Source organism: Hakea prostrata, chromosome 2 (assembly GCF_041222555.1).
Source record: "Hakea prostrata isolate BN-2017 chromosome 2, UWA_Hpros_2, whole genome shotgun sequence".
Lineage (NCBI taxonomy): Eukaryota > Viridiplantae > Streptophyta > Magnoliopsida > Proteales > Proteaceae > Hakea > Hakea prostrata.
Genome location: NC_142601.1, coordinates 11,164,769 through 11,225,716, shown reverse-complemented (window position 1 = coordinate 11,225,716; position 60,948 = coordinate 11,164,769). Strand labels below are relative to the sequence as shown.

General features: G+C 38.2%; 2 protein-coding genes and 1 non-coding gene across 3 annotated transcripts; 2 read left to right on the top strand and 1 right to left on the bottom strand.

Moving 5' to 3' along the window:
* Positions 1-12,168: 12,168 nt before the first annotated feature.
* On the top strand, positions 12,169-12,240 carry TRNAP-AGG (transfer RNA proline (anticodon AGG)). The gene has a single exon. It is a non-coding gene; the product is annotated as a tRNA-Pro (tRNA).
* Positions 12,241-20,115: 7,875 nt separating this feature from the next.
* Positions 20,116-36,742, top strand: LOC149023720 (ras-related protein RABE1c-like). Its single transcript, XM_089144223.1, has 8 exons — positions 20,116-20,401; positions 27,175-27,247; positions 27,335-27,435; positions 35,012-35,077; positions 35,659-35,756; positions 35,841-35,903; positions 35,976-36,068; positions 36,169-36,742. Exons 1-8 carry the CDS (start codon positions 20,329-20,331, stop codon positions 36,250-36,252), a joined length of 651 nt encoding a protein of 216 aa, XP_089000349.1. The 5' UTR covers positions 20,116-20,328; the 3' UTR covers positions 36,253-36,742.
* Positions 36,743-41,294: 4,552 nt separating this feature from the next.
* On the bottom strand, positions 41,295-55,031 carry LOC149023719 (ras-related protein RABC2a-like). The gene is made up of 6 exons (XM_089144222.1): positions 54,528-55,031; positions 53,094-53,162; positions 50,308-50,373; positions 49,645-49,766; positions 47,107-47,235; positions 41,295-41,736 (listed from the first exon to the last, which is right to left on the bottom strand). The coding sequence occupies exons 1-6, from the start codon at positions 54,664-54,666 to the stop codon at positions 41,626-41,628; spliced, it is 636 nt and encodes a 211-aa protein (XP_089000348.1). The 5' UTR covers positions 54,667-55,031; the 3' UTR covers positions 41,295-41,625.
* Positions 55,032-60,948: the final 5,917 nt, after the last annotated feature.

Sequence of the window (60,948 nt, the reverse complement as noted above, 5' to 3'; positions counted from 1 at the left end):
TGGTGGACCGGATGATGAAAAAAATGACGCAGTGGAAAGCAAAGAATCTGTCCTACGCAGGGAGGGGAGTGATAATTCAAGCATCAATACAATCTATGGCATTATATCAGATGCAATTTCTAAAATTCCCAAAGACAACGTGCAAGAAAATTGACAGCATCTGCAAAAGATTTTGGAATGGACAACCAAACAAAAACAAACAGTTGAACTTAATTGCATGGGAAAGGTTTTGCCAATCAAAAATCCTAGGAGGGTTGGGTTTCAAAAAAATGGAAGACTACAATGACTCTTTGTTACTGAAGCTCGGATGGAGGATTCTTACAAACCCAAGGGCAGTGTAAGTACAGGTTCTTCATGCGAAATACTTCAATAAACGAAGTTTATTTGATCCAAAGGTAAAACAAAAGAAAGGTTCATGGATCTGGAACAGCATTACGAGTATCCTCCCACAACTAAAGACTATGGTGAAAAGACTAGTTGGAAATGGAGGGATACTTCGTATTGGTTTGATCCATGGGAACCAGGCCCGAACATCACAGCGGAGCACGATACCACATGAAGGCAAGAAAAAGCGACATTGGCGGAGATGCTGCATAATAGACATGGTCATGCACAAGCTGGATCAGCACCTGACACAGACACAAATACAAATGCGGTGATATCTCTTCCTTTAATTTTAACTGATCATGAGGACCGTTGGTCCTCCACTATATCTTCAAATGGAGAGTTCTCAGTTAAACTAGCTTATCAACAAATCATGAAACAACGTTTCATGAGCAATGATAATCAATATGCTAGTTGGTGGAAACATTTGTGGAAACTGCCCATACACCCAAAATTTAAAGTTTTTTTTTCTGGCGTGTCTTAAATGCAGGATTACCAATACGTGCAAATCTCGCACAATGGATGGACACTCAAGATGAGTGTGCAATGTGTGGGAAGGAAGCAGAAACCACATGGCACATCTTTATCTCATGTGATTGGGGAAAGCGCATACATGCGGCGGGACCATTGGGACTGCGTACAGAAAATTGGATGGATAACTCTCTAATTAATTGGTGCCAAAACATGGGAAGTCAATTAAACAACATCAACAACTTTCAGGGGTTTATGTCCACCTTCATTATAACTTGCTATTTCATATGGCCGGAAAGGAATGAAACGGTATTCAATCATATAAAGTTCCTAATCCCAACCAAGTTCTAGGGAAACTAACGTCGTGGATAGGGGCTTTAAAACCACAAAGGGAGGAAGAGAATACTAATACTTACAGTCATCATAACTGTGGGAATAATTATAATTTGGAAGAAAATCTATGCAACAATACACTAATAACTGATAAATGTATTTTGTTGTGTGCAGGGGTTCCTAATCAACAACTAGGGATTGTAGGCTGGAGCGTGGGAATACACAAAGACAGACATATACAATATGTCAATTATGGAAAGCAAAAGATGGAAGGTGTGGTGAAGGCGATGCTTGATGGACTTCAGATTGGAATGACAACAACGTCACAACGTGGGTTAAGTATAGATGAGATATGGACAAACAATCCAAAAATCGCTCATCTATTACCTAAACCTACAAAACTAAAGTGGCCTCTGCCAGAATTAACAAGTCTTTTGGATTTAGCCAAAACCACAAAAATGGTTAAATTTGATATTTTCCCAAACAGTTCACTCCAGATGCGGTTTGAATATTTTGCTCATTTAGCTTTTAATCAAGAGGATTACTGTAATAACATTATATGTAGTCCTTGTAAGTGTTTCCAGACTTAATTTTAATATATCTTCCTTTTCTTCGATCAAAAAAAATAAAAATTAGGATGGTCATGCCAAGTCACCTGATAGTGAAATAATTTCTTGCCACTCATTAGAGTTGGGTTAGTATTAAACAGAAGAGGAGAATGATTAGAAGCAATAGAAGGTAGCTTTCGCAGTGCAAGGTTAGGGAAGAGGGCCATTAACGCAGGAGAGAGGAAGAGGCGATCCAATTTTTCCATTGTTAGATTGGCTTGACTTTTATGATTGGACCAAGAGAAGAATGGACCCTCCCCTGAGACTTGAACAAGAGAGAAAGAGTATATTAAATTAAGGAGGTTATTTAGGGTAGGAGAAGGTTTGAAAGTGCCTTAACATTTATCAAAAGCGGATATAACCTCATTAAAGTTACTACATATAAAGAACGGTTCAGTAGAATTGAGGAGATCATTCAGTAAGGCTATCTAGCATAAATTTCTTTCATGGTATTTTGGAGGTGCATAGAGGAAAATAACCACAAAAGAACTGTGAAGAGAAAAAATTGATGCCAACATAATTAGCTAAGGAGAATACAATTTGGAAGGAAGATAGATTCTTAGCAAGAACCCATAAGCCCCCCCTGATACCCTCTTAAACCAAAACTAGGAATTTTGAATAGAGAGGAATACTGAGATAACTTCTTCCCCAATTTAGGCAATACATCCAGATAAGATTTACATTTGGGTTCACATAGGAACAAAACACCAGGGTTAAACTTAGTACATAATTTTCCCAATCTTTGCAGTGTGAATTTTCTATTGATGCCCCGAACATTCCAAGATAAAAAGATCACCTTTCTCTTAATAAAAAAGAAGGTTAAAAGCTAGCAGTACTTGAGCCCAATCTTCCAGGGAGCCAGCTTCCACCTCAAAAAACAGTAGAGTCTAAATGGATTTTTACACAAGCAAAGCAAAGACACTAACATGATTCTAACTAAAGCAGATGTTAGTTCTGAAACTGTTGAACAGATACAGGGAACACTTGATGAAGCACAAACATGACATGAAAAGCAGTAAGCTAATTAGCAAGTAGATCATCAAGAAAAGATAAAATATACCCAGGGATTTTACGAAAATCAGATAAAGCCCAAGCGATAGCAGAAAAAGAAGTCACACAAAGCAAAAAGATAGAAATCAATAAATGGAAGACAGGGTTCACTTGGTTATCCATCAGGGGTTGACGCTGTAGGGATATTGCTTTCTTACTAGCAGGGATATTGCTTAGAATGTTTTGACCCTCCCTGTTAAGAACTCTAGTGTCAATGTAACTTTTGAGTTGGTCAAGTAGGCCATCACGATCAGCAAAAGAAGCTAGTAAAGAGTCAACATAGGATTTTAAAGCCTCGAGAGGATTAAAGATGGGAACAGGTAAGTTTGAAGAGTGAACATATTGGCAGGGTTGAGCAAGGGAGATGGGTTGGTTGATCTTTTGTGCTTGTGCATGGGTTGTAATTGTCCTACGTTTTCACTCTCACTCTCTCGAAAGATATCATCCATTTCTATGTTCAACTGACATCCTTCAGTGTGGTGTGAATTAGCTCTATGGTGGTTATAGTAGACATGGTAAATATTGACTGTTTTAGCCTCGAAGAGCAGTTCTTTTTCATCCGAATTGAGCGAACCAGGACAGCTACTACCACTTCCTTTCATAGATTAATAGTAGTTTCTTTCCTTGTACCAACTTTTTTGTTCCCAAAGTTTTCCTCAAAGAGAGAGGTCAAAAAGAAATCCTCAGGTGCATCATCCTTGTCAACGTTGGCAACCTTACCATCAATTTTTTCATTTTTTTCATTCTCAGTTGCAGGAACTCCATCACACATCATAGGTGTTGGTCCTTGGTTAACATGAGCTCTTAAGAATTTCAGAAATCTTCAATACTTTATTAGCTCTGAATGCCATATATTTTTCCAGCTCCTTCGAGGAGAGAACTTTGGAGGACCCAAAGAGGATTAGGTTGATTTTGATCTTCTTAAAAGATCCTGATAGTGGCAAATCCATATTTGAACTACCATCCGGTAATCTTTAGTAAGGACAGAACCCATCAGAATGGGTTAAACGACCACACCTTGTACAAAGAAATTTTACTTCATAGTGGCATTTCAGCTGTATGATATCACCCCATTGTCAATACCCATGGATACTTAGGATTCCTCCGTATCAGCGAGATCAAACATAATTTTAGCTCTTGCCACCCTTGAGGACAAGCCAAGCTCTTTCAGGTGGAGTTGAACGTCTACCACTCTTCCTAATAAGGAAGTAGCTTTAGAGATTTTTTCCACCAAGTAGCAATCATCCCTAACCTTATGGAACTGGACCTGGACAACCATTGTGTTGGTTAAAAAGCAGCAGAAGACAAAACAGTGAAGGCAATGAAAATAATTAACTGAAAGAAGTTCGTAGTTGCCTTACATTATTCAAATAGAACCAACCTTTTAACAAGCATCATACAACTGAAAGATAGAATCTACCTCCTAATAACTAGGACTAGTACCCAACGTGTTTCACAATAAAAGATAAATATTGAGCATTATTAAATTCAAAATGTAGGTAAAGAAACGAAGTTGGAGTTGTGGTAAACTTCTACTCACGTTTCCTTAAACCCATTCTACTTCTAAAGTTTTGGTGTATTCTCAACACTCCCCCTTGCTCCAAAATTGCAAATCCAAGGAGGCCACGCAGAAATTCAAACTTGTCTTTAGCCAGAGGGTTCATGAATAGGTTTGCAAGTTGATGCTCTGACTCACTGTATTGCACAGAAATTTCTCCTTCGGCCACAAACTCTCTAATAGAATGTGCTTTAATGTCCACATGTTTTGTTCTTCTGTGATGAACCGGATTTTTGGACATTGCAATTGTAGCCTTGTTGTCGCAAAACACTTTTGTTGCCTCCTCTTGCTACTGATCGAGCTCTTCAAGTAATCTTCTTAACCAAATTGCTTGACATGTTGTTGCTAAAGCTGCTATATATTCAGCCTCAGATGAAGATAATGCAATTGTTGCTTGCTTCTTTGAGCTCCATGAAATAACTCCTGAATCAATATTGAAAAGATAACCGGAGGTGCTCTTTTGATCATGCATACATCCCGCCCAGTCACGATTGGTGTAGCCAATCAACTTGCATCTCATCCCATGTTCGTACCACATACCAAGATCAAGAGTCCTTGCTATATATCACAAAATCCTCTTTGTTGCTCCAAAATGATGCCTTGAAGGATTTTACATAAACCTGGAGATTACACCAACAAAGTGAGAAATATCAGGCCTAGTGTGAGTTAGATAGATTAGCCCTCCTAAAAAGCAAACCATTAGCTTGTTGTGTGCCATCCTCCTATTGCAATTTCTCATTCATGTTCATTGGTGTTCTTATTTCTTTGCAACCAAACATATGAAAATGCTTAAGCAACTCAATTGCATATCTCTTTTGTGACATAAAGATACCATCATCAACTTATTTCACCTCCAATCCGAGGAAAAAATGTAGCAGCCCCAAATCAGTCATATCAAATTCATTCTTCATGCTCACTCGAAACTCATCAATCATCGAGGAAGAACTCATATATATCATGTCGTTCACATACAAGCTCACAAACAAAGCATCTTTACCTCGTTTCTTTATGTAGAGTGTAGGCTCAATTTTGCTTCTTTCAAACCCATTCTTCAAGAAATAAGCATTGATTCTCCCATACCATGCTCGAGGTGCCTACCTTAGACCATAAAGTACCTTCTTCAACTTGTAAACTTTTTCTTCTTTTCCTTCAACTATTAAACCTACAAGTTGTGTTACAAACACTTATTCCTCCAACTCGCCATCAAGAATTGCTGATTTTACATCAAATTGATAAACTGACCAACCCAATTGAGTAGCAAGAGCTAGGAGAATTCTTACAGTTTCAAATCTTGCCATAGGTGAGAATGTTTCATCATAATCTATCCTGTGTTTCTGAGCATATCCTTTGGCCACCAACCTTGCTTTGTGCTTTTGAATACTTCCGTCTACATTGAATTTCGTCCGAAAGACCCATTTCACTCCCATTGCTTCCTTGTTTTTGGGCAAGTTTACTAGCTCCCATGTTTGATTCTTCTTGATTGCCGCAAGCTCCTCCTCCATTGCTTGCTTTCATTCAACTTTCTTAACAGCTTCTTCAAATGAATTTGGGTGAGCCACATATAAGGCTTGTGTTGCCTCATATATCTCTCTTAAGGACCTATACCCACGTGGTCCCACATCTTCACTTGAGCTAGATATTGCTGAAATTGTTTCCATGCTTGAAGGAGTGGTTGTACCTGATTGAACAGGTGAAGAACAATTGGAACTTGTGTTTAAATTATTGGAGCTGTTGCTAGAAATTTCTGGACTACTTGGTTCACTTTCGGCAACGAGGTCCACATTCTCAGCTTCATTGTCTTGATTTTCAACAATTAGTTCTTCAATTTGTACAACCCCTTCACTGTTTTCATGCCATGTCCACTTCCCTTCTTAATTAAATAATCTATATGCTTTTGAGTTGTTTCAATAACCAACAAAAACACACTTTAAAGCTTTATTATCTAGTTTGCTTTGAACTAGAGAATTAATCAAAGTGTATGCAACACAGCCAAAAATCCTCATGTGACTTACTTCATATCTTTTATCAGTCCAAACTTCATAGGGAGTTTGCTTTGGGACCACTCTTGTTGGTGAGATATTCATAAGATATACAGCTGTTGTTACAGCCTTCCCCCAAAAATGATTCGGCAACCCCTTCTCTTGCAACATGCTTCTTGCCATCTCTACTACAGTTTGATTATTGCGCTCCGCCACTCCATTTTGCTCGGGAATATAAGGTGATGTGAACTCTCTACAAATCCCATTTTCTTCGCAAAACAACCAAAACTCTTTTTGAGTAAATTCTCTTCCTCTGTCGGTCCTAAGAGCTTTGACAAGTTGTCCATTTTGCTTCTCAACTGAGGCTTTGAATTTTTTAAAATAATTCAATGCTTCATCCTTTTTTTGTAAAAAGAATACCCAACTCATTCTACTAAAGTCATCAGTGAATAGTAGAAAGTACTTACTTTCACCTAACGTTTTGGTTTGCATTCACCCACATAGATCACCATGGACCAATTCTTTTTGTTGCCCTCCATGCTTTTTTCTGTCGGGAATGGCTTCTTACTTTGTGTGCCATAAATGCATGCTTCACAGATGCCTAGAGTTCCAAGCATAGGCATTCCTTTGACCATCTCTTCTTGCTGTAAAATCTTTAAACTATTGATGTTGGCATGACCATATCTTTTGTGCCATAAAATTGTAACTCCCTCCTTTGTGCTATAAATGCACAGGATCTCCACATTTGTGAAGTCCACAGGAATTAGATTGTTTTGCGTCATGCTCGTCTCCACCAAGACTTTTCTAGATGCTTTACTTGTTACCAAGCATGAAAACTTGTCAAAGGTGACAATAAATCCACTTGACAATAGCTTTCCCACACTTAGCAAATTTTGAGACAAATTAGGCACAAAAATAACATTGTAAAGATAGTTGGTTTTACCATGGTTGTTTCGCATGCCCATGGTGCCTTTTCCTTCAACCTGTAATTGCTTGCTATCTCCAAGGCTGACCTTCTTTTTATAGCTCTCGGCCAGGCCTACAAATAAGGTTTTATTGCTTGTCATGTGATGAGAACATCCATTGTCCAAGAACCACACCTATTGATTATGTGCTTCTTGATCAACCCATGCCATAAACAACCTATAATCATCTTCTCCTTCTTCATTAAATTCAGCTTCTTCAGCATAATTTTCCTAATTTTGTTTCCTCTAGCGGACTGCTTGAACATGTCCAGTACGTTTACAATAATGGCATTGAACTCCTTGAGCTCTTCCTCTTCCTTGTCCTCAACCAATAACTCATCCACGACCTCTGCCATAAGTTTGTTCATGTGCACACTTTAAATCTTTTGCTACTAAAGCGTACTCCCCCTTAACATGAAATGCCTTCTATTCTGTTTTTTCTTCTAGCTGATTGATCCTTGCTTCTTGTGCTTGCAAGGATCCTATTAACTCATCGAATGACATCTGAGTTAAATCCTTTGATTCTTCTATAGTTGCAACAACATGATCATATCATGAAGTTAAACTTCTAAAAAATTTACTGATAAGAATGTGATCATTGCATTTTTCACCATAATTCCGCATCTGGTTCACAATTGACTAAACTCTAGAGAGAAAGTCTTGTATTATTTATCCTTCTTCATCATCGATGGTTCAAACTCTCGCCTGAGAGTCTGTAGTCTCACGGTGATGACCTTGGTATCCCCTTGATACTCTCGCTGCAATGTCAATCATGCTTCCCTAGAGGAATAAGCACTCAAGATGTTTGGAAAAATATCTTAATGGACTGCTTGTTGCAGTAAATAAAGAGCCTTTGCATCCCTCTTCTTGTTTTATGACATCTTGGTAGCATCATTTGTCTCGGCAAGGCCCTCCTCAACTAACTCCCACAAGTCCTGAGACTTGAATAAGGTTTGCATCTTCACACTCCAAAACTGATACTTTCCCCCATTAAACAAGGGAATTGGCAGTTGTGATGATGAAGATCCATTCATGTTTCCTTTCTTTATGCCAATTAAGATCGAACCAGGGTCGGATACCACACTATTGGTAAAAAAGCAGCAGAAGACAAACAATGAAGCCAATGAAAATAATTAATTGAAAGAAATTTGTAGTTGCCTTACATTATTCAAATAGAACCAGCTTTCTAACAAGCTTCATACAAGTGAAAGATAGAAACTACCTCCTAATAACTAGGACTAGTGCCCAACGTGTTTCACAATAAAAGATAAATATTAAGCATTATTAAATTCAAAATGCAGCTAAAGAAACAGAGTTGGAGTTGTGTCAGACTTCTACTCACGTTCCCTTTAACCCATTCTACTTCTAAAGTCTTGGTGCATTCTCAACACATTAGAGGTGCAGGGTCACCAAGCTGGTACTAAGGTGGCAATGGTTCCATTTCTAAGTGCAACAACATGGTTTCAATCCACCAAGGCACTTTTGAAAGTATGATATTGCGTTGGTCTACTGTCTCGAACTCTGCTGCTAGAAAACCTTCATCATGGTAGCAAATGAAAGTAGCACCCACGTACTCCCAACACGCGACGCTTTATTGATGCCCTTGCTGGGAAGCAACTTCATTAGAGGCCCTTCAAATGATGCTAGTTCCGAGCCTGTCATTTTCCAGAATGCAACAGCACTAGTACGCACACCATCATCCAGTCACACTGGTTTAAAAGAAGCTGGAGAACTACCCAACAGGCCAGATTGTGAGTTGGATCTAAATGAGTGAGATCTTAAAGATGGAGAGGACCCGGAACGACCCATTACACGTTGCAGTTGCACAATGAAGATCAGCCACAGAAGAAAGGAGGGAAGAGTTTGTCTAACAGGAGAAAGAATGGAAGAGTTAGTTTAGTAGGAGAAGGGAAAACACCCACGCATGGGTAAAGAGAAGAAAGCGAATCAGAGAACCACAAGTGGGAAGAAGCAATTTACTTGAAAAAGAAAAGAGACAGTATTGGAAATGAAAGAGTTGAAAGAACAAACGCGTGGAGATCAGTCCTTTTCAGGCCTTAAAATGGAAAAAAAAAAAGACAGGATAAGTAAGGTTGACATAAATGAAGGTAGTTGGAGCAAGTTAAGATGGCCTTTGGCCAGCATTTAAAAGTGACACAAAAACGGCTATGGAAACAAAGAAGAAATTAAGAGAGAAGTCGAGTAGGATCCACATCCTCTTTAATTCTTTTCCCTACAATTCCCTGTAATTCCCTTATAGGATTGTGCCACGTGGCATTTAAGTAATCCAAATGTTACCTAATTTAAACTAAATTTGAATTTTATTTAAACCCACCCATAAATTTGAATGTTATTTAAATTCGAGTTTGTTGGGTAACCTTTGGATTACTTAAATGCCACATGGCACAATCCTATGAGGAAATTACAGGGAATTGTAGGGAAAGGAATTACAGAGAATGTGGATCCAGTGGGGTAGTAGTTGAGAGAAGACAGGCAGACGTGGAGAACATTCAAAGTAAAGAGGGGTGTAGCCACGTGGAAGATTGGAGAAGCACTTGCATGATTAATTTCTTGAATGAATCCTATCATGCAGATCTAAGGTTGTTCCTTTTTAAAAAATGCACCTCAGCAACATCCCATCCGGTACCTTTGGTCATTGGACTCCCCTGCACGCATCAAGATTATACTACTATTTGCGGCCACCCCCCGAAGGGGCCTGTATATGCACATTGTGTTAGGTTCCAAATTACCCCAGGAGGGGTAAGTTTTAAGTCCCTTGACGACCAAGCTGTAACAAAGTGCATCATTTTCTCACGATTGAGTTGTTCCTGCCTGAAGTTTAGCAAAGGCACGAGACTCCAGTTTAGTAGCGTATAATATTAACATGGCTTTACTCCTTATAAAGATAATATATAATATTATTCTTCCCAGCAGTATACAATTGGAATTTCACCTGTCAGATCAAAGAATGAGACATCCTGTCGGATTCACATCCTCTGTAATTCCTTTCCCTACAATTCCCTGTAATTCCCTCATAGGATCGTGCCACGTGGCATTTAAGTAATTCAAAGGTTATTTAATTTAAACAAAATTTGAATTTTATTTAAATCCACCCATAAATTTGAATGTTATTTAAATTCTAGTTTGTTGGGTAACCTTTGGATTACTTAAATGCCACATGGCACAATCCTATGAGGGAATTACAGGAAATTGTAGGGAAAGGAATTACAGAGGATGTGAATCCCATTCTGTCAGATCACAGAATTAGATGTCTTATTTTTATTTTTTTAATCATTCTTAATTGTACTATAGAGATTAGAGAGTCGAGAATAATGTTCTACAATGCCGTCTAAGGGATTTTTATTTGCGGAGCCGCCTGCTGCCAGTGGCTAAGATCATGCCACGTGTAACACTTTAGATCTAATGGTTGTAAATTAAAATGTAAAGATATACATGTAAATACAAAAAAATTAAATTACAATAAAGACCTTTTAGTTTTCTAAATTTTCACTTTTTAAACCCCGATTCTATTTGTTGAAGGTAGTGAGTTCTTGATTGTTTTTTGAAAAATGAAAACAAGGGATTAAAGGGAGTGATCATCCTCCTTTGTAATACAAAAAGCGAACCTTTATAACCTCTGGTTTTCTTGAAGTTTTAACTTAAAAATTAAACTTTAGATTTAAGGCTTTTTATGTTCTTTCTCCTTTGAGAGATCTTTAAAGCCCGTGATTTTTTCTTTGATTCTGGTCTATCTAGATCCACCCAACTGGCAGCAAGTCACGCTTCTTCAGATTCTTTCTTCCATAGCTTCACTACTAAAAACGGGTAGTTTATTTTGTGAATTTATTTTACAAATCTAGATGGTTTAAGATCGGATAAAAACAATGATTTATTTTATGAATTTATAAGATATCAAGGACTTATATATCATTATCAAATTATTTGGATTAGTTTATAGACGGATGGCATAATTGCCACCATTAGCTGCAGGCAACAGAGCTGCTGCAAATAAAATTCCATTGTCAATATCAATGCAAGGTTGGTAGAGTGGTAAAATCTATACTGCTTCTCAGTGGAGAGGTCATGGGTTCGACTTTTATGGACGACAAAGCTCCATCTAAAAATATAATCGAGGTGCGCGCAAGCTGGCCGAGATAAAAATATCTTCAAGTCAGGATGGGTTATACACTTCTACTTAAAAAAACTATTTTCAAGTCAAAACGTGGCTTTCCAGTTCTCTAACCAATTTGTAGACCGACATGCCTTGAGCCACTAGGATTTTGTCATCTAGTCCCCATGTGCAGGATTCCAAATTGTCCTCAGCACTTTGTGTGTCAAAGCACATGGCTGTTCTATTGCCGGGGGAAGGAGACAACATGTACTTGGTCCTTGGTGACTTCAACTGCATTGAGTTGCGTTGCATTCATGATAACATGTTTATCTCCAATCATGAGTAAATTACATCCCCAGTTGATTCATTTTGTTTTCTGTAACTGGCCAGTTCAGATTCAACGATTTCTGACTGCTCTTATTGTCGGTAGGTCGGTGGATTTAATACCCAATGCCAATGCCTTATCCTAACTATATGAGTTGGCTGGCTTTGTGAATCCTTCCAAAATAAAGATAGGAACTGACATGAGAAAATAAAATTGAAGAAATGTGATTACAGAACTAAAAACTGGAAATTAGAAAAGTGATACAAAGTTAATCCAGTAAATGTGATCTGATCGATAATAAGCAAGAACCATATCTTTTCAGATGGGCAAGGAGATAGCATTAAATAGTTAAATTGTTAAGCTCCAAACATCTGTCATCGTTCAGGGCATTTGGTCTAGTGGTATGATTCTCGCTTAGGGTGCGAGAGGTCCCGAGTTCAATTCTCGGAATGCCCCCTCCCTACTTTATTTCTTTTATTTGGCTGTGAAATTTTAGCAACTCAACTCTGGGCTCAAGATTGAACTGAAAGGAAATCTGAGATGACTTCTTACATTATTTGGAGCAACTGAAGGTTAGGGGTGTCAATTTATAGTCCGAACCGTTAAAACAGAATCGCACCGGCTCGTTATAGCCTGAACCAGCCTGAACCGAACCTTAATGGGTCGTAATTGGGCTGAGGTTGTGGAGCCCGCACCAATCCAAAACCGAACCGCAACCCGTTTATAACCCGTTTTGTAATTTTACATTAAATAGTGTTTGAATCATTATATTACCATTAGGTAGTTGGTATAGACAATTAAAAATATTAAGCATGAATTCAAAGATCAAATATTCATTTTACTACTTAATATCTAGGTTCTTGATTTCTATAGAATGTGTGGGTTTTTCTTAAGAAAATTGACCAATAGCAACTTTGCTTTCCATATAATTTTTGCTTTTGTTATAGGATGCTCAATTGTTTCTTCTTGTTTTTTTTCTTACACACCATAAACCGTTAGTCAACCCGAATCTAAACCGTTAGTTAGCCCGAACCCAAACCGCACCAAACCGAAACCGGCCCGAAACCGTTATTTTGCTAATGGGCCGTGTTCAGGCTAGGTGTTTTTCAGCCTAAAACCGCACCGTTGACACCCCTATTGAAGGTCATGAGTCTAACGGTGGATTTAACCAGATCATCTTTATATCAAGGTTTTCATTCTTAATCATACTTTTTTAGCTTCTTCTTTCTTTTTTTTTAGCTCAAGCTTATATTGCAACGATATAAGCTTTGTCCATAAAGCTGTACATTTAGGTCTTGTTGCCGCAATTGTTTCTGCTCAAAGTTGCATGTTGTGGTTCTAGAAGGGTGTGATTTTTGTGTTTCCTAACTGTTCTAAAATGGAACAATCTGAGCAAAATGTTGTGTATGCCATGATGTCAAGATTGGATGTGGAAGAATGTGATCCATTTACTTATCATTGTTCCAAATTGAGTGAATCTTTATCTTTCTTGGACATTTGATTCAATCCACGAGTCAATGCCCTCTGATATTGCCTTTGTTGTATCCACGTAATCCATGCTTCCCCATTCTAGGAATGTGATCGTGCCTTCTCAAGCAATCCCAACCATCTAATCTTTTTTTCCGCATGCCGTCGTTTCCCTACACAAATTAAAATTGAATCACTGCATTGTTGATGAGTGAAGAGAGACTTATAGATACACAATTGGGGGTAAGTCGGCGTGACTTTTAGACCTTCCCCTCCTATCGTAATTGGGTATATTTGCATATCTGAGGACCATTTATTTATAAACTTAATGGCTTTAAGTGGGTTTGGATTTACATTATTGAAGACAACATCATTATGAAATGACCATATGGTATAACAGGTGATAATAAAAATGTTGAAGAACCACTTAAGCGTAGTTTTATCTAGTCCAGAGTGAAGAAAATAAAGGCAAAGTTGCAAAGATTATTGTGATGGATATGGTCCACTCGAACGCCTAGTGGTCCAAATGCTCAGACGCATCTACTCCATTCGCATTCCATAATCACAAGCCAAAGCGTCTCCTTACATTTGGCACATAGAGTACAATCAAGTTGGATTGTTGTCCATCGACCTTACCAATGATCACCTTAACAGGGATTCCTACATGCAAACATCTCTAGAAGAAAAGTTAAAATTTAGGGTGAACGGGTAATTTCCACAAGAAGATCCACCAAGCTTTATTGGGATAACTACAGATAGCATACTTCTGATTAAAAATTTCTATTGTAAGTAAGTTTAGTGGTGAAGCAACCATTTACAGAAAGTTTTGATACCCAACAATCTGTGTCACACCCCACCCAGCCCGATTCGGTCATACCCGAATACCCGTGGGGGTGATACACTATAGGACCAAGGTTCAGTGACAAACCCATACAAATATATGATATCTAGTCATAAAATTTGAAATATTAAGTTTACAACCATCCATTAACTATAGTCAAAAGTTAACTAATGTTAATCAAAGGAATATCAGAGTTTGGAAGAAGAGAATAGTTGTTTGTAGCAGAATAAATCAAGTATCTTGATAGAAGATGCCCTCGCCTCTCTCAAAAGATATAAGAGTATAAAGGTAAAAATAGTGACATAAATAACGCTAGAGAATTCCTAAGCATGACGATGTCTCTAGTACTAGAATCCGGCTCCATAGGAGCAATCCTGTCACAAGCACAAAGTTTCATGCGCGTCCACTTCCTCTCCAATCGCTTCCTCAAGATAATCTCCTGGCGAAGGATCCTCCATTTGAATGGAGTCCTTATAATCTATAGAATAATTCAAAGAAACATACACATAGAAATGAATGAGTTCCATAGAACTTAGTGATATAACTCAACAATCATGTCATGTATTTGTTCACAATTTCCACATCACACATATAAAATGGTAATATAATCAATGACAATAATATGATAAATAAATGATTATGATATTATGCTCATAACTTTATCATGAAGTCTCTATGGTAGACACGCATTAAGTTAAACATCAATCTACTTTGGGCAGTCTCAGTCACTCTCCTTCACAAGAGATGTCTAATGGGTTCTCCGCAATTGTTGGGTAAAGTCATGTCAAGCCATGGTTGGGGTATAAGTCACCACTCTCTCTCACATCACCGTTTGGCTTGAGATTTGGCGCATGTCAATGACAATTCTAAGCCCGATGCAAAGTCATACGGTTTCGTATTACATATGGTCAAAATATCTCCCCTCATGCCTAGTGCCCTTTGGGTTCGATAACCTTCCCACCTATGAATGATATCCTCAACGGGAGGCATCAGTTGGATCCCACTCCTTGACCCAATGGTCATCCACATATAATGGACATAATGCTTTCCATGTCCTCTCACGGGTTGGTTATCGGTTTTGAGCTCCTAGGATCTCTTATCTATTATATGCATCTCTACTATTCTATGATGACAGTGGACCTACTTGACATCACAGGACCTAGCCACTGACATCATGGGTTAACCGACTTCAATAACCCTACCGGAAGGGTAGTAGTACTCATAGGGTCGTCTAGAACAACACTTTTAGACACTTAACATTCATATACCTAGGTCAAGATGCACATTCTTATAAGGTCACTAGGGTAATGGGTTACCCAAAACTCTAGTTGGTAAATAGAAATAAGAGAAACAAGTCTCAAACCAATCCCATTCATTCTCTTTCATTCTCATATCATCAATATAACATTATAAAAGAAAGAAAAGAATCACCCATACATTCTTACCTTTCATTCACACAAAGTCACACACAATCACATGATAATAGATATCAAAATGAAGTGACATATCAATAATAAACTTGAAATAACAATATTAAGCATACAAGACATGGCTAGTATATTCCTCACATTTCAATTTGGTTTCTCTCTCCAAAGTCCCAAAATCACACTCAAGAGTATATAATTATGCTCAAAATAACCCTAATTACGTAAGAGAAAGAGTAAGTATTAATTGGGGATCAATTGGGGTTCAAAAGATGTCTAAAATTACACTTCCCGGACACAACCAGTTTGGACGACCTCAAACCCCCGTTCTCAACCTAGTTTCGGTAAAAATCCTTATTTCACCTCTGATTTCGAAATCAAATCGACGCGACTTTGGGGACTTCTAATTAACAATAATAGGGTCCTAAAAGTATCAACAATTTGTCTCAATTAGGCCTTAAACGAAAAACCCCAAATTCGGCTCTCGTGAGTGCCCACGGGTGTCCTTAAGACGTTTAATGCGAAATCGTTTGCAACAAATCGTATAAACTCTCAAAACCAAAGGGAAACATAAAGAGAACTAATGGAAGGCTTTCAATGCATTCAATATACCCTAACTACCAAAACCTAGCATTCATTGATGAATAAAACCATTAAAGTAGGTTTAAAGAAGAGAGGTTGAAGAACACTCACCTTTCTCAACGTTTCTGTGATGATTCGAGTCTTGAAGCATCGCCGCATGGATGGAATCCGGAACCCTTCTTGGTGTCTCCTCCTCTCCAAGCCTCAACCCCACTCTAGCATCAGAAAATGCGTTCAAAGGTGAGTGGAGTCATAAAATAGGGTTTTAAACCCAATTTTTCGAAATTGCCCCTAAATTGGGGATGTGTGGTAGACCCAGACATGTCAACCAATCAGATTGATAGGCCCTTGGTTGACCCCTCAACCAAGGTCTGATTCTGGTGTTTTTTTGGCTTGAATAAAATGTCTTTTAAGTATCTACTTTTGGGTATATTTACCTCGTCATTTGGATTCTCCATCATCGATTTCCAAACATGCCAAAATCTCCTTTTAATGCCTTCGTGATTGACCTTTTCTCTCCTCTTAAAATCTAGGAGAGTGGTCGAGTCATCACTAGGGTTATCCAGTATCATTGGGTCTATTTTTGAACCTTCGGGCTCGACTCAAATGGCCCACAGTTGTCGCCGACTCAAGTTCTGGGTTTGCGGTCCTGAAACCATGGGTTAAAAGGTTAGAAATCCGGGGGATTTCCGGGGGATTTCATAGTCTAGGTCCCTACTAAGAGAGTTACGATCAATGGCTAATCAATATAGAGTTGAGAAAGATGACCTAATTTCTTCTATCAATGAAGATTTTGTTGAATCACCTTGGCTGAACTAATATTCTTAGGTTGGAAATGGGAGTTTAACTCACCGATGGTATGGTTCTATGTTTATTCCACTCATGAATGAAACCAAAAGGAAGTGGGTTGTTGATCCCCACTTTCCTAAACACCAATCCTGCAAGATCTAGATTAACTTTTCTCAGCCCATTCCAAACAAGAGAGACATTTTTTGAGAAATTTTAGGATCAAAGATAGAGAGGTCTTTGGAAAGTATTCAGCTTTAAGACATTTAGCCCACATAGATTCAGATTCATTAATTAGTCTTCACCCTTGCTTAAGAAGTAGAGCACAATTAACATCCTCAAGTTTTTTAAACCCTAAACCCCCATTCTCTTTAGGCAACACTTATCCCAAGTTATAAGTGTGAGGTGTTTACTGAATTAGTATGCCAAAGCCAAAACCTATGACACAAAGAATCCATTTTTCTGCAGACTTCTTTGGGAAATAGAGAGTATTGCATGTGATAAATAGGCAGAGCAACTAACACATATTGCACAATAATTTGTCTCCCAACATAAGATAAAGAGCTAGCTTTCTAGCCACTCAATTTTCTCTGCATTTTGGTTAGGAGAGGTTGCAGATGCTTGATTCTAAATCTAAAATGGAAAAGGTCAGTGCCAAGGAAGGAAACTTTTTTGCTAGACTGCTTAGTTCCCAGAATACCAACAAGTTTATCCTTAGTATGCTAATTCATGTTCCTGCTAAAGAAGATTTCAGTCTTCTCCAGATTAATAATCTGTCTTGTAATATTAGAAAATAAATAAAAAATAATTTGAAATACACTTGCATCCTCCACATTGGCTCTACAAAACAAGAATGTATCATCAACAAAAAACAAGTGAGAGATCTTAAGGGCATTCCTGGCAATCCTTAAACCTTGAAAGGCATTGACACTTCTAAAATTGGAGAGCACTATGCATAGAACTTCCATGACAAGGAAGAACAGATATGGGCTTAGTAGACACCCTTGTCGGAGTCCTCTGTTACTGGAGAACCAAGAAAATGAAGAACCATTAATTTTGATTGTAAAAGTAGCAAAAGAGATCAGAGCAGAGATAAGTTCACAACACTTGGAATTAAAGCCTAAGCATTGCATTATTTTAAGAAAAGAGTTCCACTCTATCATAGGCCTTAAACATATCAAGCTTGAGGGCCATATACCCTGCTTTCCCCAAGTGTGTGACATGAAATTTTCATTTTCATTTTCAATCATAATGTTATCATGAATCTGTCTAGTCGGAACAAATGCAACCTGAAAAGGAGAGATGAAATCACCTAGCAAATGTCTCAGTCTATGAGTTAGTATTTTAGCTAAAATCTTATAGGACACATTACACAAGCTAATGGATCTGAAAGTTAGTCACTTCCGAGATATGCAAACAACAAGCCTGTCAAAGCCTTCGCCATTTGGAAGATGGGCTTAGTAAATATTTAGCAAGTGTATTATCATTTGAAAATGTTTTAATGCTTTATTTTGATCCATTTTTACAAGGGTCAATTTTACAAGGGTCAAGAAGGGGGAGGAGAATAAGCAGAGACAACCCATTAAAATTCATCAAGATGCCAACCTTCTTTGTATATTAGTTGTATAATTTTTACTTCTTTGTAAAAAAAAAGTTTTGGTTTTGAACACCCAACACAAGAGACTTGGAGATAACTTAATACTTTTATGTGTTCACATGCTCTTGATAAACTCCACACATCAACAAGGTACTCAACACATATTGCTAGTAAACCTGAACCCAAAATCGTTAGTAAACCCAATTCTAAACCGTTAGCTCAAACCATTAGTTTGCCCGAACCCAAACTGCACCGGCTCGAAACCGTTATTTTCTTAATGGACCGTGTTTGGGTTGAGTGCTTTTCAGCTCGAAACTGGCCCAACCCGAACTGTTGACACCCTTGCCCCTCCCTGAGAAAGGTGCCTTTTGTCTTATTAGAAGATCCTTGTATCTCTACAATTAATGCTTCGTACATATCAGGTGATATGTTGACCTTGAGCATATATGCTTGGAATGCAGCTTTGACCTTGAGCATATGTGCTTAGAATGCAGCTTTTGCCAAATTGTTGGGTGTTCAGGCATGGAGTTGTCATATGAGCCACCCAGCTTTTTTTTTGTCAGGTATAAACATGACAGAATGCAACCTGTGCCTGTGACGTGTTGAATTGAGAGAGAACACATATCCAACCAAGAAGATCCAACGATTTAGGTTTAGCTATAAATACCTATCACCAAGCCACCAACTGTAGTTAATGGTAATACTCATTTACTCCCACTCTACCTACTAAGCTCTTCATCTCTAGTAGCTAAAAATCCATCCTCGGTGGTGATATTGCTGAATCTGATTTAGGCTTCCGAGGCAATTGATTGAGCACTTGAGTTGGCCCGCACTCACTTTCTCTCTTGTGGATAGCTATCAAACCAATCGAAGTCTACATTAGTCCACACGACGGGGTCAGCTATGGGCGCAACAATTTGAATCAAATCATTCTGAGGTCTTTGTTACATATGTCCATGTAACATCAAAAAACTTCTTAGTTACTTAAAATGTATTAGAGGTACTAAATTAAGGACATGTTTAATAACACATCAAGTGTTTCGGCTTCAAAAAACACCAAAACTAGTTTTGATTGTTTCTGGAAGCAGGAACACTTGGGCATTTAATAAAACGTGTTTTCTGAAGCAAAACAGTATCAACAAGCGTTCTATTGCAATAACCAAAGATAGTGAAGATAAAGAGTAGGGACCACCTTCACATGGATAGGGCTAAGTTTTCATTAGAGAGAGAAAAAGATGAAAATTACTTGGAAATAGATTTGTAGAATCAAATGATCCATATGAAATTACTTGGAAAAAATCTCAGGAGTCCAGATGAAAATTACTTGGAAAAAATGAATCAAAATTGAATTGAATCAGGTCAAAAGTCATTCGATGGAAATATTAAACTGAACCGGGTCAGACCCGGATCAGCCTAAATTACTGTGTATTGGGCCATCGGCACATGATTTGGGTTTCTGTGAGCGAAACGGAAGAGACAGATCAGCACTCAAATAAAAGTGACTTTGTTGATTGCATGGCACGGCAGCAGAGAAAAAGGGCAAAGGTACGCATTTGCGCAGATTAATCAACTGTGGTTAGATGTTGAGTTAAAACTTACAACTTGGGTTAGATCGAAGTGGAGTCGAGAGAGGGAGGAGGACTGACTGAGAGTCTTGATCTGTTTTGCATTTCCCTTTTTTCATTTTTCTATTTGTTTTTTTGGGGAGTAAGATTCTGTGGTTGCTTCTCTGATTACTTTTTGCCAGCCTCTCTCTGTCGAAGAGCGAGGCGCCGTTTGCAGTCCGATCAGAAGAGCGAAGAAGATAGAATATCCAGAGATCTCCAAGAAAACTAAAACCGAAAGCAATGGCTGCCCCTCCGGCAAGAGCTCGCGCTGATTACGATTACCTTATAAAGCTTCTGCTAATTGGAGATAGCGGTAAGTTTCTTCACTTAAATTTTTATATCTAAAATCTTCTAATTTTTGTTTTTGATGCCTTAGATTGGTGACTTTAGGGTTCTCTACCCCTAATATCTTATACTGGTGATCTTTTATCGTTTAAATATTTGCTTTAACAGATATTTCTGTTTTTCAAGTTTGTTTGCCTTCTTTCTCGTTTCGAATCTTCTATATTATATGGCTTCTGATCCAAGTGTTTGAACTTACATAGAAATTGAATATGTATTCGGAGCTCTTGAATATAAGTCACTGTTATGATGCTTAATTATATCAACCTTAACCATTTCATAGTCATATTGTTATGGTGCTGGATTCGACATCCATAGTTACCTTTTAGTGAAAGGTTGTTGTTATGCACTTTTGAATCTTTTTGTGCATTTGACATTGTGAATAGTGGATTTGTAGCTGTTTTATTTACCTAGGTCCTAAACTATAGTATCAAACCTGCACAACTGAACTTTTCATGTCCTGCGTTGGAATTTTTGCTTCCATCAGCAACTGTTTTAACTAATTATTTCGAGAAAATCTCCTTGAGCCTATCTTTTCTTTACCTTAGGTGATGCTTGTGTCTTTTTTTTGGTAGAAGTGATGCTTGTGCCACACGGGGGCATTTGAGCTTATGCTACGGCCTAATAATGGTCTATGTTACCCCTTCTTCTTTTTTTTTCTTCCCCCCTTCTCTCTCTTTTTTGAGTTTTGATGTTCTGGTGGTGGGTTGAATTATTTTGTAGCGGTCTAGTGGCACTCGTCCCATAACATTTCCATTGGTAATGGCATATAACTTTAAGATGCATCTTGTAAGTGAAGTGTGTGGGTACTCTAAAGAAAATCTGTTATTCCTGCAAAAATATCATTCAGTTTATGTAGCTTGTTAACATGCTTAATGGGTAGCCACTCAAAGTAGAGTTTTTTTTTTAATCTTCAGATTACATTTCTTTTACTGAAATGTAAATACTTGAGAAAAAGCTAGACAACCTCAGGTTTCTTTGAATATTAGAGATTTCCATGTGTTTTTTGCTTGTGTTTTGTCTCCAATAAGTGGTATGGTATCAAAGCAAGGTTTGGTGGATTGCAAAAGGTATTTAAAGATTTAAGAAGGATAGGAACGGTGCAAGGAGAACGAAGAAGGTTTTGATGGATTAATCAAAGATGCGATTACCTAGTATTAGAGATCATAGAATTGTTTGGATCGTCCAAGGGAGCAATCAGGTTGAGATCGTGGAGAAGAAGAATTGAAAAAAAAAATGTAATGATTACTTGGAAAAGAAATTATCATGTTCGGAATAATTGAGGGAATGTCTTGAAATAGGTGGGAATAAAAAGAAAGAACTCGATGGAGGGAAGAACAAAAGAGAGAGAGAGAAAAAAAGAGAGGAGTATTCATGTTTCATTGGATCCATTTTGTACAAATTATTTACACAGGATTTTGTGTAAAGGCTTTTGCGACGAGGTTAGGAGTTCCTAAGGTTTTAGGTGTTTGGACTCGATGCAAGTGATGGATCGACGAGATTTTGCTCCATTGATGTTGATCTTGTGGGTTTGTACTTAGATCAATGGATAGGTTATATAGGTTGATGACGGGCACCAAAGGCACAAGTCAAGGTGAACAGGATGGCAATGAAGAGTTAAAATTTCTCCATGAAACTTTTCAATTGTCATAATAATTTCACCTTCAAGCAACAACAGGTGAAGAATACACTTATGCGGGAGGGGATTGTTAAAGCTCTCAGGGAAAAGAAAAAAAAAGAAAAAGCAAGAGACAATGAAGGAAGACGAGTGGTAAGAGTTGAGGCATTTAGCAAATAGTATAATCCAGTTATATCTTGCCGATAATATACTTTGTGAAGTTATTGTGGTGGCGAATCCAAAGGAAGTTTGGGCAAAGCTGGAGAGCAGGTACAAATCCGGGTCATTGATAAATCGGTTGTTTTTGAAGAAACATTTATTTAGTTTTCGGTTGTCAGAGGGAGCGGAGTTTGATGGGCATTTGAATGAGTTCAATAGGATTCTCACAAAGTTGTCAAATCTTGACAAGGAGATCAAAGAGGACAAGGCATTATCTTGTTGGGATCACTACCTCAATCATTTGATCCCATTGTCACAACATTAATATTTGGTAAGGATGTTTTAAAATTTGATGATGCTATTATTGGTTTGCTGATGAATGAAACACAATGGAAAAGTAACGGTGATTAGGTGTTAAATGAAAGTAGTGCCTTGGAGAGGAAGATCAAATGGGAGAGGGAGGGGTATGACAAGTTATGGGGTTGTTCAAAATCTGCTTGTCGCAAAATAGTTTGTTATTTTTGCAAAGGGGAAGGTCATAAAGAGAGATTGTCCAAGGCGTAAGGAGGATAAGAAAAAGGATGAGGAGAATGAAAAAATCTTCAATTGTTGTCTTATGGAGAAACTTGAACTCTTCACTGCCCTCTAGTTTACTTGACTTGTGCCCTTCATGCCCATCATCAACCTAAATAAGCTGTCCATTGATCTCCATACCAACCAACAGGATCAATACCAGTGGAGCGAAATCTCCTCAATCCGTCACTTGCATTGAGTCCAGAATGCTCAAACACCTAACCTCGTATAAAAAACCTTTACACACAATCATATGGAAAACAATTTGTACGAAACAAATCCGATGAAAAATGAAAATTCTTCTTTATTCTTTTCCCTCCACCAAACTCTCTCTTTTTCTCCCACCTTCTTCAAGACTTTCCTTCAATTTTAATTTTTTTTCCAAACATGATTATTTTTGTAAGTAATCATTACACTTTTTCTCAATTGTTCTTTCCTACGATCTCAAACCCGGTCGCTTTCTTTGGTTCCACGATCCAACTTCGATCATAATGTTTTCCCCTTTGCCCCCTTTTCTAATCATCTCTTTTGGACAATCTAAAGAATTGAAAACAACAATTAAAAAAAAGGGCCAATGCAGGGTTGCTCGATTGGTAAGACTAGCACCTCTTAGTGAAAGCAATTGTGGGTTTGTCCTTGCCGATGGCATATGTAATATCCTCATCCCCTATATATAAAAAGCTCCCTTGTTAAAAAAAAAAAAAAAAAAGGAAAAAAGAAAAGAAAAAGAAAATTCTATGATCTCTAATACTGGAAAATTGTACCTTCAACGAATACATCGAAGATAATCAATTGTTGTTTTGTGTGAGAGTACTTAAAACTATTCAAGATGATAAGGATCCTCTCCTATGACCTTATCAAGAGAGAGAGAGAGTCTTCATCATCCTCTAAATGATTAATGAACTTAAACTATGATATTGGAGGATTTATACTCAACATTTATGACTATTTGGGTGATGGAAAACTCTCCAGAATGTTAGAATTATTCTGTTTTACAATTCATTTCTCTTAAGTTGTAAAAGTTTATAAGATTTTTTTTCCATTTGTTACCAACAACACAATCTAAAGAGTTTTGAGTAGGTTGTCTGCCATTAATGTCTAGACTGTGAATGGATGGGATTTGGTTCAGATACACCACTATTTGATTCCAAATCCGATAAGCAAAATCGCTATCTGGATCCTATTCGATATTTGGCGTAAATTTACAAAGGTATCTGGCATTCAAATCCGAACTTTATCGGATTTCTGATAATAACCCGATCTGATAAACTATTAGATTATTGGCTATTATGTCATTTTTTTATTTATTTCTGATTTCTGATTCCGATTACTAGTTTCTGAATCCGGTTATCAGCCCTTTTAGAGGACAAAAATGCTTAATACTTTACTTTAACAGAATAAATTTTTATTCGGATATTATCTGATCCGATAAGCAATTATCCGAATTCGAATCCGGATGTTTACTGGATGGATACATTCTGATAAGAAAAATTCCGGATTTGGACCCCCTTAAATGAATTTTCTTGGATTTCGATTATCCATTTACAGGTCTATTAGTATCAATCTTTTATTATGTTATATTGTAAGAATTAAAATGAGGAAAGAAAAAGATAGAGAGGGGGGGACTGCTAACTCAAATTAATGAAAGATAACATGAAATGCCATAAAACACTGAACTCTAGACACAAATAAGGACACTAGAATTGTGAAAAAGAAAATTAAAAAAACACCCTAAACTCAACCATTCCCAACCTTAAAAACTACTATTCACCCTTTCAAACACAACATATATAAAACGAAACCCAACCTTAATTTTTTGCACTTAGTTGAGGAACCATTATCGCAGCTCTCAGCATCAGAGGGTCTTCCTTCTGCCAAAGCCATATAAGCCATTCTGATGGCAAAACGGGCTTATGGTTATGCAACCACACCCTGAAAATGTTTATGGGCAACATTTTGCCATTAGGGTGTGGTTGTATAACCATAATCCCAATTTGCCCTCAGGATGCCTTTTATGGCTCCTATAGGGGGAGGACCCTTTGATGCTGAGAGTTGCGACAATGGTTCCTCAATGAAGTGCAAAAATTAAGGTTGGGTTTCGTGTTATATATGTTGTGTTTGAAAGGGTGAATTGTAGTTTTTAAGGTTGGGAATGGTTGAGTCTGGTTGCTTTGATTCGGGTGTTTTTCTAATTTTCTTTTTCGCAGTTCTAGTGTCCTTATTTGTGTCTAGAGTTGAGTGCTTTATGGTGTTTCATGTTATCTTTCATCAATTTGAGTTAGTAGTTCCCCCCTGTCTATCCGTCTTTCATTATTTTAGTTTTTATAATATAATATAAGGTTGACATTAATGGCAGATGAACCGGTTAAACCTCTTTAGATGGTGTTGGTTTGGTATGAAATGGCAAACTAAAAAAAAAAATTTATTTTTTCTTGTAAATTTTTACATGTTAAAAGGAAAATGATTTGTTATAAAGAAAAATAGAATAATTCTGTTTTTGATCACCCAAATAGTCATGAATGTCGAGAAATGAATCCTCCAATAACAATCGTTGTTCAAGTTTACTCATCATTTTTGAGAATGATGACTCATGCTCTCTCTCTCCCTCTCTCTGATGATCTGACTAAGTTCACTCCCTCTTAGAAACATTAATCAAGGTGAAATGACCGACCCACCCTCACCCACGTTGCCCCCCACCTTGCCCAAAAAAGTATCTGAATTTAAGCAGGTGGGAAATCAGTCGGTAAGGTCATAGGGGAGGATCCTTGTCCCTTCGAATAGCTCTTAGTACTCATACAAAACAACACTTAATCTATCTTCATCAAGGTAACTTGGCCCTTTGACATGTCAGACAAAAACAATTCAGCGCCTTGTCTTTGTTAGTTACAAAGACAAAATTTACAGCCATATCATTAACATAGATCACTCATCTTTCCATGCTTTACAACTTAAAATTTCTTCCTTTGTAGTTGTGGATTTTGGGTTGCCAGGAGTTACCTTATAGTTGTTAAAATGTTGCTGTAATGGCATAATTTGTTTTATCTTCTTGTTAACTATAAGTATTGTAAATGGAACATGCATCTCTGTGATTTTTGGAGCCTTTTTGCATAAAGAGACAACAGTTAAGATGATGTGTTTATTCAAATGTGTAACTCCTGTATGAGGAATGTTGTCTTCAAGCCAAGTCTTGTTTAACTGTTCTCTGGAGTGATACTTTGATATAAATGTTACCTTCTGTGTCTTCTTTCAAATCCAGCATATTAACTACTGGTTCATGGCTGTTCACTTTGAATGTTACCTTCTTGTCTTCTATCTTTCAAATCAAGTATAATGGTTACTAGGCTTTACTAGCTACTTGGCTGTTCACTTTGATTGGATGTGCTTTGTTTTTGAACTGAAATTGCCTTAAGACATATGGTCACTTTTAAGTAATTAGGTATTGTGTAGTGTCTTGAGTGTAATTAATTTGCTTTTGACCCTTCACCATTCTCAGTGTTAATGATGTCTTCAGGGGTAACTGACCTGTATGTACCTTGAGAGTAACTTGGGTCAACTGTATTTGGTACCCCCTTATTGTTGCTCAAGTTTTCCATTGTATGAATAGTTTCTTTCTAATCTTATCTTATTCACTTTCTGTTTTGGATTAATCAGTTGAGGTAAGATAGAATGCCAGGATGTAATTACCTTATTATATATATGCCTACCATCAGGGAGAGAGGTCACTTTGCCTTCTTTGCGACTCTTCCTCTGTCTTCTCTTCTTCTTTTTCTACCGTGTGTTTGATTTTGTGGTCTCCAACTTGTTACATGGTATCAAAGCTCCGAGCAGATGAGAATCAAGACCACTTTCATGCTATCAAAGTGCATCCTTGTGTTCAGTTGCCACCTTTGAGTTTGGACTGCTGGTGATAAGCTGGAGAAAGGGAAGGATGACATCAAGTCATCATGCCTCCCTCATGCCCTGGGTGACACTTGTGGTACAATGGATGGTATGAAGGGTCAAAATCTCTTGGCGTTAACTCCTGCAGCAGTTTGCTGCCTATTTTTCACTTGTTATTGGGCAGACTATTCAAGGATATGAAGGATTAAGCCGTCACGGTCTTATTTCTATTTGCTACACTCAGCCTATTGGCTAAGATTGGCCTCATATTTTTCACTATAAAGATAAAATTAGTTTCTGATCTATGCTGTAATTTCATCTTAGTTGGGCATATATTTGTCACATTTATTTCCCTTGAATTATCATTTATAATCATTTTCTTTGGAAAATTTTGCTGAAATTCCATTTACTTAGCTTCTTGGCAAAGAGGTAGATTATAGCAGTAGGATACTGAATTCTATTTACTTATGTGTTCATTTCTTTTCTCTTGGGCTAACTATTTTAAACATTTACAGGGGTTGGAAAGAGTTGCTTGTTATTGCGCTTCTCAGATGATTCCTTTACTACTAGTTTTATTACAACCATAGGGTGTGTAATCGAAATCTTTGACTTGAGGCTCACTTGTAGTCGTCTCATAATTTCATATGATAGCTGAAAGTCTGATGCCACTTTCAGGATTGACTTCAAGATTAGAACAATTGAGCTTGATGGCAAGCGCATCAAACTGCAGATATGGGATACAGCTGGTCAAGAACGTTTTCGTACTATTACAACAGGTAGCTACATTGTTTTTAAAATTGAACCTGGCATTAATCTGGAAGGGCTCAGTTCTAGCTCAGAGCGGTAAAAAGATATTCAAAATTTTGAAAAGTCAAAATATAGATAGAGAAACAAATGACTGTAACTGTCATGAAACAACACTGGTTGTTGTAGCAGTCAGTGCTTATGCTAGATAAGAGGTTTCATGTTTGATTCCTTATAGATATGCTTGTGCGTTCAAATTTCTTTTTAAGGAATCATGTACACCAAGTCTGGTGGTTTCTAGAAACCTGATGGTTTTCAGAAACACCCAATTTATTATTGAACAATGTTGTCCTACTCTTGGACCAGGCCAAAAAAAGCGATTAATTTCAAACTGTCTGGTTGACTACTGGTCCGGCTAGCTAGTTTAACTAAACCGGATTCTTCTTAAAGATTGAAAATTTGTGGCCTGGGAGGTAGCTTTTAACTAGGCATCATGCCTTCTTTCTGAGTGTTGGAAGAGTCAGAGAAATCCTAACTTTGTGTTTGAAGGATATTGCAAGAGCTTTGTTTACTTGGAACTTATCAAATATAGAACAAATCAACTCTTTTCAGTGTTTAGGAATCTTACAAGAAAAAAAGGTCTAAAAAGTATCCTAGCGATCTACCCTCGGTAAGGAAAGAACATAATAGGAAACTAAAGTTACCCAAACCAACCTAACAGTTCAGATCTTACAACGCTCCCTCTCAAGTTGGAGCATAGATACTTATCATGCCCAACTTGCTAATGATACTATTGAATATCTTAGTGCTTAAGTTCTTTGTAAGCACATCAGCCCCGCTTAAGGGTGTCAATTGCGTAACCAAACCGTTTAACTGTACTGAACTGCGCCGTCTAAAACCGCACCGTACCATTCAAAATTCGCTACGGTTCCAGTTTTAGGTACTCATATCGTTGGTACGTACCGAAACTGTACCGAATTGGTACCGTACCAAATTAAGAGATATAAATTGTAATTTTACAATTAAAACACTTAACCTTTTCCCTATCCCTAATTCCCTATTTCAAAATTTCATTTCATCATTCACTCCTCTTCTTCAATTTACTTGTTTTGTCTATATTAATTAGATTTATTTGCTTTGTCTATGTTAATTTCAAATTATATCGATTGGTTGATCAGAATTTTATTAGGATCTTAATGAACTAATCACAAAAGTGGCATAAGTTCATTTGTACCAAAATTGTACTGCACTATATATTGTGTTCAAACCGTTTTCTTGTACCGATTTAATACCGAAACCGTACCGAACCGTTTTTGTAAATACCAAAACCGTACCATACCGTTTAAATTCGGTACGGTATGGTTCTAGTTTTCGGTATTCAAAGTTGGTACTGTACCAAAACCGTACCGAATTACCGAAACCGTACCGATTGACACCCTTACCCGCTGTTTGTCTGAAGTAACAAGAGTGATACAAATCAACCCAACCTCAATTTTTTCTTTTGATGAGATGTCTGTCAATCTTCACATTCTTGGTCCTATCATGCCATATTGGGTTGTGAGCTATGTTGATTGCTGACTTATTATTTGGGTACAACTCTATAAAGACCTCTGACTTTAACCCAATTTCCTTAAGTAGTCCTTTCAGCCTAATACATTACTAGTGCCCCGAGCAATTGCGTTATAAACTCGGCCTTTGCACTGGACCTCACAACCACAACCTGTTTCTTGCTTCTTCAAGTCACTAGGTTACCTCCCACATACACACAATATCTAGAGGTGGACTTCCTATCATCTGGACTTCCTGCCCAATCTACATCTGCCTCAATCTTCAAGTTTCCATCAGCTGAAATCAAAATCATTTTCCTTGGAGTGGCCTTTAAGTACCTCAAGATACGATACACCATGTCCTAGTGAGAGTAGGGATCATGCATATATTGGCTAAAAAGACTTACTACAAATGTGATGTTTGGCCTAGTGTGAGACTGATAGATCAACTTTCCCACCAACTTTTGATACCTTGTCTTGTTAACGGTTCTCCTTCTTTTGCCTTCAAGTGTAGGTTAGGCTTATTAGGAGTCTCAACAGTCTTACACCCTAGCATCCCAATTTTCTCGAGAAGATCCAGCGTGTACTTCCTTTAAGAGGGAGACCCACCACTGGCAGAATATGCCAACTCCAATTCTAGGAAATATCTGAGCTTTTCGATATCTTTGATCTCAAATTTGGTCTTCAAAAAAGTCTTCAATGCTAAAATCTCATCACCGTTGCTGCTTGTGATCACAATATCATCCACATATACTAGAAGTATAGTAGTGTGGGAACCATCTCTTTTGATGAACAAAGTGTGGTTTGTGTTGCTCTCCTTATAGCCATTAGAGCTCATGGCCTTATGGAACCTTCCAAACCATGCTCTCGAAGATTGCTTCAGCCTATATAACGCCCTCTTCAACTTGAATACTTTCGTATGATTTCGGCAGTAGAATAACTAGGTGGCACATCCATGTATACTTCCCCTTGGAGTTCTCTATGCAAAAAATCATTCTTCACATCTAATTGTTGTAGACTCCACCCTTTATTCACTGCACATGAAAGAATAGTCTGAACTGTGTTCATCTTGGCAACAAGGCAAATGTCTCCTGGTAGTCAATGCCATAAATTTGAGTGAAGCCTTTGGCCACCAATCTTCCCTTGTACCTCTCAACAGTTCCATCTGCCTCGTGCTTGATCACAAGCACCCATTTATACCCAACATCCACTTTCCTGCAGGCAAAGTCACCAATTCATGCGTTATATTTTTCTCCAGAGCTCGCATTTCCTTATCTATAGCTTCCTTCCAGTTTGAGTGTGATAATGCTTTCTGCTAAGTGTTAGAAACATAACTAGAGGACAAAGAGGAAAAAACTTTGAAACATTGTGGATAGGGATTGGATAAGGATTGATATGAAACATAATTGGAAATAAGATGTTTGGTGTAAGCCCACTGCTGCTTTCTCAATGCAATTGGTAGGTCTAAAGTAGGATCAAAAGAGGGGTCAGAGACATATTCATTTGGAGACACTTGCATTTTAGGACTTGGAGCTAAAGCTTCCAATTGGCTTGGCACAAAAGGGGGTTTTTGCTACTTTCTTTGATAGGTCTTTAGAGGTCTAAGCTTCCCCTGTGCATCATTTGCTAGTTAATCGTGTCCGGTCACTTCATCTTCCAAAGGAGGATCATCTGTAGGAATCTCAAGAGAAATATTAAAAGGAGGAATCAACAGCAGAACCTCTTAACTAAAACTCTTCTCCTAAAAAGGTGTAGGGGGAAAAGAGGAACTTGTTCTTGGAACACAACATCTATAAAGACAATGAAACGACGAGAACCAGGATGATAACACTTATACGTGTTCTATGTAAGAGGATAACGCAAGAAAATGCACGTTAACCTATAAGGATCCAACTTACCATGAACATGATGGTTTTGGACAAAGGTAATACAACAAAAAGCCTTAGGCGATACTGTGAAAATGCACAGTAACACGTGAGGATCCAACTTACCATCAACATGGTGGTTTTGGACTAAGGTAATACAACAAAAAGGCTTAGGCATTACTGTAAAGGTTGTTGTCCGTAAAAGAACCTCAAGGGGGGTAGCATTGGTCTAAGACTTAGGAAGGCATTCGATTAATTAGATACACTGCAGTAAGAACCGCATCACCCCAAACTCGAGGAGGCACATGCACAGTAAACATAAGGAAACATGCTACCTCAAGTAGATATTTATTCTTGCAAAACTCAATTTTGAAGTGGAGTGTCGATGCAACTGGTCTGGCGTATGATGCCATGGTCGGCTAGGTAAGAAGAGAATGCGCCACCCAAGTACTTAGTCCCATTATCTATATGAAGGATTTTGATTATAGCCCCAAACTAAGTCCTAACCATATTATGGAAATTCTGGAAACACGAGAAAACATCACTCTTTTGGTGAAGTAAACTTACTCGTGTGGTTCTAGTGCAATAGTCAATAAAGTTATAAAGGTAACAAACTATGGATAGACATGGTCCAAGAAGGACCCCACACATTAGAATGAAATTTTGAAAAAGGTACATGACTATGATGGTCTAAAATAGGGTAAACATGTTTGGTCTATTTAGCTAAAATGCAAGTTTCACATGAAAATCATTCAAATTACACCTTTTAACTAAATTAGGGAACAATTTAGACAAAATGGGTAACGAAATGTGGCCAAGACGATATGCCACTACAATTGCAAGAGAAGTGGAATTAGAGGCCATAAAAAGAGTTGATGGGGACCCATCCAATAAGTAGAGACCCCTTTTCTGTTTACCACTGCCAATTGTACGCCCTGTTTTCCGGTCCTAAAACTCACAATGAAGGAAAAAAGGTTATTTGCGGTTCATATCTCGAGTAAGGCTACTAATAGATAAAAGGTTAGCCGAAAACTTAAGAACAAGCAAAACATAAGATTTAGGTAAGAGATGGTGAATAGATGAAGTTTCTTTCCCTAGAAATAGGAAAAAATTACCCATCTGCCGTTCGTACAACCTGAGTCAAAGGAGCAGAGGAATAAGTATGAAACAAGGAAGATGAACTAGTCATATGGTCAGTTGTCCCAGAGTCAATTATCCAGGAGGGATAAGTCAAATTGATACTATGACGACCAAAAATACCTGAGGAGGACCGTGGATTAGAACAATGTCAAAAGCTACACTCTCATTGGAAGTCGACGCTGGAAAAGATAAGTGAAGTCTGGACATCAACTGGAAAAGGTAGTACTCATGTTAGAACTAGCTTGGTTTGCAGATGCTCGATTGCTGCCCCTACTATCTTCCGATTGTCCTTTATGTCAACCATAGCCTAGGCTTGCGCTTTAGAGAAGGAAAAGGCTTTTGGGAAAGGACATGTGCTCGAATTTGATCATACTCGATATTCAGCCATGCCATGAAATCACTCTTTGAGCTTATCTTCTCACTTCTGATAGGCAACAACATTTGCAACACAAGATGGAGTAAAACGACCATAGAAGTCAAGGATCTGATAATATCCTCGTAGAGTGTTGTAGTATTGTGATAGGGTAAGCTTCTCCTGTTGCAATTGATGAATTTTCCTTCTAATTTCAAAGCACTAAGCATCATTTTGAACCTTGGAATACATTTCCTTGGCAACTCTCCAAATCATGGCAACATTAGGAAGAAGTTGGTTACTCTCTGCAATACTTGGTTCAATAGAATTAAAAAGAAATCCCATAACCAAGCATTCATCTGTCTCCCACTTGTCTTGATCCGTTCTAGGTGAAGAAGGCTTGATAGAAGTTCCATCAAGATGATCAGCAAGACCATGAGCACCAACCACAAGAGAAATAGAACGAGACCAATGAAGGTAATTGGTTACATTAAGCTTAACAATGGTCAACTAGAAAGGAGAAACATCACGGTTTCAAGAAAAAGATGAAATAGGAGGTTTCTCAATACTAGATGTACCATAAGAGGCAGGGGTAACTGGATCAGCCATCGCTGGAACCAAAAGAGATCATGGACTATTGAATAAAAAATTTAGTTGGAGAAAAAATTACTTGCTACCAAAAAGAGTCATAACGAATTTGTTCTTTCCTTTTTTTTATTTGTTATTTTATTTATGACACAGGATGCATGAGGCTGGTTGGTTTTTCTTTTTTTGTTGTTGAGTTCGATGGTTCTGGTTGGGTTTGATGGGGTTTGGTCTGTTCTGGTTGGGTTTTGTGAGTTTTGGGTCTGTTGGGGTTTTGTTATGGTTTGATGGGTTTTTCCTAGTTCCATTTTTTTTTGGGTTCTGATTTTTGGTTGGGTGTAATGGAGGAAAAATAGAAGGAGAAGAGGCGACGGTGGGTTTAATGGTTTTAGGAGAAGAGGCAATGGTTTGTTTGAAAAAGGAAGATGATGCTTGTTGTTGGGTTCAAAAGGTCCATTTGCAGGTGAAAAAAAAATGATAGTCTGATGTCTTAAGATGGTGGCTCTGCGATGGGTTCTGCAGGAAGACAATGGATTCTATGGGAGGTGAAACTTGAAAGTTGCAGAGGAAGGTGAGAGTTGCAGATGCCTCTGCGATGGCTTAGAACAGAAGTCGTGATGCCCAAAAGAGGGTTGTGATGAATAAATTAAAAAAAAAAGGTAAGAAAGAAAGGTGAGGTGATGAACTGATTGACGTTGAGGGAGTTGCAATGGAGTGTTGGGTGGTTCAGTTGCAGACAAATGGTGTCGAAGAAGAAGAGGGTAGCAGACTGCGATGGCTTCCATTGGATGTGAGGAAGAAAACCAGGGACAGAAAAAGGAAAGCTTATGGAAAGCTTCGATGGTTGTTGCAATGGCGGAAGGTGGTGGTTCAGGTTCCTGTGATGGTTCTCCTAGCAATGGTTTTCCTTCTTCTTCTAATTTTTTTTTTTTTAAATATGGTTAACGCATGAAAGGGACGATGGTGGTGATGGGACTCAATGATGGATCAGAGTTGGCTCTGATACTGTGTTGGAAGAGTTGGAGAACTCCTGACTTATGTTTGAAGGACACAGCAGGAGCTTTATGTATACTTGAAACAAACCAAATATAGAACAAATCAAATATTCCCAATGTGGGAATCTTACAAGAAAAAGAAAAGAAAAAAATATGTATATTATCCTGGCAATCTACCTCAATGAGGGAAGAACAGAGCTAAATCTACCCAAAACAACCAAACAGTCCAGATCATTCGACACTGAGTAATGAAGTACCATTGTTGCCCTTATTATCATCATCATCATAATTATAAAATTTTGCTTCATTTGAACCATCATGTTTCATGATAATCGAGCTAAAGGTGTGAAGCAGAGTGATTATTTCATTTGTCACAGCAGAATCAAAGAGATTTTTGAGGAGCCCAAGGGAATAAGTCTGGTCAGTGTAACCAGATAAACTTATTTAATTGGACCAAAATCTGCCATGTGGCTTGTTGAAAGCACCCCATTAATTTTGTGAATAGGTGACCAAGGTAACATGCCCTTCTATCATGTTTCTGAGCAATGGAAGTTGGCAAACTGTCAAAATAAAGCTTTGGATAGCCAGTTCTATGTGACAACTACAAGAGCTTGCATTTATTTTTGTTTATGGCTGGAAGTACATATGTGTGGGTTAAACATGCATGGGAGCTTTTTTGATTGAATTCGAGTTTAACAAATGGCCACTCCACATAGAAACTAAGATTTTACTTGGTTTGGCCTGAGGTTGCATATTTCTCCAAAAATAGAATATTGCATAAGCAAAGTGCGAGCCTATATGGTTATATCCAATTACCCCCTCCCTCTTCCCCCCTTAGATCAATTACTTAGATGATCACTATGTATATCATATTCTTTGGGAGCTTCTGAAAGCTGATAACAGGAGCCTGCTCACCTGATATATGCTTAAGATCAAGGTGTCAGATTTTCTGCACAAGATTATATGATGTATACGTGATGTCATAGTTAAGGCTGCATACTTACCTGTCCCAGACTGTGTAGTTAGGTGCTTGTGCACTGGGACCTTCTTTCTATTAGCTGATATATTACTTAAGATTTAATTTTTCTTACATTTTTCATTTGATTTTATCACTTTTTGTGTAGCTTATTACAGGGGAGCCATGGGTATATTGCTAGTCTACGATGTGACAGACGAGTCCTCTTTCAACAGTATCCACTTCTTATGTTGCAGAGTTTTTGTTCGTCTTCTTCTAGGTTTCTCTTTCTTAAACCTTACAGTGAAGGTTCCTCAAAATTCATGTATTTCTTTTAGGCTGCGTTTGTTTGCAAAGGTGGGGTGGAAAAAAAAATGTGGGCCCCATGTGTAGTGGGGTGAGGGAGAAGGAAAGGAAAATAAGGGATTTTGTGGAAAAGTGTTAATTGTGGGTCCACTTTTTACTTTTCCACACTTTTCCACACTTTTCCACAAAGTCCCACACATTTTGTGGGGTTTTGAAAAGGCTTGGGGTGGAAAAGTTGGCTTGCCACCTCACCAGACAAGTCTCCTTAAATTAAGGAAACTTGTCTCTAACTTTCCCACCCCAAGCAACCAAACAGACTACACTTTTAGGATTTAAAGGAAATGTAAGAAAAATTTGCTTTTTTCAAGAATTTTCCCACCCAACCTTTATTCCAGCAAACAAACGCAGCTTTATAGAGAAGAGGTTGAGAAAAAGAGGGGGGCGGGGGGGGGGGGTGTTAAGCCAAGTTGTCTTTTCATAGCTGTGATCCTTGATATAGGACTTCTTTAGACATCAGAAATTGGATTCGAAACATTGAGCAACATGCATCTGATAATGTTAACAAGATATTGGTGGGCAATAAAGCTGATATGGATGAAAGCAAGAGGGTAATACTTAAGCTAAGCTCCAAAGTTCCAATGTTATTCATTTATCAAGATGTGGTCATGACTTAATGTTGGCTTTTCTGGTAGGCTGTGCCAACTTCGCGAGGCCAGGCACTAGCTGATGAGTATGGTATCAAGTTCTTTGAGACGGTAAGTCCAAGTTATCAATTGGATTTTTAAGAACTATGGTAAATTGAGCCTCCCATCTTACCATCTGTGCAGAGTGCAAAAACAAACTTAAATGTGGAGCAGGTGTTCTTTTCTATTGCTAGAGATATAAAGCAAAGACTCGCTGAAAGTGACACAAAAGCAGAGGTAAATTTATGTTTTGCCTTTTGAGCAGTCCAGAATTCCTGATTTAGATCATTGGATATAAAACTGTGAACTATTTTATGAGCATTCCTGTTTTGTGCAGCCACAAACCATCAAAATCAATAAGCCAGACCCGAGTAAAAATTCTGGTACAGCTCCAGAAAAATCTGCTTGCTGTGGTTCCTGAGATGTCACCAATATAGCATTGCACATTTTGCATGCTCGAGAGGTACAGCAGTATAAAACTAGGAAGTCTTTCCTGGATGAAAAGGATTTCTGAGGGCGGGGTGCTTTTGCCCTTGTTTGTTAAACTTATGGCTGTTGTAATTTCTTCCTAAAGTTAGTAGAGAGATTTCCTAAATCCTTTCTAAGCTTTGGGTTACAAATCCTGCAGTCATCTATCTGACAATCTTATTGGGTGGTTTCTTTTTTGTTTGATTGCTTTTAGCTGTATGCTCATCAATGTTGAGCTTGACATAACAGTAACCTATTTGTTTAGTTTCTATGCTAACCAGTCTCGAAAGCAGATCTGAAGCTCTCTAAAATAGTAAGGGCTTGGCGTCTATTGGTCTTCTGGTCATCGATAGGTCTTCTATTCTCTGTCTATTGTTGTCCATCTGTTTTTTTTAACTTATCTGGCTTCATTTTTTTCATTTGGAAGGGGGTTCTTTGTTGAAGGTTGCTTGTCTGAGAAGAATAAGAGTTGTGCCCTTGAAAACAGTAGGTCAGCTTCTCTGGGTCAGGGTTCTCTCCAATATACTTTATGGCATTTAATAGTTCATGATCATCTATGTGAAATGCCGGTTTATGGAGTGGCTAAATTTCGGTGCTGTATTTGGGAACCCAAATGTTAGAGTTGTCATTGCACCAGATTCAGAAGACCTATTTTTTTGGATTAAAAAGATTTTCTGTTTGGTGTTAAAACATGTTGCTTACTTTCAAAACGTTGAATGTTGACATGCAATACGATGGTCTTGATGGAATTTTGGAAACCCCATTCTCTTTTCTGCAAGGCTTAGGGTTGCTGCCCTCAAGTCCCATTTTTGTGTTCCCGTCTCTGCAGGAGAAATTAGTGCCTTTTAGATTCTGTTGAAGTAACAAGGAAAAATGGTTCAATCTTGGAATAAGAATTATCTACCTCTACAGTCGTATCCAGAGGCTGTTCACTGAATTCATCTGTTTATTGTTGCATGGATGGATTGTCTGGGTTGACGACTGTGTATCTCGAATTTTATTTGAAAAAAAAAAAAAAAAAAAAAAAACACAAAAAAAAAAAAAAAAAAAAAAAAAAAAAACAGTATTTTGTGTCCCCCCCCCCCCCCCCCCTCCCCCTTAGTACGCCCCCCTCCCCGCTCACCTCCCCCCCCCTTTAATGTTTTTTTTTTTCTTTTCTTTTTTTTCCCCCCCCCTTTTTTTTTATAAAAAAAAGGTTTTTTTTTTGGGGGTTGTTTGTTTGTTCCTTTTTTTTTGTTTTTTTATAAAAAGGCCGGTTTGGGTGGGCCGGAGGGGGGGGGTTGGCCCGGCCCAATTAGAATGACAAGACCCAATTTATCATAAGCCCAATGATATTAATATTAATGAGCCATACATGGTCTAGCCCAACTTAGCTAAAGTTACTAATGGGCCACACCTGGCCCAGCCCAACTTAGAAATAACACTAATGGGCTACACTTAGCCCACATTCTAGAAGGGAGGGAGATTCTAGAGGAATCTACATCTATAAAGTATCTTGTATCTAGAAATATCCCTAGAAATATCTAGACCCACTAGAATATTCCTAACCATTAGATTCTAGACACTTGTACAAATCACAACCATTCATTGTATCCTACCTCACCTATAAATAGGGGAGGGATTCATTTGTACAAAGCATCAAACAAGTGAGCAATACAAGTTCTCTCAAGGTTCTCTTTGAGCTCTAAGCTTTCTTCTACTCTCTCTAGCTGGGTTTTAGGCTGACTTAGTGCAAGAAAGTGCTAAGTGCCGGCACGGTTGGCTTAGTCAATAACTAAGGCCGTGACATTTGTGGTATCAGAGCTTCGGTTGGGTGTATCAAGCGTGTGGGAAAACACGATGACGAGCGAGTCCGAGACGTTCAATGGTGCACAAGAGGAGATGAACCGTGGGAGGGAGACCCACACCACCAAGGATAGGCGCAAGGGCAAGGAGAAGTCTGTTGAAGTTGGTGCTACTATGGAGCCACGTCTAACACGGGTAGAGTTGGCGATGGCCGAGGCAAGGGAACGCCTCGACGTTGGGGAGCAAAGGACCGAGGAGCTCGATGGCCGGATGGACGAGCTCAAGGAGTTCCTATTGGGTGCTCTCAACACCATGGAGCACAAACAACAACAACAGCTTGATGCTCTTCAAACCCAAGTGGTGGAAAGGATCGCCGCGGTGGAAGCTCGTGTGCACGAGTTGAGTAGAGAAGTAGCAACGTGCAAGAGAACCACGATTGGAGGGAATGTGTGGCGTGAGGCACCAAGGGTGGAAGTGCCAAAGCCTAAGGCATTCGAGGGAATAAGAGATGCTCGGGAGGTTGACAACTTCCTATGGCACATGGAGCGGTATTTCGAGGCTACGTCGATGGAAGACGAGTCTACCAAGATCAAGACCGTGCAACTCTACCTCACCGAAACCGCAGCTCTATGGTGGAGACGAAGGTACAACGACATGCAAAGAGGTACGTGCACCATAGACACATGGGAAGACTTCAAGAAAGAGCTTAAGAAACAATTTTATCCGGAGAATGCTGCATTCTTGGCCCGAAAGAACATCAAGAGGCTAAAGCACACGGGGTCGATTCGAGACTACGTGAAGGAGTTCTCAACACTCATGTTGGAGGTCCCGAGTATGACCGAAGAGGAACTTCTCTTCGACTTCATGGATGGGCTCCAAAATTGGGCCTCGCAAGAGCTACAACGCCGAGGTGTACAAGATCTTGCTACGGCCATTACGGCGGCGGAGTCCTTAATAGAGTTTAGAAGGGACGAGTCTAAGGCCAAGAAGAGCAATAATGGCAAAGGTGGGGGAGAGAAGGGGTCAAAGACCGACCACACAAGGGAAGGCACAAACAAGTTCTCTTCGAACAAGGAGGGTGGCAAGCAAGAAAAGAAGAAGAAATTCCAGCCCAAAGACAAGTGCTTCCTTTGTGATGGACCACATTGGGCTAGGGATTGCCCAAAACGGAAGGCCCTAAGTGCACTACTCGAAGATAATGGTGAAGAGGAGGCGCACGTGGGATCGTTGCAGCAGCTTGGTGCTATCAAGGCCAAGGAAGACAAAGCCCCTACATCAACAAAGGGGTTGATGTACGTAGAGGCGCGTATCAACGGCAAGGTGGCAAGGGCCATGGTTGATACGGGGGCAACACACAACTTTGTCTCAATGGAGGAGGCAAAGCGTTTGGGGCTCAAAACGAGCAAGGAAAGAGGGAGCCTTAAAGCAGTCAACTCGAAGGCACGCCCTATCGAGGGAGTTGCCAAGGGAGTCGAGATGACAATTGGGGCTTGGAAAGGCACCGTGGACTTGTCGGTCGTGACAATGGACTTGTCGGTCGTGACAATGGACGACTTCGACTTGGTGCTTGGCATGGAATTCTTGACACGGGTCAAGGTCGTACACATGCCATTCTTAAACAAGGTGTGCATTATGGAGGAAGGAGCACCTTGTATGGTCCCAACGATACAAGGGACTAAGGAGGGGCCGAGGCTTCTTTCGGCCATGCAACTGAAGAAGGGAGCCGAAGAGGGGCAAGTCACACATTTGGCAGCACTCTTGGAAGACAAGGAGGATGTCCCCAAGGCAGCCAGACCGAAGGAGGTCAAGAGAACTCTAGAGGAGTTCAAGGACGTAATGCCCCCTGAGTTGCCCAAAAGCCTACAACCAAGGCGAAAAAGGTTGGACGTGGCTAAGTCATACTTAGACAAAGCCACAAAGAAGATGAAGAAGTGGGCCGACAAGGATAGACGACCCGCAAACTTCGAAACTGGGGATATGGTCATGGTGAAGTTACTACCCCAACAATTCAAGTCCTTGCGAAAGGTGCACAAAGGACTGGTTCGTCGGTATGAAGGCCCGTTCAAGATCATGAAGAAGGCGGGTAAGGTTTCTTACCAACTAGACCTCCCACCAAAGCTCAAGATCCATCCTGTCTTCCATGCAAGTATGTTGAAGCCTTACCAAGGAGATGCGGAGGATCCTAGTCGTGGGACTTCTACAAGGGCACCTACGAGCGTAACGACATCCTATGATAAGGAGGCAGAACATATAATGGCGGATCGAATAATGCGCAAACGTGGAGTGCCTCCGAGTCGAGAGTATTTGGTGAAGTGGAAGGGATTGCCCAAGAGTGAAGCAAGTTGGGAACCAGAAAACGCATTGTGGCAGTTCCAAGAACATATAAGGAGGTTCCACGATGAAAACACGACGAGGACGTCGACGGAATAGGTGGGGGAGAATGACACGGCCCAATTAGAATGACAAGACCCAATTTATCATAAGCCCAATGATATTAATATTAATGGGCCATACATGGTCTAGCCCAACTTAGCTAAAGTTACTAATGGGCCACACCTGGCCCAGCCCAACTTAGAAATAACACTAATGGGCTACACTTAGCCCACATTCTAGAAGGGAGGGAGATTCTAGAGGAATCTACATCTATAAAGTATCTTGTATCTAGAAATATCCCTAGAAATATCTAGACCCACTAGAATATTCCTAACCATTAGATTCTAGACACTTGTACAAATCACAACCATTCATTGTATCCTACCTCACCTATAAATAGGGGAGGGATTCATTTGTACAAAGCATCAAACAAGTGAGCAATACAAGTTCTCTCAAGGTTCTCTTTGAGCTCTAAGCTTTCTTCTACTCTCTCTAGCTGGGTTTTAGGCTGACTTAGTGCAAGAAAGTGCTAAGTGCCGGCACGGTTGGCTTAGTCAATAACTAAGGCCGTGACAAAAAAAAAAAAATAAAAAAAAAAACAAAAAAAAAAAAAAAAAAAGGAAAAAAAAAAAAAAAAAAAAAAAAAAAAAAATTTTAAAAAAAAAAAAAAAAAAAAAATAATAAATTTAACCCCTATTATAACCAACACCCCCCCCCCATTTTTTTTTTTTTTTTTTTATTTTTTTTTTTTTGGTTTTGCTTTGCCCCCCCAAAATGGTAGAAACAAAATTTCAACCAATTTATAAAAGGTCATGAATCAGCCAGATGAACCACCAAGTCATCTTCTTTAATCTCACATGAACAAACCATTGACAGACTTTTCTTGATTACATAGAACATTTTCACACATGGTATTTTGCGTCATCTTTCCCCACACTTGTTATTGAAACCACTATACTGTAGGAAAGAAGATACAAACGAAAGATAGATAAGCGATTTAAAAACCGGAACCAACTCTGTACCCAGCAATTATTGAAAAGAATTCATAATTTACATATCTGATTGTCCATTGACGTGTTAGTACAAGTATCTGGGAATCTTAATTTGATTTTGATTCCAATGTTTCCTTCTTTCCAACCAATGTTGTTGGGCTTCTCTGTACAGCCTCCTAAGAGCAACAACCACCGGTAGGAGGCGCCTGATATTCTTGTTTCTGTTTTAAGATGTTCCTCTTTACCATAGTCGATCCTTCTTCCAGAAGACTAGGTACCTCCATTATCTGTAATTTTATCTGGTTAGAAATTCAAACATCTTTGAACTAATATGTTCAAAACACAAATTAACGTTTAACTTTGTTAGAAAACAAGCATTAAATAATCAAAACAGCAGCTGAACTTGAACAAAAAAAAGAGAGAAGAAGAAGAAGAAAAGAGAGATGAAGAACTAGTAGAAGAGGCACGTGATTCTTGCTTAAAAGTCTAGAATCACAGAGCATTTTTATTTATAGCTTTTAATGAATCTAATATAACTTGAGAGACAAGTAATTGTCTTCTAGAAAAAAGAAGCAAAAAATTACAGCTTTAGTAACTTCCTAGCTCCTAAAATAGAAAGTTCTAAAAATAGAAACTACCACCAAAATAAAAACTATGTTTTCTAAAATTCCCAAACTTTTGTAGTAAAACTCCTACATTAGAAATAGAAAGTAGAGTAACATCACTAGCATATACTGTTCACATGAACAGTAACACAAATTTTACTGTTCATGTGAATGGTACCGTGAACAGTAAAAACAGTTTTTTTTACTGTTCACGTGAATAATGTCGTCGTGAACAGTAAATAGCCCAAGTGTATATACTTCAAAAAACTTCATTCAAATATCCATGGTCAATTGCAGCATCTTGTGCCTTGTGCTAGCCCTTAGTTTAGGAGACAAATATGTGGCAAAAACTAAAGACCAATTGGGACAGATGAAAAGATTTCTTGTCAAAACAAAGCCTTCCATCCCCTGTCACAATGAGTCTGTCCATACGAACGTGTTCTAATATGTTCAAGACAACGGGAAGGAAAATGAATCAGTTAAAAGTACTTTTCAGGAACAACACAGATGGAAGATCTCAACAAATGAGAGTGATATTTGTTTCTCATCAGAGAGCGCAAAATATGTTCAGTCAAAAGCCGAAACCTTCCTAATTTTCCTTTTCAGTACTAACCACCAATTAGTCAGTGCTAAATGCCACTAGAAATCTATGTAGTTTATGCTTGTCTTCAGATTCACTAATTTAGGGTGTTGCAAGCCAGTCTGCTTGCAAGCAGCAAATTTATTTCTATGTGATAATGTCTGTAATAATGATGGGCAATCATCTTAATATCCTACAAAATTTGGTAATAAAAAATTACAAGTGAATTATTCATTTTCTTATTCTAATCCAAGGATTTGGTTGAAAAATAAAATAAACTTTAACTACTATATTCGAAAACGTGTATAACTACCATAAGTAAAATGAAGATGCAGAACACGATGTATGACTTTCAGTTACACTAGGGGAGAAAATGAGGTAGTGAAAAATCGATAAGAGGGAGATTCCACAAAGCGATTAGGTTAAGTGTTTGGCCTCAATCATGAATAAGAAGATAATATAGAGGATCATGTTTTACACAGAATTAAAATAGTATGGATGAAGTTGAGAGGTGTGTCTAGGGTGTTTGATCATATATTCATTTGAAACTGTGAAAAGGAAAGAAATTTATATTCAGTCGTATAGCTATGATGAATAGTGTGAGCTTTAAGAAGCATCATATAGATAATCATAATCCAATGTAGCAGAGACGACAATGTTGAGATGGAGTATAGCCAAACTAGGAAGGATAAAGTAAAATAGTAATACTGGAGCTGATTTCACGGTAGCTTCAAGCCTCTGACACATTATAGCTATAAGAAAGCAATTTGAGGAGGTATGGCGATGTTCAATGGAAGCCTTTGGATGCCCTAGTATGGAGGAATGATTTGTCAGACTTAAGAACTGAAAGATATCTAGTGTAGAGGACTGATTTGATTCAGATAAGAACTGAACGAGTCAAGGGAAACCTAAAATGAGATCACGAGTAGTGACATGGAAAAGAAATGCACAGCCTTTTTCTTAAAGTAGAAGATGAGTGCAAACCTTAGGCCTTCCAGCAAGTATCATGGTACAAGAACTCACAAAGTCACAGGATCTAGATATCTCAGTTTTGAAAAACCACTACGAGATTATGTGGGAGGCCTACGAAATAGTAAATCTTGAATGAGATCTCGGTTGAGTCGAGATCTCAGTACAATCTCGGTCCAACCGCTGTTATAAATATCCCCCGACTTGATCTAGTCGAGATATCTCGACTCCATCTTGGCAAAATTTTGGTCCTCTTGTCTTCTTCCCTGCACTCTTGTGGTGTAACTTGAAAGTTATAACTAAGCCAATCTTGTCATGTCAATGTGAGCTTAGTAATTTCTACTGTGATGATGAAGATGAGCATGTGTGATGTACAATATACTAGGAGGAAGGATGGAGTCAATGGTTATGCCTGTGGAGCCTTTTTCTGTCAGCACTTTAATCATCACTGTTGCTATAGCCCGTAGGATGTTTATAGTGTCTTCCCTCAGAAAGAATGTGAAACCAAAGGGAGTTCCGGTCTCACATGGGAGTGCTGCTGGTATGGACCTGATATCTGTGCGCAGTAATGCTCTTCCCTATACCGTAAAGAACCCCTGGAGGAGTGGGTGTCTCAACTCCTTCCTTAGTTACTATGACTTTGTCAACATGGCCTAGGTCGTTCCCTATATTGCCCTTGTTCTCAGTATCACCTAAGTCTGCAGTCTCTGTCAGGGTAGCTTCAAGGGCTACCTCTTCTTGTGTCCTAGACTGAAGGTATGATGAATATTGCATGGAGGGGAAACTAGGTCAAACAACTTTAGTCTCACCTCAAATTTTTGGGGCAGCAACTCTGGAGCTCCAAATTTAGGGCCATGGTAGTCTTTTGCTAGTGTACTTGGTACTGGCTCAACATGGTCTTGTGTGCTGTCCAAGTGCCTTTTGTTGTCAGAAAACTCTTCTGGGTCCTTAGATGTAGACACTGTACTTCCTTTGGAGGAGTTGGCTGGTGGCTTAGGGAGACTCTCTCTCCCTTCTTTGAGAATAATTACTGACTGGGTAGTTCTGTGTAGTGACTAGGGCAGCTGATTCCCCACCTTTTTGCCATGTTTGCAAGCCTGGAATTCAACTTAATTGCTTGAGTGAGAATCTGTCCTAGCCATTGACTTATTTTTCGCCCATCCACAGTGCTGCCTTCAGCTGGTTCTTGTCTGATACCAATAATGCAACCCAGGGTTTGGGTTAATTCTTCAGGATCTTCTTAGGTAAAAACCAGCACAAAACTAGGGTTTCAGGGTGTTTTGGCTAGGGGCTGTGGGGTCTCTATGCCTGCTGTGATTGGTCATTCAGGTATGAAATTTCAATTAGAAACCAAATTAGGATTTGAAACAAGGTTGCTAAGGTTAGGCCAAGCTCTGCCTTGCAGTTTGTGCAGATTCAGAACTTATTCTAATGGTTCTGGTGCATGGACAAGGTCAGAATTAGGCTCAGGTTTCAGGAGGTTTGATGTTATTGAAATTCTGAAAATTCTGTTTCTCAGAATTTGGTCAAAGCAGGGGACTAAATGGGAAAGGGGAAAAATTCTGCTATGGGCAGAACAGGGGAAGGGCAGGGTGTCTTGTGAATGGGGGAGAAGATGAGGGAAAGGATGCGATGGGTGGTGGGGGAGCTTCAACTTACTTGGTTGCTGTGAAGTGCATGTGTACTGCTGGAATGCTTTTGAAGAAGATGAATAGCTACTAGAATTTCGTAACTTTGAGAATTGCTCTCCAGCCCAGGCTGTAAGGGTTCCTTCCCCGTGGCCCAAGCCTCTGTTTAACTCAAAATCTAATCTACTTTATTCAGAAATAATGAGGCTATTTATAGCCAATTACCAGAATTTTTGAGGCCCAATCTTGGTAACATCATTATGTTTTCTAAGTCTGCATCTTCACTTCTTCAGCACAATGGTTTCAAACTTAGGGTCTAATGTAACTTACATTTACAATTGTTTTTACCATCAATCTGAGGTCACCAATGTGTTTAGAAGGTCAAAAATAGGCTAGACAGCAATTTCTAGCCCCAAAAGACCTTAAAGCTCACCGAGATGGGCCACCAAGTTGGATTGAGATGGGAGGAAGTTTTCCTCCAACTCAGTGAGATCTTGGTTCTTTGGCCTCGAGAAGGCCACCAGAAGTTGTTGTACCCTAAAAAGTATCAACTTGAAAGAGCTGATTGGAAGGTGTAACTGACCCATTATTAGGGATGAGGATGACTTCTTGTTGGGTTTGTATAATGTTTTATTTAGTTCGGTTAAATCATACGTGCTAACCTTTGTTGTAGTGCATGCGATGAATTTCTCATGTTCCCTGATTTTAACTCTCTCATGTGATACAATGATCATGCTTTAGAATATTCATAACTTGATAAAAATGACAGATAAACAGAATTATAGGTTTAACTAGCTTGACTGAGGTGCCTAAAACCATCCTTAATCCGCAACTTGATTTGAACCCTATCTCACGATTGGACCAGTTTGTTTGAAGTCATATTTCATATGTGGGTCCTACAGGATCCTACTCAAGGTGTTTACTTCTACCTATTTCTCTGTTTTTCTCCCAAGTGAAGGAAAAAAATATTCTCTTCGACAGGACAGGAGGACGAAAATCTGTTCTCAGAGATGGTGATTAGAGAAACAACTTCAGTTAAGCAAAATCCATGCCCTGAGGCTTAGTTTGCCTTAAAATTGAGAGGGTCCATACAGGATAATACATCAATGTGGTCAATGTATCATGTCCCTCATTAGATAAGTTGGTGATAGAAAGAGATTACGCTAAGCATTCAAGACCAGATTAGGCTCCACAAATCTTAATATGGATGGGCTATGTTTAAGCAACTTTGAGTTTTGGCTGATGTGCCATGGTATCAGTTGATCAGTGTTAAGCTGATCCAATCCCAATACATGAAACCTTGAGTACATTGCAGTCACTTGTGGAAAAAGTTCCCCAGTCAAAACAAGGAGAAGCATATAAATGACCATACAACTCATGAATGATGATATGAAATATAAAGCATGACATAATTATACACAGTTTTTCATCGAAGATTTAGTCATAAAGTCCCAAATCCTTGGATGTATATGTTGGGTTCATGTTGATTGATATATAGGCAGAGTTTTAGTGAACCCCAAAGGTTTCTACCCACCAATGAACCAAAAGAGAAAGTTATAGTATCCGTTCTCAAACAAAACTTTATTTTGTGTCAATTATAGTACTTTATCCATGCTTTGCCTGACTATTTACCACAGTAAGGCAAGCACACACAGAACCTAAATAGTTAACATTGTGTTTATCAAATAATAGATCTAAACCATACAGCTCCACTGCTAAGTTGCAGCCAACCACCTTAAGGAAGTACTAGCATGCTAAATGTCGGAGTATATTTAATTATACAGCTGATAATATGAAAACATACCACAATTTAATTCTGGTGCAATTTTTGCAGGTTATAGATTGAAAAAGAACGCTGAGTTCTGGAGAGCCTACCTTCAACGCAAGTTCCTCAAAGCATTTTTCAACATTTTGCCTAGTTTTTGCACTGCATTCTAAAAATAAACATCCATACTGCTGTGCAAAAGCCATTCCCTCCTCTTTGGTAACAACCCGTTCGCTTTCCTGAAAGCACCACGTGCCGTTAGAACACAGAGCACACACAGAGAGCAGACAATGGCAGAATTTAACCAAGGAAAGGTGAGAAAATATGAAAAATAAAATAAAAAGAAGCAGACAAAAGACACTCAAGTTCTCCATTATAAACATGCAAGTCCCACAGACTTTTGAAAACAGTAAAAGAAATCCACGTACAGATAACAATCATGAGGCATCAAGGGAATGCCATGTATCATAATGGAAAACATGAATGAGTTCAAATAAACCAATTGCTTCTGAAGAGCCTACATTCTAAGGTTCGTCGAGCAAGAAGTAGTTTCCATGCACTCCACCGCGACAAGTCAAAATCGAAAGCCTTCAAATTACAAAGATGATCAATAATTATACACTGCAACCCATTCCTTCTGGTTAAAATTGAATTTTTATGCGAGGAGTTTCACTAAATCCAGGAGATTCCAAGAACCTTAGAAATTTGGCTATGATCTCTACAAGTTAGTACACATTCTAAAGAATAGAGCCAGATGCGGCAACACTGAGGGACAAAGCTGACAAAAGAATCTTCACCCACTCCTCCCCTCCCCTGACATGAGATGTCTCTTAGTAACTCCAATATTAAATTCATCAAATGCTTCTCTATTGAGACATCCTTCACAAAAAGTTAACCCTTTTTTTCTCCCTTTCTATCACAAAATATGTACGATTGCTAACAAATAGGACAGATCAAATCAAATTATTTAACAAAGCAAATTTTCAAACCTGAGAAATATTAGACAACAGCTCAGACAAAACTTCTTGGGAATTTTAATTTTTGGAACTAGTCCTTCCGCTATTGTCTTAAAGACTATGAGGTTTCTAGTAACTGATACACAAAATACCAGAAGTACTGTTTTCATTTAAAATCAAGTACAAAGATTAACATCTTTTTTTTCTTATGAATTAAATTAACTTTTTTATTGAAGAGAAAGTATACTTAGAAAAAGGAGTTCATGAACTACTTTTTACAACAACTTACTGAAAAATACAACTGAAAGAACTGTGATTTTAAATGTGAGAATTTGAAAGAAGAAAGGACAGATCTTGAGAGCATCTTCTTAATATGGGAATACTGACAAAAAGTAGAATGTTGGGGGAAGAAGGAATGCAAACAAGATTTATGAGGAGGGTTGAATATTAGGTTTCAGGGTGACACTCAATGAAGTTGAGAATCAGAAAAGATTCATACTGAAAAACAATGCAATAATTTGAGAATTAAAAAGAACAGAACCACTGTACCTGGAGTAAGAAAATACTTATTCTAAGTTTACATTACAAACTTGGAGAAGAAGATCTCTCTTCTAATAGCTTTAGTATTGGTATCAACAATGATATTTACCTCTAGTGGATCTGCTACAAATTGAAACCATTCTATCAGTCCACCCAAAAGATGTGAGTTCACTTACCAAAGATTCTGACTCTTTCAAATCTCAACAAAGTGGAAGCTATGAGGTGTTAAATTATGTACACTTTTGTAATGTGTGGGTCCTGCCCCAAATCTAAAAGTTCAAGGTCATGTCTAAACTCATGGCAGCACTTCATGCATATTTTAGGCACGAAGAGAGGGGTCATGTAATGGAAGTACAATACATTGTTTACTATCTGATTTTGAATTTCCCTTTTATAGAAAAAAATCCCAACGAAGTATCACCTAACATTTTCATTAGTTTTCTTTTGGAAACAGGTGAGCCTGCTTGAAACATCAGCATTAAATTTGTTTGCAATTGAAATAGATAGGTTTGCTGCACAGTCAGAAGCTTAAATACACATGCGGCTAAAAGTTAAGGTATGCAATACAGAAGGATGCGTCAAATTGCGCTATAACAAGTTTATAAGTAAAATAAGAATAAAACTAAAGGATACATTAAATTGCACTATAAGGAGTTTATAAATAAAATAAGAACAATACAGGGACACTCAAATTGCATTATAAATATTTCATCTTAATTAACATACTGAACTCTACATGGTGAGCCTTGGTTCAACAGTAAAGGTTGCTCCATTGTGAACAAGTTGGTCATGGGTTCCAGTATGGAAACAGCCTCTCTGCGAAGCAGGGTAAGACTGCATATGACCCACCTCCCCCGACACTGCAGTGGAGGTAACCTAGTGCACTGGGCGTGCCTTTTTTACTTTTTTCTTTTTAACAGAACCAATTCTAGAATTCCAAAATCAGTTTAAGAGGTTGGGGAGGACAGTGAATGTCAACCAGGAAACAGCATTAATAACTTCCATAAAGCAAAGAACTATTAATCAACAAGCAGAAGCATACTAGCATATACTAGAACCAGAAATGTAAAGACCAGGTAAACTCTTGAAAAATAAAATAAAATCCAACATCATACTGATACACCGCAGACAGAGAAACAACATAGAGCTTACCTTATCTACTTTGTTTCCAACTAGCATTTTTATGCAGTCCTGATTGGTGGAGTAAAGTTCTATCTCCTTGGCCCATATATCTGACAAGTTTGTAAAGGTTTCTCGCCGTGTGACATCGTAAACTAAAATGAGAAACGAATTGTAAAATAGTTAATTTAATCTAGGAAAGGAAAGGATGCATGGTTATGGAGATTTTAGGGAAGTAAAGAAGCTCACACATCATAAAACAGAAACATGTACATTTCAAGTAACAGTAGTTTGCTACTTCTATCTGTTCCACTGTCTAATAAGCACAGACGTCTAGTTTAGGTGCCGGAGTTCCATAAAAGATGATCATGAACAGAATTTTTTTTCCAGCATTTGAAGGATTATTTTAGACTTTCTATTTGATATTTTGATGTTGAAGAAAGCATTGGGCAACAAAAACAGCCAAATTTTTTTTATACTTTTGATTGAGCATGTTTAAAAGAGAACCATGTAATAAAAATGTGCCAATATCACTTATAAACCAGCAACTGGGAAACATTGTTAAAGAGAGGCCCTGTTAATGGAAATGATAAATATTTAACAACAATATTCTATTCAAGCATAAAACTAGAGAAAGATGATTTTTCTATTCAAGTGACAAGGAATATAAACTATTTCACATTTGTAGTAGCATACCAAGAATGATCCCTTGGGCATTTCTGTAGTATGAGCTCGTTAATGTCCTAAACCTTTCCTGTCCAGCTGCAGTGAAACATGACGTAATCGAGATTCATTCAGCCAGCAGTCAAAATATAATCCTCTTCAAACATTATGTAGCGAAAGACTTTATCATGATTAATAAAGTGAGGGAAAAAAAAAGAAAAAAAAAAAAAAAAAGAGCCACTAAGAGCATGTATTAAGTAGCTCAAGTTTCTTTATACTTGCACTACATCAGAATTGGAGCCAACAGATTAAAAAGTAAATACATAAAAGCAAAAAACCTAACATGCATTGAAAGAAAAGGCATGAAGTTTTAAATATGCTGCCCTGCTAATCTGCAATTATTGAATATGAACAAGCTAATAAGAATAATAATGGCTCTTCCTCTTCTATTTTATTTGTCTCAAGACCAGTAAATTTAAGTTCAAGGAATATGCAAACTTCCACTTCCAATAGTGTATTCTTAGAGCAGATAACATATTCAAATGCATGTTAGAATTTAGTAGCAGCAAAGATTTGAAATGAGAGAATAGTCATTAACATATTTAATTGCATATTGAACATTTATTAGCTGCATATAGTTGAAACAAGAGAATACTCATTTTACGCTTGGTAAGGCAATATAAAAGTAACTAAAGACAGAATAATGAGTTCACATAATGAATGACTAATGACTGCCACAGAAATTATAATATAGGTATATGCAAGGAGCTGAATGAGTGATGGCAAGGGCAGTAATCCATAGTGGAGGTTGGTCTAGTCACACACCCTTACTTCAGTTACTATGCAGACGTTCAGTGTCTATGCAGTTGTTCAAATCGGCAGTTGAGCAAGGTAGTAATGATGGTGATGTAGGGATCATGAAACTGACAGTTACATGCCATCAATGGTACATATTAGTATCAAATGAATGGAATGGTATACTTTGATATAACTCAATCCACACACAGAGTAGGGAGATCAGACTGCCTCTGTAAAGGCAAACTGAACCAGTTCTTCTCCAAACTGTCTACTCTCTTATCATTTTGGTAATTCCCCAGAGTCTTTCTTCTCATCCAAGAGAGCACAATAGGCAAAAGGGATATCATATATACCAAAATAGCACATCACTACATCACCATAAACTTCAGAGCATAGCTTCAATAACAGTATAATTGTGGGCCATGCCTGTCAGCCTCTTTATTTTTGAAGAGGGGATAGAATTCCGCAACAAACAATGAAATAAAATAAAATAAAATAAAAACTACATAGGAAAGCCTAACAGTTCTATGTAGTGGGTCTTATTACGTAAGAGCTCAAAAAGGCAGAGAGTTCCAACATCTCAAAACAAAGCTGTCTCTGAGGAAAAAACACTTAAGTAGATAGTGTTCTAATTAGAAGTAACTTTTAACTTAACAGGGAAGAAGAATTAACTAGCTGAAAACAACAATATAAGGACCAAATGAATATGAGATATCCCAGCAGGGGGTTTTGAGGAGGTACACTAAGTTCAGAACTCCTAAATCAGCCAAGTCACCGAGATGACCTGGTGAGTTGACTTTTTCTCCTTGGGTACTTTTGAGAGTACAATTGATTTGCGTCTCATAGTAACGGAAAAGATCACCACTTAGGGAATCTAACTTATGTGGTAAGAGAACCACTTTCGACAAACACCGCATCACAAACAGAAGTTTCTGGTGTTGGTGGTATGATTGTTAGCCAGTAGTTGCTTAAAAGAGTGCTTGACCACCTCATCAATGAGACAGGATTTCAACTGCCGAATCTCATACTCCTGAGTCTCTCATCATAGGATTTATTGACTCCTCATATAAAGACAACACTAGGTAATCACCCAAATCATGAGACATAATCCTACAGCGTTATTGTGAATATATGATAAGATGTGATTGCTTCATTCACAGCTTCAAACAATGAGAAGAGTCATATGAATTGAGACTTGAGGCTGGTGGACAAAACTCTAATCATTGTCTGCAAAACTAATCGTTTCACCCTACTTACTTTATAGCTCATCATTCCAAATAATAGCAGTTTCACATAATCCCCTTTTAAAAACACATGAACAGACCTTCCCATTAGTCTCACCATAATAGAATCCTGGTCCAATTCCCACCTGAATTCCTATCCCTTGTGAGAACAAGGCCTGCTAAATGCATGACTCCTTCCAGAAACAGAATCCATGGTTGCCATTCACTGGGAAGGTTCCAGGTCCCCCTATTTTTCAGCAATTACCCTGTCCCTATAGTGTTTTAAGTGACGAACAAACTTGAAAGGCAAATTAAAGTACTGCTTCCCGCTCTGGATTAGCGATTAAAAAAAAGGCTCCAATTTGAAGGATACAAGAAATATATGTGAGTAACAGATTAATTCACTAGCAATAGAAAAAATTATCATCGAACATGCAACCAAAGACTATTTCATCTCTCAAGCTTGAATTGTAACTGATCCCTTTGATGGCTGACATATAGTCAGATGATAACCAGAAGGACATACATAATGTCTGGATTAAAAAGAAAATTATTAAAGATGAGAGAAAATATGTAAGCATGAATTTAAAAGGTCAACCGATAAGATTAGACACCTACCTAAGACAAGACTGGTAAAGAACTAACTTCACCTCCATTTAGAAATACAAAAAATTGGATTAAAATTTTTTGAAAGACGGAAAAAAAAGAAGGTAAGCATAGACATAAAAGGACATCTGATAAGATCAAAACACAGAACTAAAGACAATATGGAAAAGACCAAATCACTTCCATTTTTACCTGTATCCCAAATTGTGAGCTTCAACCTCTTGTCACCAACTGTGAGTTGCTTAATCTTAAAATCCACACCTGGAAATGGTTAAGAAACACCTAGATCAATGTATGATCAGACAGCTAAATACAATGCTTCCAACAAAGCTAAAAGCATCTTGTCACCATTTAAATCAAAATGTGAACAATATACCATTGACAACCTGAACAATTGAAGATTAAGTGAGCATCTATGATGGCACAAGCTCATGTAATCCCACCAAATTAAATAATACAGTTTCAGGTAGCTACGCGGCGATAGAAAAGATGCAAAGCAGTCTTTTGGTGGTTAAAAGAATAATTTGTTGACTATAATCAACAAAAATTATGACAAAAAGAAAATTAGAAGGGGGAACAAAAAGACCCCGGCATTGCATTTAGATAGCCATAAGTCTTAATATCATATGATCTGGATCACAATATCCTGCTCATTTTGATGACAAGTGAGGGTTTAATTCAGGAACAATTTTGAACTGTCAAAGCAGTCAGCACAATCTCCTCCAGATAAAGCAGCAAATTCTCTGAAGCATAGAAGAGCAACATTTCTAATTGAATCTCAGCTCTATCTAGAGATAGTATATACACACAATAGTTCTAGACCCTACCTGAGCATTGCATACATATGCTTTTCCATGAGAATTATCCTTCTCCAATTCAAGTTCATGACAACTAAAAGTTTTCTACTCTCTTTTTTTAGTGGATTCCTTGTTAGGTTAAACTAACTTTAAATCCTGCTATTCACCCAAATTTTCATGAGCATTATGCTTCTCCAAAATAAATTCATGATAACTAAACTTACCAACTCTTATAGTATTTAGTTAAGTTAAATGAACCTTGAATCCTGCCCTAAATCCTGCGCAACCATTTACAGTGTGTTCAAACGACACGTGCAAACCTTTTTTCCTTTTTCTTTTTTTTTTTTAACTGCAAGCATTACAAAGAGGTGCGAAGAAAATTGGTATTCATCGACCAAAAAGATTGGAACAGTTAACAACACAAGTTGTGCCGCGCATTGTCACTCAGTTCATCTCAATTCAAGACTACCAATAAATATAGTTAAATATGACGGCATGAAACTAGGTTCGAAACTATCGCGTTTGAAAGACATCCGCGCCGGCTTCTGATGTACATAAATCACAAAAAACTGTTGGTTATAATAGAATAAGTACAAAGTCAAAGAATAGGCCATCAGTAGTTCAGCCATTCCATTTAAAACGAATCCGAAGCAATAAATTAAACAGTGAGACATGCCTGCATGCATGAATGAGAGCAGAAAACCATAATAAAACTAAGCAGCTTACTTCCTCTCAATCGTCGAATAAAAAATGCAGATCAAAAGACGAACCAGAGCTCAGAAAAACATATAAACAACTACAAAATCATTTTTACGGATGGAAACTGTACCGATAGTGGGAGAGAGACTCTCAACGGTACTGGAGATGAAGCTGACAAGAAGACTACTTTTACCAACACCAGAATCACCGATCAACAAGATCTTGAAAGAGTAATCATAACTGTTAGCAGAACCTGAAGAAGTCCCCATCACTAGAACTCCTAACTAGTATAACTTCCTCGTTTCTTCGTTTCCTCTGTGCGTCTTTCTCTGCAACTCCTCCAAACCCTCTCTCTGATGCAGGCTTCGATCGGCAGTTCTCGAATACTGATCGACTTTAGTGCGAAGCCAGGTAAGAGCAATATTAATACACGAAGGAAGAGAAAAGCAGAAAAAAAAAAAAAGGGAATAAAACAGAGATTCTTATGCTTTGGAGCACAGGTGGGGCTTGTTTGCTGTGTTATTATAGACAGAAGCGCAGAATAAAAGCAAAGGAATGAGAATGAGAATGAGAATGAAAGCAGCAGGCAAACGTATTCTTTAGTTCCGTCGCTTTTCGATATTCCATTGCGTCGTTCCGTTTCATCTCCTTCCCCACCTGGCTGTCTCGGACCTACTGTGTTAGAAAGGAAATGATGGCAAGCTCCGGGGGTAAATCGGGAACAGGAAATCGGAACTGGCGGTTACTTTATCCGTTTGGAAGTCGTTTTCTGAAATCGGGTTTATCTTATTGTGGACTTAAAGAAAGCAGAACAGACCCACGTAACGACACGTTACCAACTTTGACTTGCCACGTACGATACTTGTCTCTTCGTCTCTCTAGTCTCTTCTCTGGTTTGCTTATGGCTACCCTCCGAGGTAGTTTTTTTGCCACGTGTATTGTAGACTCTTACGTGGCACTGGTTTGTCGGGTGTGTATTATATTACATGTCCGTTAGTTAATGAACTTAGCCATTTGAAATAAATATTCAAAGTTCTATCAAAATAAATAATAATTAATAAATAAATAAAAATCCAAAGTCTTAAATCGAAAGGAGATCGATAAGCCCTACAAGCTGATGGTATTTTATTATTTCATTTGAAAGGATGAGTTTTTCCAGATGATGGTTGGCTTGGCTGTCAACAAGTGCGTGTGATATTATTAGTGGAAAGTGGATGAACATCATGGATTGGACCATGCTTAATTGCTTAAACACAAATATAAATAACTGGGTAAAAATGGAAAATATCTTTCTCAGAATAATATAAAGATTAAAATGATTACGTATCAAATACTTTATAATGACAATGGTTTTTTTTTTTTTGGGTTCTCCTCATAGCTACTGCCTCTGAGGCTAGTGATTTTGCCCCAAAAGTCGTTGGCTCTTTAGGAAAATTGGCTCTAAAACCAGCTAGATTGCAACCAACATTTCGTCCATTCTCACCAAACCTCACGCCCCATCTGGTGATCTATGCTGGCCAAGGATTCAACACATCAAATTGGAATCTCCTTTCGACATATTCAGTCTCGGTGACTTATGATTCCTTCAGAAGTTAGGAAGGGGTGATATTGGATCAGTGTATCTAGCAGAGCTAAAAGGCGCCTTAAGTTGCACATTCGCTGCAAGTATAGACGAGAAGGAACTCAAGAGTCAAAACAATGAAGGTAGAGCTAGGACTGCAAGGAAATATTGGAGTTATTTTTGCAACCCGCCCAATGCATGTGGATGAACCTGTGAGGGAGCTATATATGTATAATTTCCCTTGTGCATACATTTTTGGGATTCTCTACTAGGTCGATTAATCAATGGACTAAGGGTATCAATTGTGTGATCGAAAATACCATGCCCTAACAGTATGTACCGAATCAAGCAAGAGAATCACATACGAGAGAGAGAGATTGATGACGGAATTCGGCAATGAATGCCTACATCTCCGGGATTCAAATTTGAATCCAATCCACTATATTCAAGATATTATAGGTAAGGAGAAGAAAGAGAGAAGTTACAGATAACACTTGATACAGGTAGTCAATGGAGCAAATACTCTCATCGAGTATTCTCCTAGCCTCAATGATCAAAAGCCCCAACATAACTCCTCAAAGAATCGCCAAGAATCCATTACCGCAGGAGCTTGAAGAAGAAGCCAGCCATGGAAGCTCCACCGAGAACCCCAAATCACGCAGGACATAAAACCCAAATGAAATCGATTTGCACATATGACTTGAACCAACCTCAAACCCCACATATACATAACCCTGAACCGATTGAACCAAACGGTTCAATTGAAACATCACATAAATAGGAATAGTCCAGATTACCCCTAACAATTTCCCCCTTAATCTGTACATCTAAAATGACTATAGTGAACTGGATTACGACCATCATCATCCACGTGTACCTGCACACAAAAAACAAAGAGACCACAGTACAAAGCAAATAACAAATATGCAAAATACATAGACATGCACTAACTATGCAACACTAAGGACTCAATGCAGATACATCATGCAACAAACTGCACCAGGTAGAGAAACCCTAATCAATAACTCATGATTCACAACTCACTCATATAACCATGAAGAGCACGCATGCACACACTAGGCATATATCTCATAATAGAGACAAACAGAACAAGAGTCATAAAACTTTGGGCTGCATCTCCCCTAAAACTGCAACATATGCAAACCTGATAAACATACAAGACAACAACAAGACATACAACACAATCTAAAAAACAAGTAATATACAACTCAAAACTACAGACACATATATACTAAGAGACAATATCACCAATTCTCAACCAATCAAGACAATGTAGGAATTTAGAAAGAGGCAATGACTTAGTACCACAGTCTGCAGAATTATGCTCAATACTTACCTTTTCAATTAAAAGTGAACCATCAGTTATCTTATCCTTGAGAAAGAAGTATTTAATGTCTATATGCTTGGTCCTATCATGATAAACAGGGTTTTTACACAAGAAGATAGCACTTTGATTATCAATAAAGACAACAGGATTAATCTTTAAAATATCCAGTTCAAACAATAAGCCATTCAACCATATACTTTCTTTCACACATTCAGATGCAGCAACAAGCTTAGCTTTTGTAGTAGACAAAGCAACTACAGTCTGTTGTTGCACCTTCCAACTGATGCAATTACCAGATAACATAAAGAAATAAGAAGATAATGATTTCCTGTTATCTATATTACTAGCATAATCAGAGTCAGTATATCCTTCAAGAATAAGATCACCAGGTGTGAACCTGAATACTAAACCTTTATGAACAGTAACTCTCAAATATCTTAAGAGCCACTTGAGAGCAAGCCAATGCTCTTTACCAGGATTAGACATAAACCTACTCAATACACTAACAGCATGAACAATATCAGGTCTGGTACATATCATAAGATACATAAGAGAACTTAAAATACTAGAATAAAGGATCTTTCACATTTCATTCTTTTCAAAGCTATTCTTAGGACAATGATCATTAGAAAGTTTAAAATGTGCAGCCAAAGAAACATTCACATGTTTACAATTTAACATATTAAATTTCTCAAGAACCTTCAACAAGTATAACCTTTGACCAATGAACATAATATTCTCCCCCTTATTCCTACAAATCTCAATCCCCAAAACTTTCTTGGTTGTCCCAAGTTCTTTCATCTCAACTTCAGATTTCAGCTTGTCTTTAACATCTTGAATAAGATTAGAATCAACACAAGCAATCAATATATCATCAACATAAAGTGTTAGATACAACACAATAGAACCTGAAATGAGAAAATATAGGCAACTATCATAAACACTTTTCTTAAAACCTATACTCAACACAAATGAGTCAAAACGTTTGTTCCATTGCCTGGGAGCTTGTTTTAGTCTATAGAGAGATTTCTTCAACAAGCAAGCTTGTGATCCATCTCCAGCTGCCGAGATGCCTAAAGGAAGTTGCATATATATCCTTTTTTCTAAATTGCCATGAAGAAAGGCAGTTTTGACGTCCATTTGCTCTATAGTCATTTTTGTCTGAGCAACTTGGGACAACAACAATCTTATAGTCATATACTTGGCTACTGGAGAAAAAATTTCATCATAATCCACCCCTTCTCTTTGAACAAAACCTTTTGCAACAAGTCTGGCCTTATATCTTTTGAAATTATCAACTCCATCATCCTTGATTTTAAAATCCACTTACAATTACCTTTGATCCTTGGGCTTCTTAACTAGTTCCCAAACCTGGTTCTTATTTAATGAACTTAATTCATCATTAATGGCTTGAACCCATAAATCTTTGTCTTTGGAATCCAAAGCTTCCTCGTAGGAACTAGGTTCATCAAACCCAATCTCAGAAACTGAAATATCAGTCTCAAGAGCAAAGTTGGCTAAATACCTTTTAGGTGGCCTAACCACTCTCCTAACTCTATCTCTTGCCAATTGATAACCACTCAGATCAGGAACCTCTTCCACCTCTCCAGTGGAAGTCTCAGAAGAGGGCAATGGCCCACTCCCAACATCAGAAACTACAACCTCAGACTCTTTATCACCAGAGCAGGGTTGAAGGGAAGTCAAGGGTTCTTCAAGTATACTAGAATCAAGAGTTTGAGCAGGACTTAAGGAAACATCAACCTGCCCTAAATCAAATTGAGTGAAGTCAGTCATTCTTTGATCAAGTGGATTCAAATTAGTATTGTCAATGGAAAGACAAGGGAACACACTCTCCCTAAAGAGAAAATCCCTACTCACAAAGGTCTTAACACCAGGCACAGTCCTATCCCACAGCTTGTAGCCTTTCACCCCCTCAGGATACCCTAGAAAGATGCTCTTCTTACTTCTGGGTTCTAATTTACCAATGCTCTGGTGAGCAAAGGCTTCACAACCAAATACCCTAAGGTAGCCAAGACTGGGGGGTTTCCCCCACCACATTTCCTTAGGGGTTTTAAACCCTAAGGTAACAGAAGGACTCCTATTGATTAGGTGAATAGTTGTTGTAACAGCTTCTCCCCAGAAACCCTTGGGTACCCCTGAACTGATGAGCATACATCTAGTTTTGTTCAATATTGTTCTATTCATCCTTTCAGCAATGCCATTTTGCTGAGGGGTATACTTAACAGTTCTATGCCTTTGAATCCCTTTGTCATTACAAAATCCATTGAACATTTCATTAACAAATTCTAATCCATTGTTAGTTCTTAATGTTTTAACTTTGTTTCCACTCAAGTTTTCTACCAAAGCAACCCAATACTTTAACTTTTCAAAAGTTTCATCCTTGGTCTTCAATAAGAAGATCCAAACTTTCCAGAGTAGTCATCAACAAGAGATAAGAAATAAGAGTTTCTACCATAAGACAAGATTGAAGCAGGTCCCCACAAATCAGCATGTACATATTCTAATATAGCTCCAGATAAGTGAGATCTAACCCCAAAGCTCAACCTGTGCTGCTTACCTTGGACACAGGACTCACAAAACTCTAAGTTTTCAATCACATCCTTGCCAAACAGGCCTTGTTTATTTAGAGCTTGCATCCCTTTATTGCTAATGTGTCCTAGCCTAGCATGCCACACACTAGTGATGGTTGACTCACTGGACAAACAACAAATATTGGAGATATCATTTAGGAATGTACTACCCTCAAACACATACAAACCAGACTGAGAAATGCCCTTTAAACATACATGAGATCCCTTAGATACAGAAAGAATACCCCCAGAGATACTAGTTTCAAACCCAGCACTATCAAGGCTACTAATTGAAATCAAGTTTCTCTTCAAGTCAAGTATATATCTAACATCATGTAAAATGAAAATAGATTTATTGTGATTAATCAATTTAACAGATCCAATACCAACTACATCACATAAATCATTATTTCCCATCATTACTTTGGCATTCTTTATCTCAGACAAATGTATAAACCAGTGCATGTGAGGACACATGTGATAAGTACATCCTGAATCTAAAATCCATCCTTCTTGCCTATTGCCCTCAAAGATGGTAAGCACTTCACTGATGTCTTCATAGACATTGGCTTGACCATTCTTGGGTCCAGGCATATTAGAATGGGCATATCAGAATGGGATGTTTCCATTTCTTTCATTTTCTTTTTATATGCAAAGCAATTTTTCTTAAAATGTCCTACTTTCTTACAATAAAAACATCTCTTGGGGCTTGCATCTGGCTTGTTATTCCCATTATCATTCTTGTTGTTATTTTCATGATTTTCATATACTTTACCCTTTCCCTTGGGTCTACCTTGTTTGTAAGAGCCTTTGCCCTTTACAAACAGATTTTCCCCACTACCCTTAGTCTTACCAGAAGCCAATAGCTCTGACTCTCTATTCTTTAAAGCATCAATCAGTTGTTCTAGGGAAATGTTTTGACAAGCATATTTAATTGAATTCTTAACAACAAGGTAATCATTATGAAGGGAATTCAATAAGATAATAGACAGGTCTTGGTTTTCCAATTTGGTCTTTTCCCCAGTGCTAGCTAAGTCTTGGATCAACTTCT

What these genes read in the sequence shown, in the direction of transcription:
- LOC149023720 (XM_089144223.1), top strand. Translation starts at nt 20,329, where the DNA reads ATGGCTGCCCCTCCGGCAAGAGCTCGCGCTGATTACGATTACCTTATA. An exon ending in TCTGCTAATTGGAGATAGCG is followed by an intron (nt 20,402 to 27,174) that starts GTAAGTTTCTTC and finishes AAACATTTACAG; the next exon opens with GGGTTGGAAAGAGTTGCTTG. An exon ending in ATATGGATGAAAGCAAGAGG is followed by an intron (nt 35,757 to 35,840) that starts GTAATACTTAAG and finishes CTTTTCTGGTAG; the next exon opens with GCTGTGCCAACTTCGCGAGG.
- LOC149023719 (XM_089144222.1), bottom strand. Translation starts at nt 54,666, where the DNA reads ATGGGGACTTCTTCAGGTTCTGCTAACAGTTATGATTACTCTTTCAAG. An exon ending in GAGTCTCTCTCCCACTATCG is followed by an intron (nt 53,163 to 54,527) that starts GTACAGTTTCCA and finishes AACCATTTCCAG; the next exon opens with GTGTGGATTTTAAGATTAAG. An exon ending in TGCCCAAGGGATCATTCTTG is followed by an intron (nt 49,767 to 50,307) that starts GTATGCTACTAC and finishes TTCTCATTTTAG; the next exon opens with TTTACGATGTCACACGGCGA.